General features: G+C 35.3%; 3 protein-coding genes across 5 annotated transcripts; 2 read left to right on the plus strand and 1 right to left on the minus strand.

Moving 5' to 3' along the window:
• The first annotated feature begins 12282 nt into the window (after positions 1-12282).
• LOC129876594 (uncharacterized) lies at positions 12283-13615 on the plus strand. The gene has a single exon (XM_055952070.1). It carries the CDS (start codon positions 12567-12569, stop codon positions 13452-13454), a length of 888 nt encoding a protein of 295 aa, XP_055808045.1. The 5' UTR covers positions 12283-12566; the 3' UTR covers positions 13455-13615.
• Positions 13616-14337: 722 nt separating this feature from the next.
• Positions 14338-15733, minus strand: LOC129876596 (uncharacterized). Of its 2 annotated transcripts, none has more exons than XM_055952072.1 (2): positions 15584-15733; positions 14338-14867 (listed from the first exon to the last, which is right to left on the minus strand). In XM_055952072.1, the coding sequence occupies exon 2, from the start codon at positions 14847-14849 to the stop codon at positions 14475-14477; it is 375 nt and encodes a 124-aa protein (XP_055808047.1). In that variant the 5' UTR covers positions 14850-14867; positions 15584-15733; the 3' UTR covers positions 14338-14474. The 2 variants fall into 2 exon arrangements, with proteins under 2 accessions (XP_055808047.1, XP_055808046.1); XM_055952071.1 differs by lacking the exon at positions 15584-15733 and adding an exon at positions 15331-15560.
• Positions 15734-38373: 22640 nt separating this feature from the next.
• Positions 38374-41398, plus strand: LOC129877635 (uncharacterized). 2 transcript variants are annotated; one of them, XM_055953158.1, is made up of 4 exons: positions 38374-38658; positions 38909-39318; positions 40688-40795; positions 40900-41398. In XM_055953158.1, exons 2-4 carry the CDS (start codon positions 38926-38928, stop codon positions 41206-41208), a joined length of 810 nt encoding a protein of 269 aa, XP_055809133.1. In that variant the 5' UTR covers positions 38374-38658; positions 38909-38925; the 3' UTR covers positions 41209-41398. The 2 variants fall into 2 exon arrangements, with proteins under 2 accessions (XP_055809133.1, XP_055809134.1); XM_055953159.1 differs by having other exon boundaries at positions 38375-38658; positions 38981-39318.
• Positions 41399-72089: the final 30691 nt, after the last annotated feature.

The following is a 72089-nucleotide window of genomic DNA, read 5'->3' on the forward strand; positions in this document are numbered from 1 at the left end:
TGTTGTGTGATGAAGTAGATTGGAGTCTAATGTGATTATGTGATATGTGATTTTCATAATTTGATTTGATTGGAGTCTTATGAGCATTTTAAAAATAAATGATCTTTTGAGAAGGACTTTTAAATAAACGATTGTGAGCATTTTTGCATAAACTATTTATACACTATTTTGAGTTTTAAAGAATGATTATTTTCATCTATGATTTAAAAAGAGTTTAAGCATGAGTTGAGTTTGAGAAGTCTTTTAATTATTTTTGAACATGAGTATTTTGAGTATAAATGAGTTGAGCAATTTTACTTTAAAATGTCAATTTTTGAGATTGAGTTGAGATCGTTTAAATTTTAAAGAGAAGAGTTTGATGATTTGAGATGAGTCGCTTTGAAAGAAGGTCCAATGAGGTCAGATTTGATTTGAGTTTTGAAAGAGTCCAATGAGACTAAATGAGTTGATTTGAAAGAGTCCAATGAGACTAAATGAGTAATTTGAGTATTTTACTCACTTGATAGATATGAGCATATTGAGTTTTGGGAGGAGTATCGAGCACCGAATTGGGTAAGGGTATAGTCCATACTCGAACCAATAAACTACATCGCCAAACGTAGGAGGAGATTGAACCGTTAAAGTCGGATGTTTCCCATTTTATTGTCCTGACATGATAGGACTTGGTTGGATTGGATCCATGATTGGTTGATTCGTCCAAACCCTGGCAAGGTATGAACGGACGTGGCAACAACATCGGTTTGTTGTACTATCACTCGCTCATATGGTGATAGTTGTCGGTTAGAGAAACTCCCAAATTGAGTTAATTGTACATGATGTGATTGGTTTGGTTGTGATTGTAGATGATTGAGTTGAATCGTAAAATATTACATAATTTAATTTGCATATTTATTGAGTTGAGTCCTTTGAGTTGATTGTTGAGTTGATTGTATATGATCGGATTGGATTAGATGATATGTGATTGGATTGTGTATGATTGGATCGGGTTAGATGATGTGTGATGGATTGGATTAGGTGATAGGTGATTGGGTTGAATAGAATGATATATGATAGGATTGGATTGAATGATTTAATTGAATTGTATCTTACATGATTAGACTGGATTGGATGGTTTATGATTGGTCTTTGTCTAAAATGTATTCTTACTTTAGACTTATGATACTTTGGTTGAGTCTCTCTTATCTTTCTAATTTGAGATATTTGGATCAACGTTATTCTTCCTTGAGGTATGTTTCATTCCGCCATATTACATACTCGTACATTTCATGTACTGACGTCCATTTAGACCTGCATCATTTCATGATGCAAAGACAGGTTTAAGAGATCGTCAATAGGAGCACCATTGAGGATCTATACACACTCAGCGTATTGGTGAGTCCTTCCTTACATCCGGAGAACACCGCTTATGTATTCTTGCGTCGAGTTAGCCCTTTTCATTTTGATTTGAGGTAGCCATGAACATGTCATTGGCACCAATTAGATAGTAGTGATAGAGGCTCCATAGACTAGATAGTGATGGGTCGATTGAGTATTTCGTTCCTTGAATTATTCTTGTCAAACTATTTTTTATGACAAATATTGGAGTTGATTTGTTGGCCCATGGCCTTTATTCTTTGAGTTAGATTGATGATTTGAGTTGTCCGCCAAATATTCTCTTTATTTTAAGTCTTCCGCTGATTGAATGGATGAACGGATGTCTGATCAGGCTATGTGGTTCGTTTGGGAGCCAGAAATGGTTTCTGAGTGCCGGTTACATCTAGGGTACCCTCTCGGGGCGTGATAGTTATGTAAGTAATAGTTATACATCTATTAAAATAATAAATTACACATTTATCCCTTTATGTCTTGATTGCTTAATCGTATTCAATACAAATTACTTAATTGCTTTTACTTATTTGTTATTTACTTTATTGTTTTAGTTGTTGGTATTTATTTAAATTTTAATATGTTATCTAGATAGTTATTCATTTTAATAAGTATAATAAATATTAGCTCACTAAACATTTTGAAATTAAGAAATAAGAATTAACTCAATTATTTTTTTTAAAATCTACATAATTAAATCTTGCATCACTAATACCTACATAACAAGACCTAAATAACTAATACCTGCATAATTAACACATGCATAACTCTAACTGGTAACCAAACGGACCCTTAAGGTACACATATATGGTTGATTTTGCTCTGATAATCTTACATGAATTGTGTTGTATGTCTTATTTCCCCCAAATTCAAGCTAAAATTCTTGTTCTTTAATTTGGAATACACCAAGAATCTTGATTGTGGGATTATTTTTTAAAGTTAAACTTTTTTTGAGGATGGGACCACCGATTATTGGATGTGAGTGTTTCCAATTTTTAAAACGAAAAAGGGCCTAAATGCCTTTCAATTATTTGAATTCGTATAAAATTACCATCCGCCCATCTTTTGGCCCCCAAATACCCCTGACATCAATATTTTGGCTCAAAAATACCCTTATTTCTAACGGCCCACACTCATTAGGTGGATGGGAGGGTAATATTGTATCAAATCTCATAATTTAAGAGTATTTTAGGCCCTTATCCATTAAATAGTAAAATCATCTTTCCACTCCTTTACTTCCTCTCTCTTCCACTTTTTTTCTTCATGGAATCTTATCCACAATTTTAAATTATAATCTTTTAAAACTTAAGACAAAATAAGGCAGAAAAAAGGAAGAAAATAATGAGGATATTCATATAGAAACAATTAGTTCAATAGCAGATAATTTAATAGCATTTTTTCTTTTGTGTGTACCCAAAATTCAAAATAAACGAATAAAAATAATATTTTCACCTATCCCCACCCTTACACCACCATAATAATGATATGAACTAAAAAAATATGAACATGTAGGTTAATTTAAGTTTGAGTCTGGTATCCTAATTAAGAATAAGAAAAAAAAATTAAAAAAGGAATGAACAAGACAATTGGATAATTAATAGAAAAGTTTATGTTGATAAAAAATATTTACTGGACATTCAGACGCGGATTTTAGATGGATCCCTAATTATGAGTTGGATTATAATAAATTGGATATTAACCTAAAATAGGCCAATAGAAAGATATCATGAAATTAATATTTTTTTGAATATTATTTTCAAGCGTACCATGTCAAAATATGAATTATATGTGATTTTTGTTATTTATTTGAGAATGGTTTAAATTTGGACCAATCAGATTATGCAACATAATAAATAAATTTTTAATAATTTTACTTTAGGAGAGTTGTTAAAAATAAGGGCAAATATGAGCCAAAGGGTTATTATCGAGAGTATTTTTGAGCTAAAAGGTAATAGTTGACGTCAGGAGTATTTGAGGTCTGAAAGGTAATAGTTGAGGAGCACTTTAGACCCCGTTTTTAAAATTCAAAGGATGATAGAGTTGTGGGAAGGTACAGAGTAACATCTTCCTTTTGAATATTTCCCATTTATTGATCTTTTTGTGAGATAAATTTAAAATTTAAGGTTCTATAAAAATAGGAAAATGTTATAAATATACTACAGATTTAGTAAAATGATTGAAAGAAAGATAGTGAGGGAAACGGAACACAAGAGAGAAAGAGAGCAGAGAGCAATATATGAATTTATGTTTTTCTGTTTTCGTTTCTATATATCTCATAATGCCAAATATGGCACATATATATATATTAGATAGAATAGGTATGTAAGTGCTCCACTTTTCCAAGTGCAGCATTATGTAAGTGCACCAATTTAAAATTGTCCATGCATTTTCCATGTGGGTGGGTCCCACATAGAATTAGATATCCAATTTGTAATACTCCCCCTTGGATGTCAATGTAAAAAAAAATTTACAAAACATAATATACATATTTATCATGAATATCCATAAAGCTTGTGTCTACATATCTGGTAATACGCCTTGATTGCTGCCTCATTAAAAACCTTACCAGGAAAACCCAGTGGGACAAAACCTTGGTTAAGGAAAAAAGAGTGCAGCGCGTATTTACTCCCCCTGATGAAAGCTTCATTTGATATTTTGGAGACGGCGCATTCCAACCTTATGCCTTAGCTTCTCAAAAGTTGATGTTGGTAATGCCTTTGTGAATAAATCTGCAAGATTATCACTTGAACGAACTTGTTGTACATCAATTTCACCATTCTTCTGAAGATCATGTGTGAAGAATAATTTTGGTGAAATGTGTTTCGTTCTGTCTCCTTTTATGAAGCCACCTTTCAATTGAGCTATGCACGCGGCATTGTCTTCGAATATAATTGTGGGTACTTTGACATCATTTTCCAGGCCACATCTTTCTATGATGAACTGTATCATCGATCTCAACCACACACATTCTCTACTTGCTTCGTGAATTGTTATTATTTCAGCATGATTTGAAGAAGTAGCAACAATGGACTGCTTTATAGATCGCCATGATATAGCAATTCCTCCGTGTGTAAACAGATAGCCTGTTTGAGATCGGGCTTTATGTGGGTCTGATAAATAACCTGCATCTGCATAACCAATAAGGTCTGCGCAACCTCTGTTAGTATAAAACAAACCCATATCAATAGTACCCTTCAGGTATCGCAAAATATGTTTGATACCGTTCCAATGCATTCGCGTTGGAGATGAACTATACCTTGCTAGCAAATTAACAGAAAATGTTATGTCAGGTCTAGTTGCGTTAGCAAGATACATAAGTGCACCAATAGAACTGAGATATGGTACTTCAGGACCAAGAATTTCTTCATCCTCTTCTGGAGGTCGAAATTGATCTTTTTCTACTTCAAGTGATTGAACAATCATTAGAGTACTTAATGGATGTGCTTTGTCCATGTAGAATCTTTTTAAGATCTTTTCAGTGTAGGAAGATTGATGGACAAAAACTCCGTTTTCTAAATGTTCAATTTGCAGGCCTAGACAAAGTTTTGTCTTTCCGAGATCTTTCATTTCAAATTCTTTCTTTAGATATTCAATCGCCTTTTGGACCTCTTCATGGGTTCCAATGAGATTTATGTCATCAACATAAACGGCGAGTATCACAAACTCTGATTCCGTTTTCTTAATAAAAACACATGGACAAATGACATCATTTATATAGCCTTCATTTATCAAGTACTCACTGAGACGATTATACCACATGCGCCCTGATTGTTTCAGACCATATAATGATCTTTGGAGTTTTATTGAGTATACTTCCCTAGACTTTTTACATGCTTCAGGCAATTTTAATCCTTTTGGGATTTTCATGTAAATTTCATTATCAAGTGAACCATAAAGGTAAGCTGTAACCACATCCATTAGGTGTATTTCAAGATTTTTATGTACAGCTAAACTGATGAGATATCGAAATGTTATTCCATCCATAACTGGTGAATATGTTTCTTCATAGTTGACTCCGGGTCTTTGAGAGAATCCTTGTGCAACAAGGCGTGCCTTATATCTTATAATTTCATTTCTCTCATTTCGTTTTCTAACAAAAACCCATTTATAGCCAACTGATTTTACACCTTCAGGGGTTTGGACTACAGGTCCAAAAACCTCACGTTTAGCAAGTGAGTCTAATTCTGATTGAATTGCCTTTTGCTATTTTGGCCAATCACATCTACGTCGACATTCTTCGACGGATTTAGGCTCAAGACTTTCACTATCTTGCATGAGGTTAAGTGCAATATTATATGCAAAAATATTATCAACCGTGATTTTAGATCGATCTAATTTTATCTCATCACCGAAAGAACTTATTGAAAGTTCTTCATTCACTTGAGTCTCGGTGTAACATCCCCTAAAAACATTGTATACGATGTTTCAATTTTTGCCTAAACATGATACAGCCTCTGTAGTTTGGTCATAACTTTTCATAGGAATATCCATATTGAGTGATTCAAATTTCTGAGTAACCACAAGATCATTATCTACAACTTTTATGAAGACCATATTTTAAGATTTGGAGGTTAAGTAGGTCAAATAAATTAATCTTTGTAAGATAGGATACTGTGATGAAAATGAGTGTTTATAGAAGAAAAATCATATCTCACTGTAGGTTTATCCAAATTGGTTTATTCTTAAACGATATGAAACTAGACTTCCATATCTACAATTCTTATGAAGACACCAAATCCTAATAAGGAATTTATCTTATTCAAACGTAGCTCCCAAAAAGAGTATTCTGTCAAAGATAACTCATTTCACCTACCATAGAAAGATCTAGATCCATTTGACATCACTCATGACATAAATTGTCCTCCATTTAACATCATCCATGACATCAATATATTCCACTAAATTTTCAGATTTTTATTTATAATTATTTTATTTATTGTTAGGTCCTCTTTCCCACCTATAAATACCCACCTTATTTCCTCATTTTATTCATCAAGCTTTCTCAAACAAATCTTCTCTCTATACACTTCTTTACACATTCTCAAATATAGTTTTAGTTCTTAGTAGTGAAGAAATACTATTCTGGTAATTCATATATTCCGGGTAGTACACAAAACGTTCCGGCAAGGAGAGAAGCTAGGACTCAAGAGTGGTCATTAAGTCTTTCGGTACCAACTAAAGCTTCGGTTTCCAGGTATTTAAGGTTTCAATGAGAGTATTCCTTCCACTCTCATGTCTAAATTATTTTGATTATATGATAAATTATGTTTATTTTCTTTAAGTTTTACTCTAAGTCATGTGGGTGTTAATCCATGGGTTCTTCCACCCATGTAGTCCAAAAACTCTTTCAATTAAGTCTCTTGATTTCAAGTAATATTTTCTTATGGTAATTCTTAATTTTACTTAATAATATGAATCATGGTTAAACTAATGATTATTGTTCTATTTTGATGTAACATAATTTCATATGTATGAATTGATGGTTTACAAGTAATTCCTCTATTTATCTATTTAAAGATTCTTGAAACTCATGGTGGGTTGTTTAAAGCATGATTTTAATTAATGGATTTCAAAGTATTTATGTATATTTATTTACATACATATTTGCAAGTTGAAGTGATTTAAACCCACCTAGTTTTACTATGTTTTTAATAAAGTTTGACTTGAAAGCTTTGACTCCAAATAAATATTTATGAAAGCAATATCTATGATCAAAAAGGGAGTCTTATGAAATGAAAGAATGATGAAATGATATGAATGATGGATTCTTTATGCAATAAGGACAATTCTTGCATAATTGAATTACCAAATGTTTTAATGAGCTATTCTACCGAATATGATGTTTGAATTCTCAAGTTATATGCTATGAATATTTTAAAGTATTAAACTATTCCGTGGGATTGACTTAGCACCGAATGAGGCATTGAGGTGGGATTCGGTAAGGGAATCCTAGTAGCAACCCCTTGTCTCATTAACTATGTGCCAACATAGGAGCCCTTGTAGGCTTAGGCTAATGGATCCATAAATAGCCCTTAAAGTTAAAGTTAAAGAAATGAATGAAGTTGACGGATTTCTACCTGGCAAGTAGTCTCCCCGGCCAACGTAGGGGGTTATGTTGGATTCCATGTAATAGCTCGCATGGTCTTAAATGTCGGTTATGGTTAATTTCCCACAAAATGAATGTTTTAAAGGATATATATATATATATGATTTATTATGCATACATTAAATTATGTTCCATATTACATAAATGTTTTAATGTTTTCTCAATGTTCATGCATCCTTACATACTTAGTACATTCAAAGTACTAACGCATACTCTTTTGCCTACATGATATCACCATATAGGGATCAGTGCTCCTCCTCATTCTCCTCCACGTGGCTAGTTGATATTCCATTGAAGACTACTTTTGGTGAGTTTCCATGTTCCGGGAACAATACTCCTTTATCTTTCTAGTTTATGATATGTTAAGATATTTTACTATGGAATTTCTTCTATTATGATTGAGGGTGAGCTAGGGACTTGTCTTAGCCCCGTTAAATCTAATAGTTAGAGGTATTGTTGGACATATGTAAGTTGAAGATTTATTATGATTTCCTCTTGTTTATTTATCATCATTACCTATGAAAGGCTAAAAGAATGCTAAGAGGATTGTTTGAGGTACTTTCGGGTTCCTCATTCGCCATGTCACGTCTAGGCCCTAGGCTTGGGTCGTGACACTCGGGTTCACTGATTTCTTCAGGAATATCAAGATTACTCAAATCTTGACCTTTTTCAGGAGGTTCTTTTGTAGTATCATCTTTATTATTTCTCACGCTTCTCTTTCTAGGATTTTTATCCTTTGAACCCAACGGTCTACCACGCTTCTGGCGTGTTTGAGATTCAGAAGCTATGATACTTGTAGATGGTCCTTTTGGGACATCAATCCGGATAGGTACATTCACTGCAGGGATATGTGACTTAGTTATCCGTTTCAAATCAGTAAATGCATCTGGCATTTGATTTGCTATTTTTTGCAAGTGGATGATCTTCTTGACCTCCTGCTCACATGTGCGGGTGCGTGGATCAAAATGAGATAGTGATGAAACTTTCCACGTAATTTCTTTTTCTTTTTTGGGTTCCTTTTTCTCTCCCCCTAATGGCGGGAAAATTGTTTCATCAAACCGACAATCTGCAAATCGAGCAGTGAATAAGTCTCCAGTCAACAGTTCAAGGTATCTAATTATGGAGGGTGAGTCAAACCCCACATATATGCCCAACCTTCATTGAGGACCCATTTTTGTACGTTGTGGTGGTGCTACAGGCACGTATACCGCACAACCAAAAATTCTTAAATGGGCTATATTTGGTTCATGACCAAATACTAATTGTGACGGAGAGTATTTATTATAATGAGTCGGTTTGAGACGTACAAGTGCTGCTGCATGTAAGATAGCATGACCCCAAACAGTAATTGGCAATTTTGTTTTCATTAGTAGAGGTCTTGCTATTAATTGTAGGCGCTTAATAAATCACTCTGCAAGGCCATTTTGAGTATTAACATGAGCAACAGGATGTTCAATTTTTATCCCAATTGATAAGCAATAATCATTAAATGCTTGGGATGTAAATTCTCCAGCATTATCAAGGCGAATAGCCTTAATTGGATAATCTGGGAATTGCGCTCTCAATCTTATTATTTGTGCTAACAACTTCGCAAACGCCAGGTTGCGAGATGATAATAAGCACACATGAGACCATCTAGATGATGCATCTATTAGGACCATAAAATATCTAAACAATCCACTAGGTGGATGAATAGGTCCACATATATCTCCATGTATACGCTCTAAAAAGCCAGGAGATTCGATGCCAACCTTCAGGGTCGATGGTCTGGCAATTAATTTGCCTTGATAACAAGCAGCACATGAAAATTCATCATTTGTAAGAATCTTCTGGTTCTTTAACGGATGTCCAGTTGAATTTTCAAGAATTCGTCTCATCATTATTGATCCAGGATGACCTATTCGATCATGCCATAGCACAAATATATTTGGATCAGTAAACTTCTGGTTTACGATCATATGTGCTTCAATTACACTAATTTTTGCATAGTATAGGCCAGATGACAGAGTTGGTAATTTTTCTAAAATATATTTCTGGCATGAGACACTCTTGGTTATACCAAGATATTCAGTATTTATTTCAGTTAGTGTCTCAACATGATATCCATTTCTGCGGATATCTTTAAGACTTAACAAGTTTCTTGGGGATTTAGAAGAGAATAGGGCATCTTCTATAATAATTTTTGTCCCCTTAGGCAGAATTATAGTAGCTCTTCCGGAGCCTTCAATCATTTTGGAATTACCAGATATCGTAGTAACATTAGCTTTTCTTCTAAGCAAGTTGGAAAAATATTTCTCGTCTTTAAAAATAGCATGAGTTGTTCCACTATCAATTACACAAATATCTTCTTGATTGATCATTGATCCAAATAAAATTTGAGGCATTTTCATATTTTTCTTCAAAAAGAAAGAAAGTAAATATTATAATTAATACCTGATTTATTATACAAAGTTTTATTTCATTACATTGAGCTAGAAAAATACAAACATAATATTTAATACATACAACAATAAAGAGAATTATTTAAATATTATCAGACTTATCAACATTCATATTTACTTCTGGAAAATTAAAAAAATCAGCTACATCCAGATGCATGGGCTCAATATTGTCCTCAGAGATAAAATTTGTCTCTGGATTATTTTCTGCCCTCTTTAACGATGCCTGATATAGCTGAACCAAGCATTTTGATGACCGGCAAATCCGCGACCAGTGCCCCACACCTCCACATCTATGACATATTGTTTCTGAATTATTCTTCGGTAAAGCTTCTGGCTTTTTACCCTGCCTTTTATATTGCTGGTTATTTCTCGGTGCCAGCCGAGCATCATGATTAAAATTTCTTCTTTGACTACGACCACGACCACGACCACGACTGGGGCCATGGCCTCTTTCTCGTTGGTTAGAATTTGTCTGATTTACTTCAGGGAGTGGCAAAGAACCAACTGGCCGACTATCATGATTTTTCATTAATAGTTCATTATGTCTTTCAGCAATAAAAAGGTGAGAAAGTAATTCAGAATATTTTTTAAATCCTTTTTCGCGATATTGCTGCTGCAGGAGCATATTCGCGGGTGGAAATGTGGAGTATGTTTTTTCAAGTTTATCTTGTTCCGTGATTTCATCTCCGCATAAAGTTAACTGAGCTATAATTTTAAATAAAGCAAAATTATATTCAGTTATATTTTTAAAGTCCATCAGTCTCAGATTTAACCAGTCATAACGTGCTTGTGGAAGCATGACCAACTTCAGGTGGTCATACCTTTCTTTTAAATTTTTCCACAATTTCAAGGGATCTTTAAATGTAAGATATTGTAATTTAAGACCCTCGTCAAGATGGTGGCGGAGGAAAATCATAGCTTTTTCACGGTCTTGACTAGATGCCGTGTTATCATCTTTGATGGTGTCTGCCAGACCCATCGATTCAAGATGAATTTCGGCATCTAGTGCACATGAGGAGTAATCTTTTCCAGAGATATCAAAAGCAACAAATTCAATTTTTGAAATATTTGTCATTTTATGAAGAGAAAATTAAATAAAATTCTTACCGCTTTTTGTTACCTTCAAAAACAAATAGCCAGAGCCTCGTGCTGATAACGTGTTATAAATATACTACAGATTTAGTAAAATGATTGAAAGAAAGATAGTGAGGGAAACGGAACACAAGAGAGAAAGAGAGCAGAGAGCAATATATGAATTTATGTTTTTCTGTTTTCGTTTCTATATATCTCATAATGCCAAATATGGCACATATATATATATTAGATAGAATAGGTATGTAAGTGCTCCACTTTTCCAAGTGCAGCATTATGTAAGTGCACCAATTTAAAATTGTCCATGCATTTTCCATGTGGGTGGATCCCACATAGAATTAGACATCCAATTTGTAATAGAAAATTCATAATTGAGTCTAAGTATATATCAATCTAAAGTAGTTGAACAAATCCTGGTTCAGTCAGAAAGCTATTTTAGAGAACTGCTGAACTATCTCTACTCTTAAGTTTCTGTATCCCCTACGCATCTGCTAAATATTGTGGATGATGATTCATTCTTCTTTTTTTATCTTCTTTATGGTTATACCAAATTGACTATTAAAAAAATGACACACGTTAAGTCGATTCTTGTAATAGTAAGTAAAGTTACATTCCATCTCGAGTAAACCCCCAAGGCCTAATCAAATTAAAGTTGTTGTTAATGATATATCCTTAAATTAACTTTTAGCTATATTACAAGTGAAGACTAGCAAATGATTACATTCGTGTATTCGATCTCTAGTTTAACCCAAAAAAAAAAAATTGATCCACCTTAATTCACTTTTCTTTTAATCCCTCTTTACAAATTCTGTTATCCACATTTCTTGTTTAATAAAATATAGAATTTACAATCAGTAGGTTTGGAGTGACTACTTTATGTACATATAATATATGCACAGTGGGCGATCACATAAGCAGTTGCCTATAAATGTTGGAGAAGGTTTCGATGTTTTTGCAACAAGTGTAAACACCTTATTTGTTAACACTTTATAATGGAGATATATCGTTGTCCACTATGGGTTAGTGGTATATATCATTTTCATATTTAATCTCATCGAGACGTGCTCTTGCTTTCATTTTACTAAAGTCTTACTTCCATGCACACAACACTGATAAAATGCTAACTCATTACAAATATCTTTTTGTCCTTTTCTGTTAATAATTTAAGAGGTACCTCGGCATAACGGTAAGAGTTCTCGGTAAAATAAAAATGTATATAATAAGTCCAATGTGGTCTAACCTTTTTCATAGACCTGGCACATAGCGGGAGCTTAATTAGTGCTGCCCCTTTTTAAAAAAAATTCTGTTAATAGTTGCTTTCATGTCATTTCTCATGTCGCCACGCCACCTTGATTATTTGTGTCCTTTAACTTCTAATCATCCTTAAAGGTAATGCAGTAATGGAATTTACTTTTGATCCTCTGGCGTATTGATGGTGGAAACACATGCATAATGCACCAGATTGACAAACACTGGTAATTTTCTCTTAGCAGCATTATGTATTTAACCATTACTCTAGTATAGTTCTGAATATCAGACTTAATTCTGAAACATAAACTTCCATGGGGACATTTCTTGGACATCTAGTACCTGGCTTGGCCTTAGCCCTCCTTGGATTTTGGCATACAATTAGCACCATTAGAGCCAACTATCAAAATGGAACTACAAAATTCAGATCAAGGTTTTGGTACCCTTTCAAGAGTCCCCTTCCAACTTTACATCACATTGATCTTATTCTTGTCTTGTCCTTCTCCCTCTTTTGCATAGTTATCCAGTTCATAGACTTCCCTTCTCTTCACTTATCATTCAAGCTTCATAATATTGAACATGCCACCATGTTCCTTCACTTGACCGTATATGCGGGTTTTACTCTTCTTGCTGAGATAAGTAACTTACATGAGATCCTACATGGGATCTTAGGCATACTTGCTACATCTATTTTTGGTCAGGAGCTTTTCTTACTTCATTATCATTCAACTGATCATGTAGGACTTGAAGGCCATTACCACTGGCTGTTGCAACTTGTCGTGTGTATTGCCCTTATGTCAGCTCTTGTTGTCACTTGCTTCCCTTATTGTTTCCCTGCAGCACTTGTTCTTTCGATTTCAGTCATTTTCCAAGGTGTTTGGTTCATCAACATGGGATTCAACCTATGGTTTCCACACTTTGTTCCACAAGGATGTGTTATGCAATCAAGTGAAGATCATGAAAGCTCCGTGCATGGAGCGATCATGTGTCAAACAGATGAAGCTGATATAAGGGCCCGAGCTATGGCAAACTTGCAGTTTAGCTGGGTAATTGCAGCTATCTTGATCCTTGTGGCTGGTATTTCCCTTATGTTCGCCAGAAATCGAGCAGATACGACTCTGTTGTCTAAGTATGAGCAGCTTCAGAGTAGGGGCAGAGACACCCCTGTAACAATTAATTGCTTGAAGCAAACTACTAAATAAAGAAATGTACATAAGGCATCAAAAGGCCAACTTAAATAAACTTCAATGGATGTGTGGGAGGAGTGAGGACAAGTTATCGTGTGTCTTCATGGTACTAGTTCTGTGTATTGCAGTCGCTAGACTGCCTAACCGTAGTTATCAAATGAACTAAAGTTAACTTAGTTTTATGCTCTCTTCCCCCCACCCTCTCTATTTCGTCCTAAATTGTATTAATACAAAGATACCATCTTACCCCAAGAAAAGAAAATCTGGATTTTGCAGCCTGACATGAGCTACATATAAGATAGAACTCAGATTGATCAGACCAGCAGCTGAAAGCCCTTTAAGCAGAAGTTTTACTTAACTCACGATTCGATTGTTATCCAGAAGCATATGCACTCAATTCTCTTTATTGGTTGTACCTTAGTGTAATGGTTTTTGTGCTTCATTTTTACTCGGGTAGTTGAGACAGTTTCAGATACGCAGATCCAGAGGATAAGGCAATTCTCCAGCCCCTTGTACATTAATATGAATTATAGGAATAAATCCAAAATCCTCATCCAAGAGGGAGCCAATACTCAGAAGCCATCAATCAAATTGATGAATTCCTTCTAAACTCGAATAGACTTTCCTTACTTGGTCTTTGGTCGGATGACAACTCCTATTACGAGACAGATCAAGAATGTCTCGTTATAGGAATTATAAGTGCACAAAAGTTAGTTTTTGGCAATTAATTAAACCAAGCAAATGATGTTATGCAACATTCAAGTTTCCGCAATTTCCTTTTCCTCCCTCTCCTAAGGATCACATATCATCCCAATGATAATAGAAAAGATTAATTCGATACACTAATATTCCAGAGGCCCCATAGAGTATGATGTTGTCAAGACAGGAGACATAATACTGATCTTAACATGTGAAAACTTAGATTTACCAATGTTTAGTAGTTCAATATACATATCCAAAATAAATAAACTCTACATTAATGCAGAGAAAGTAAATCTTGGTGAAGAGAAAAGAAAGCATTAGCAAACTGACATGTCAATCAGATTCCTCAACAGAAGCTTCAATTCGAAGGAGGACAAAACCAACAGCAACTCCAACGAGAACCAGGGCTGTAATAACGGAAGCAATCTTGAAAATCTCAGCAGCAGCATTGCAAGTAGAAGACAAAGCTCCACCATTGCCTTGTGATGATGATGTTGATCTCAAGGAACTAACAATGTTGGCAAATGACTGTTCAGTACTCAGAGGGAGGCCTAATGAGACAACATCGTTATGTGCCTTAAGCCCTCCAAATGAATTCAAGCCACTAATGTACTTCACTTTGGTTCTTTTCTGGGAACACCTGTTTGTGCCAACTCTGGCTGCCAGAATAACTGTTGCTGGAGAGAGTGTCACTGAAGCTGTTGCCATTGCTTTCTGACCACCAACCTATATAACAATTATTAGACAGTGGCGGAGTCAGGGGTTCATTCAAAACCACATTCGCCAGAAAATTACACTAATATATAAAATCAAAATGACATTGTATTTATGCATAGTATAATATTGATTTCCCAGCCCCTTTGGCTTCTTTAATTCTTTATATTTGAATCCTAAAAATTCTAACTCGACCACTAGTGTTTAGAACATATGTATTGTGATTGTAAAAGTGAGTTTGAAGGCTAAAAGGCTTTATATATTATACTAAAAAAAGATGACATTTTCAGTTATTATTTAAAACTTGAATTTCAATTTACATGTAAATTTAAATTCTAGAATTAAAAGAAAATATTTGTTCATGATGAAATCAAGATAACTGTTCTGAATAACCTCCTTTCAACTTTATAAATTCAAGCCTTATTTGAGAAATGGCCAAGTCAATTTGCAGTATATCTCTAGAATTGTGTTGTACCTTGAAAACACTTGTTAAAGGGGCATTAATGTTTGCTCGAACTCTCCTAAAATGCCGCTGGATTGTGTTGAATCCTCCCAAAATAGTGCATTTTTGGTGGATTGTCAACATGGACAACATAGAAATATATCTCTAAAAAGGAGTGATTTTGATGCTTTAAAAACTTTCTTTTTCTTCTATTATTTTTAACAAGAGGAAGATGCATGTATGAAGAAATACAAAAGCAATGTTTATTTAAAAAAGATTGGTTTACCTGGTTGCGATGGCTTGTGGAGTGATCTAAGTTTGGGAAAGTAGAGAGAAAATAGAAGAGTAAACATGGGAGTGATATGTTTGAGGTTAATTATTAGACCAAATGGATAAGGAGATGGATGGCTGAAATTGGAGTTAACTTATAAGCTGCTGAATGTTGATAACTCCTAAATTTATAATACTGCCTACAAATTAAATATACTTGTCAATTGATTTTTCTAAAAATTGAATTAATTATAAGATTATTTTTTTTTGAGAAAAACATCATAGATTTTATACATTTTTAAAACTATACTGAATAAAGTTATATGTGTAAAATATATTTTATATATTAAAGTTACATTTTTAATTTTTTCTGCAAATATATATTTTCGAAAACTTTTGTCCTTAGCCTTTCTCTTTTTACTCCTCCATTTTATTTATTTGTCGTAGAATATTGAAGACCCATGTTATTTGTGGTTTGTTTAGATTTGGTTGAAGAGACATGAAGAACATTATTGTTGATTTTGTTGAATTTCATTGTTGATTTTTTAAGGTGTGGGTTGAATTTGACCACCGTATATTATTGATGTTTGAGAGTATCATGTCAAAGGAACTCAATAAAATAATTTGATAACTTCAGAAGAAGGGGCACTCTCTTCTTTTATCTTCTGACTAGTAAAGCAACACATACCACGGGGTAGCGACGACTATTAAAAATACAAGACTATACTAAGTTATGGAATTGATATTAAAAGATTGGATATCAAATTGGACCAATTAGGATCAATTTTAAAACAACAACGTATTGGTGAATTTTCTTGGTATCACCAAAGTTGTGACACAATTAATACTGAATTTTTTTTATGATCCACAAGTACTCGTGGCGAGGAAAGTCTTGCCCATCCATCAAAACTATGGATGATCACTACTAAAAACAGTCCAAAAAATAAAAAACAACGGAAAAAACAGTGACGGACTGCGTCGCTCAAAAAAGCAACGAAATTTGAGACGTTGCCCATCGCTTTTTTATATTTTTTAATTTTTTTTAATAAAAAGCGACGGGCAGGGACTATATGTTCGTCACTTTTTTTGGTGGATTTTTGCGCCATATATAAATATATTTAAAAATTAATTATAAAATAAAAATAATGACGGAGTCCGTCGCTTTTAATTGAAAATAATTAAATATTATTTAAAAATTGTGTCTCCGTACGTAGTTTTTTATTATATTTTATTTATCAAAAAAAATTTAAATAAGTGACGGACAGCGTCTCCCAGTCCGTCTCTCTTTTGATCAATATGGCGGTCAACTACTTAAAAAAAGCGACGGACAGGGCGACGTTGTTTGTCGCTCTTTCTGAAATATTTGAAACCAGTCCCGACTTTTTCTTATTTTCTGCGTTCTCTCTCTCTCTCTAAACCCTCCCCCTTCTCTCTAAAAATTCCAACCCCCACCCCCATCGTTGTCGTTCGTCGATGTTCGCCGCCTCCACGCCCTCCACCATCGCCGTTGTTGCCGCCGCCACTCCCCACCGTCAGTCTCTCTTCCGTATTGTTAATAAGGTTAGTTAGTTTTAGGGTTTCATTTAATTTGTTTAATGTATGTTATTAACATAGTTAATTTGTATATGTGATTTTGAATTGATGAATGTTAGAAATTAGATTTTAGGTCTTTTCTTTGAGTTGGGGTTTTTTTTTTAATTAAATTGTGAATTGAATATTTTTTGGAGTTGGAATTAAAGTGTTGTTGATGTTCAAATGTTATGTTAAGTTGGTTAGTTCTTGAAGTTAGAATGTGAAAGAAAATTTTAGGGCTTTAGTTTGAATTGCTGTTTTTTTTAATTAAATTGTGAATTGGGTGTTGTGTTAGTTGGACTTGAAGTATTTTTGAAGATAAAATTACGGTTAGAACATGAAGTAATTAGAAATTAGAATTTAGGATTTTTTATGTTTGGAAGATATTCAAGTTAGAAAAACATTGGGTTGAATGATTTTTGATGTTTGGAAGATATTCAAGTTATGAACTTGGACTTTAGGATTTTTGAACTTAGAATATTTTTTTTGGTTTGTATAAATTGTGAACTTTAGACTTTGGAACTAATTAGAACTTAGATACTTGAATTTTAGGATACTTGAATATAATATAGAACTTGACCTTAGAACTTGAATTTTGAACTTGAACTTAGAACTTTGAACTTGAAATTTTGTTGACTTTAGAAATCTTGTTGAATTGTAGTACTTATGAACTAATTAAACTAATTAGAGTTAGACGATGTTCAAAGTCATGAACTTAAATTATAAGTTGAACTTAATTATTATATGAATTAATTAATTATAAATTGAATTAATCATAACATGAACTTAATTATTATATGAATTAATTAATTATAAATTGAATTAATCATAACTTGAACTTTAATCATATGTATTAATTAATTATAAATTAAATTAATTAGAATTTGTAGTCTCGATGAATTGTTGTCATTATGAACTAATTAATTAAGCTTGAATATATGTAATTTTGTAGATGGATCATCGTTTGTGGATGTCTAACATGCATTATAAAGTTGGTGGTGTTTGAAACCTGAATTTATTGACGGTGTAAGAAGTTTTATCGATCATGCCATGACACTTGATGTTTTTAAGTGAAATGGATTGGTTAGGTGTCCTTGTCGTAAATGTAGGTGCTTGAATTTTTTTAATCCAGATATAGTTATGGTTCATTTGTATGGTAATAGATTTAAGCCTAGATATTTTGTATAGGTTGATCATGGAGAATTAGATGGATTGAATAATATATTTTATAATTTGCTACCCGTAGATGAATATAATATGCTTGCACCACATGGTCAAATTAGGGTTGAACATGATAGAGTTCAACATGATACATTTCAACATGATAGAGTTCATGAAATGGTTAATGATGCTTTCGGGATTCAAGATGGGATGGAACCCGAATAATATTTTGATGAAACTCCTAATGAAGAAGCAAGACGCTTCTATCAACATTTAGAAGAGGCTAGTCGTCCACTATGTGAAAAGAGTCCGCATTCTACTTTGTCAGTTGCAGTTAGGTTAATGAATATTAAATCAAATTGGAGTGTTCCTCATGTGGCTATGGACTCAATGGTTGATCTTTTGGGCGAACTGGTTAAAAAGAAGGGTCGTGGATCAAAAAAGTATAAATGAACAAGTTGAGCAAATTAAAGAACAAGTGCTCAACCTCGCCTGTCAGCCTCCGCCTCGTTATTCAAGAGGGTCCACTCTGGATGATTCCGACGATAGTGATGAATATATAACAAATAGTCCTTAGGGTTCCGTATGTTAGTTTATGAACATTTTAAAATTTTTTGTTAACTTTGAAACACTTTAAATCGTTCTAAATTATGATTTTATTCATTTTAAGTATTTAATTATGTTTGTTATTATGTATTTTGCGTATTTTATTTGTTGTTATTTGTGTTTGAATGGGCTGAATTGCATATAATTGAATTGAATTTTGATTACAGGTGGGCAACAGAAACTGCACAAAAATATTGCAGAAAAGCGACGGACAGGGTCCTTTAGTCCGTCGCTTTTCTGGATTTTTTAAAAATATATTTTCCATAAAAGCGACAGACAGAGACTCAAAGTCCATTGCTTTTCTGCAAATTTTTAAGAAGCCAATATAAACAAAGCAACGGATGGAGACTAATAGTCCGTCGTTTTTATTAAATAATTACTTTTTTAAAAAATAAAAAGACGGAGTCCGTCGTTTTTTATATATATATATTTTAATTAAAAAAATTAGGGGCGACTCAGTCTGTCGCTTTTTACGACCCTGTTCGTCACTCTTTTAAAAGCGTCGAGCAAAAAAGCGATGCAGTCCGTCGCTTTTTTGCGTCATTTTTTAATATTTTTTTAGTAGTGGATCCACCAAAATTTGTTAACAATTTGTTCCATAATGGAGGTTTTTAAGTTCGAAACATTTTGCCACCGAAAATAGAGGATTAGCGTTTTGAATCGAGTTCATTGCAGGGGGTTAAGCTCACAAATGGCTCTCATAAGGGCTGATCTTAATATTTTGTCTTGTAAGAAAAGTCTTACAAAAATAATCTCTATACATTTGATGAAAATTCCTCAGATAAAATTGCTACAAAATAAAGGAAGCTTGTATTTTGATAATTAAATGAAACTAAAAAAGTTATACTTTTTTCGTTTTCTTTTCTTTTCTCTCTTTTTTTCTCGTTTTTGTCTTTTTTTTCTTACGTTTTTTTCTTTCTTTTTTTCTTACGTTTCTTCCTTTCCTTCTTTTTCTTTCTTTTTTTTCTTATGTGTTTTTCTTTTCCTTCTATTATTTTTCTTACTTTCTTTCTTTTTTTCAGTGATGGAACTTAAAAAAACTATTTATTTTGTATATTTTGTAAATAAAATTTAACCCTAGATTCAAGTGCCAAGATTCAAGATAATTTTTTTTTTCATATTTACTATTTTAAATTTTTTTTATATATATAGATATATAGATATATATATATATAGTTTGAAATTTCACGTGATACTCTATAACTCTTGCTTTTGATGCAATACTTAGCCCAAAAACTTTGAAAGAAAAAGTTGCATCTCATGGGTAAGAGTTGACATTGTGTTATTGTATCTTGATTTATGAGATGCTTTATAACTCTTGACTTAGAGACAAGATTTAGATCAAAAACTTCATAAGTTACACCCAATGGGCAAGACTTGACCTACGACTCATAGGTCCCCACCTGTAGGTGTTCTCGGCGAATTTAATTAAGGGTATTTGGGACTTTTTTGAGTGTTTTAATTCTATACTAGGAACTTTTTAGGCCTTTTCCCATAAACTATAAATGCACAAACCCTCCAAATTTCTCTCATTCTCTCATTCACCTAAAATTCTCCAAGGATCACAAAGATTTCTCTCTCAAGGGTTTTCCTCAAAGTCCAAACTAGGGTTTCAAGAACTCAAGTCTCCTTTTTCAATTTAATAGCTAAGAATCATCTAGGTATGTGGGAATTTCATTCATGGATCCTTTCAATCAATGGAGTCCCAGAGATTTCTCCCTTTTTCTTCCAATTTCAATTCAATGGTTCTAGGATTTTGATGATTTAGCATTGAGTTCATTCAATTATGTTTTTACTCATCGTCAATGATCTTATTATGCATGAATTCATTTTAATTATATGTTTTCAAGGATTTTTACATGAACCCATGCATTATAACTATTTTATGATTATGAACTATGTTTTGAGTTTATGCATGCATCATGAATTTATGAACTATGATTTTAAGGATGCTTCTAGATAAAGTATCAATATGAATTTTATAAAACGTTTATCATGATTTTGATGCTTTAGATAAGTATCTTTATGAATATGTTGTGATGGCATGATATGTTGAAGGAGCTATTCTTATGATTTTCAAGTATTTATGATGAACTTAGTATTACTAGATTCTTACCATCTTCAAAGCTTATGGTATATTACGTATGATATTCCGTTGAGAGTTGACCTAGCACCGAATGGACCTTGGGGGGCTCACCCATTAGTAGAGGCATGAGAATGGTAGTAGAAACTCCATTGTCCCATAACTACGTGCCACCGTAGGAAGAAGGATCACCCGTCTTAGAAAGGGACACCCGATAGTTGATGCTTGATTCCTTAGTAGCTTAGAGGATCCACTTAGGTGACATTACGGTTCTTACCTTGGCAAGTATGAAACTACAAAGTTTAGTTATTTCTTCAAACAAGATATACAAATTACTAATAGATTTAATGAAATTTTGAATTGTATATTCAATGATGTACTAATACTAATAATCTAAATTTGATTTAATGAATAGATTCACCCTATCTTTTTGGTGTTTGAGGAAAACACTGGACTCCATGTTATAGCTCACATGATTTATGTCGCTTAGTGGTATCTCTCACAAAGATTTATGACTCTCACTATATATATTATGTTTTGACTTATGATTTTTTTCAAGTTTGCATTGACCATGTATTATGTTTTCCATTATATGTTGAGACTATCTTCTGCATTTATGTATCCACTCATGATTATACCTGTTAAGTGGCTGACCTGGCCCACAAATTTTTTTGCCCACCAATTATCTGGCTGGATCGGGTCGGACTATACCCTTACTGGGCCGGGCTAGGCTAGGCCCAATAAGTGCCAAAATCTTAAATAGCCCAGCCCACGACCCATTAAGGGTATAGTGTCCGAGCCTAATGGGCCGGGCCAGATTAGGCCCGTTGGGCTTGATTTTTTTTGCAACGTTTATATATTTGAAAATCCGAGTCAATCATCAATATAGTGTATCATTATCTATTTAATTTAGAAGTAATTATAACAAATTATATAGTCACAATATACTATCTATTAGTATATATATACATATATTATAATATATATATATATATATTATAATATATATATATATAATTCTTTTTAGGCTTTATTGAGCCAAGGATCTCCCAGAAACAGCCGTCCTACCTTGATAGAAGTAAGGTCTGCGTATAATTTACCCTCCCCAGACCCCACGTTGTGAGATTTCACTGGGTAGTTGTTGTTGTTGTATATATATATATTATATACTCACAATATACTATCTATTATAATAATATACTTATATTATATTATATATACTTACAATGTATATCTATTATTTCACATTATGCTATCTATTATAGTGATATACTCACATTATACCATCTATTATAATAATATACTTACATTATATTATATATACTTACAATGTATATCTAATATACTCACAATATGCTATCTATTATAGTGATATACTCACAATCTACTATCTATTATAATTATATACTTACATTATACTAGATATACAATCTATGTATATCAAATCTACTAACATTATACTATATATTATAGTGATATGATTAATTATATATTATATATATATACTTACAAAGTATACCAAATATACTCACAATATACTATCTATTATAGTGATATACTTAATTATATTTTATATATATACTTACAATCTATATCTAATATACTTATAATATACTATCTATTATAATAATATACTTATATTATATTATATATACTTACAATGTATATCTAATATTTCACAATATGGTCTCTATTATAGTGATATACTCTCAATCTACTATCTATTATAATTATATACTTACATTATATTATATATACTTACAATGTATACCAAATATACTCATAATATATGATCTATTATAGTGATATACTTAATTATATTTTATATATATACTTATAATATATATGTAATATACTCACAATATGCCATTTATTATAATAATATACTTACATTATATTATATATACTTACAATGTATATCTAATATACTCACAATATACTATCTATTATAATAATATACTTACATTATACTATCTATTATAATGATATACTTACATTATACTATCTATTATAATGATATACTATCTATTATAATATAAATAATTAATATATATATATATATATATATATATATATATATATATATATATATATATATATAATATACTCACAATATACTATCTATTATAATAATATACTTACATTATATATTATATACTTACAATGTATAACAAATATACTCACAATATACTATAAAAAAAGGGCAGCCCGGTGCACTTAAGCTCCCGCTATGCGCTATCTATTATAATAATGTATTTATATTATATTATATATATTTACATTGTATATCTAATATACTATCTATTATAATAATACACTTACATTGTATTATATATATACTTACAATGTATATCTGATATACTCACAATATACCATCTATTATAATAATATACTTACATTATATATTATATATACTTACAATGTATAACAAATATACTCACAATATATGATCTATTATAATAATATACTTATAATGTATATCTAATATACTCACAATATACTATCAATTATAATAATATACTTACATTATATATTATATATACTTACAATATATAACTAATATACTCACAATATATGATATATTATAATAATATACTTACATTGTATTTTATATACTTACAATGTATATCTAATATACTCACAATATACTATCAATTATAATAATATACTTACATTATATAACGCACTATGATTTCTGGTACTCTGCTGTATGTTATTTATGGTATTTATGTTATTATCCAATAATAATATCTACTGTTTTTTGTGCTTTGATTATACTGTTGTTTGGATCGTTTTCGTTATCTACTTATTTACTCTAATATTCTTATCTAACCTTGTTCTATACTTTTATTGAGCCGAGGGTCTTTCGGAAACAACCGTCCTACATTGATAGGAGTCAGGTCTGCGTACACTCTACCCTCCCCAGACCCCACGATGTGGGATTTCACTGGGTTGTTGTTGTTGTTGTACATATTATATATACTTACAATGTATAACTAATATACTCACAATATACTATCTATTATAATAATATACTTACATTATGTTGAAATCTTATAATGACTACAAATTTAATTTTCAATATATGTTATGTAAAGTAAAAAAAAATTATTTAATTGAATCATACAAAATTTATAAGGAAAAAAATTAAAAAATGCAAAGACTCAATGAGTCTTTGATTTTATTAATATATTAATAAAATTTAAAACATACAAATTACAAACTTAAAATTAGTTGTATATAATAAATTATAATTTTTACGTATTTTGAATCATTTTCTCCAATTCATCTGTAGTAACATTAACAGGAATTGACTCATAATTTTCTAAATCAACTAATTTATAATTTGGACTAGCTTGTGCCGAAGGATCTCCAATTGACATTATTTCTTCAAGTTCTTCTTCTCCTTTTGTATCTTTTGCTCTTCCTTTATTTCTACGCTCTGATCTAATTCAATCTGTAAGGCAAACTAAAAGATTCATAGCATTGCTCCCAAATAGTATCGATTGTCTCTGATCTGCTATCTTCCTTGACTAAATGCGTTCTCCGATGCAATAGTTGACATTGAAACATTTAGCACATTCCTAGCCATGATTGATAGTATTGGATATTGTTTTTGATTGTTCTTCCACCAATCAAGTGTAGTGACACTATTTTCATCATAGATCTCTAGAGCCTGTCTCAAATAATAATTAAGCTCGTCTCAATTTATGCTCCATTATGATGTAGGCTGCATTTTATTTCAAATAGATAAATTAAAAGAACCATGGACAGGCATATCACGTGCCTGTCTTTTAGAAAATGATGACTCGTCAGAAGGACGAGATAGAGGAACAGTATGACTAGGGGTAACATTATCAAGTAAATTGATATAATAATTATATAATATTTGAATGTGATCATTTGTATCACTCATTGCCTTAAATTGTAACACCCCTCAAAATATTTCCCTAAGATTCGGACCCTTCTTGTATTCGAGTAGGGTCAAACTCGAGTATTGTGGAGCATTTGCAGGAGTTAAGACGAGTCCTTGAGAAATTGAGAAGTGCTAGAGGTGATGTGGGGTCACGAAGGACCCCTAGGTCCAAGCTAAGTCTAAAAGATTCGTCGTGGCTAAGTTTTAGGATGAGTTCATATGAGAGGTCGACTTCTAACGATCCTATCTTTTGAAAGACGACAATCTGGGTGGCCCACGACCCATCAAATTAAAGCTCGTCGAGTCTTTTTTCCAACGCCACCAAGAATGTAATTTTTAGAGTTCAGAGTCAAAAGATATGACGATCCTAAGATGAACTAGCTTAGTAGAGATTTTCAGGCCTGGGTTGCAATTGCTGGAAAACTGGGTTGGCGCCGCAGTGGCACGACTCTCCACTATCGCGCCAGAAACATGCCTCAGTAGTTTGGTCTCTGGCGTGGCGCGCCACTGCGAGGTATGCAGGTTTTAGGCATAATCAGCCTGGCGCTGCAATGGCGTGATGCGCCACTATCGCGCTAGGTGCATTTTTAGCCTATTTTCAGAACTTTTGAGGAGGGGTAATTTGGGAACTTACCCAAGTTATATATGTATCATCCTTGGCCAATTTGGGGACATATTTTCATCCCCCACTCTCTCTCTAGATAAGCCCTAGAAATCTCTCCCTCTCTCTTCTTCTTCTTCTTCTTCTTCTTCTCTATTTCCAACAAGAAGAGTTCCAAGAGCTTCAAGACTTCAAGCTTTCCATTGAAGACCCAACGAGAAGGTTTCTTCAAGAGTCTATTCTAAGGTATGTAAGTCTATCCAAAACATGGGTTGAGTCCACCCATGTGCCCTACTCTTGCTTTGAGGTTAGATGTCCATGAAAATGGAGTTTCTTGGTATGGTTTATGGTTGAATGAGTTTTGTCCCCAATTTAATTTATTCTATATGTGTTGATGTTGTTGAGCTAGGAAGTTCCTAAAATGAGACCTTATGTGAGTATGAGTTGATGGAAATGAGTTGTTAAAAAATATGTTTATTGATCTTCTTAACTATGTGGATTATGATAAAAGATGTTATTTTCTTAAGAAGTGTTGCCTATTTTAAAGTGTGATTTAAAGTCTTGAAGTTGTGATGAGTCTCAAGGATTTCTCAAATGGATGGAGTAAATGATTGGTTATGTCTATATGTTGCTATAAATATTTTTTTAAATTTCTTTTGAAAGATATGATTGAGATTGATCGGATAGTATGATTGAGAGAGATTTGATCATATTAGAGTTGATGAGTTGACAAAGTTGTAATGAGACTTGTTGATGTGATTTGATTGAGTTGATTTGATGGAGTTTTATGAGCATTGAGTCTTGGGAGGAGTATCGAGCACCAAATTGGGCAAGAGTATAGTCCATACTCGAACCCAATAACTACGTCGCCAAACGTAGGGGGGATTGAACCGTTAAAGTCGGATGTTTCCCCAAGATGTTTGTCCTGACATTATAGGACTTGGTTGGATTGGATCCATGATTGGTTGATTCATTCATACCCTGGCAAAGTATGAACGGACGCGGCAACAACATCGGTTTATTGTACTTTCACTGGCTCATAAGTGATGGTTGTCGGGTAAGAGAAACTCCCAAATAGGCCTTGCTAGTATTCTGAGTTAGATTGAGTTGAATTGTATGTGATTGGTCCCGTCTAAATCATATCCTTGTTTATACTTAGGACATGTGATTGAGTTGTTATCCTTTTTGAGTTGGGATTCCGAGTTGATTGATTCTTCCTTGATGTTTGTTGCATTTGGCCATTTTACATACTCGTACATTCCATGTACTGACGCCATTTGGCCTGCATCATTTCATGATGCAGAGACAGGTACTAGGGATCATCAACCGGCACTCCGTTGAAGATCCACATACACTCCCAACTAGTTGGTGAGTCCTCCTAGTTTTCGAAGGATGTTGATCTTTCTTGTATAGTGTGTTGTCGTTTCCTTTATTTTGATTATTGGTAGCCATGGACTTGTCATTGGCACCTCTTAGAATTTGGTAGAGGCTTCATAGATTGGAGTGTGGGGAGGTTGAACTATTATTTTGAGGAGCCTTATTATATTGTTTTGTTGGGTTGAAAATGCTTGGCCTTCGGCCCCCATATATATATGAACAGTATTTCATTAATTGAGTTTTCTGCTAAGAGAACATGATTGAATGAATGTGTGACTGGACTAGGTGGTTCGCTCGGAGGTCAGAAATGGCCTTCGAGTGCCGGCCACGCCTAGGGTACCTTCCTAGGACGTGACAAACATGGTATCAGAGCCTAGAGTTCAAGAGTTCTAGGGAGTCTATGAAGCCGTGTGTAGTAGAGTCTTCTTTATGGGCGTGTTGTGAACCACACTTATAAGCAGGAGGCTATAAGACATTAGAAATTATTTCATTTCTTTCATACTCTAAATTCATGCGATGGAGTTAAACTCTATGAAACTTCCCTTCTAATTCATGCATTTATACGTTACAGATAATGCCTCCAAAACATACTGTTAGCCAGAGAAATATCGATAATGCAGAGATGCTCCAATCTGAGGTACGCCCGGCAAGGGCTAGAGGCCGACCTGCGAGGTATACGGAGGCGCCCCAAGTGCCTGCTACTCCACTTGCACCCACATCAGAGGCAGAATTTAGAGAGGCGATTACAATGCTCACTCAATTAATGGCTGCCCGAAATGGTAACCAGAGTTCGCCGACTCTTAGATCTAGTTCCCAAGAGCCGTCTACTGCCGCCAGAATTCGAGACTTTCTGAGAATGAATCCGCCAGCATTCACGGGTTCGAAGGTTGATGAGGACCCCCAAAATTTTATTGATGAGATGTGAAATTTTTTGAAAGCTATGCATACTACAGAAATTGAGGGGGTTGAGTTGGTGTCTTATCAACTCAAGGATGTGGCAAACATCTGGTATAACTAATGGGAGCAAGGTAGGGGTGACGATGCTGAACCTGCTAGGTGGGATGAATTTGAGGGAGCCTTTCTTGACCACTTCTTTCCTCGAGAATTGAGGGAAGCGAAAGTGGAGGAATTTGTGAATCTGAGACAGGAAGGTATGACTGTTAAGGAGTATGGCCTGAAGTTCATCCAGCTATCCAGGTATGCTCCAGAAATGATCCCAGATATGAGGTCAAAAATGAGGAAGTTCATCTCCGGATTAGGGAGGCATGTGAAAAAGAAGTGCAAAGCAGCATTGTTGATCTCGGATATGGATATTTCCATATTAATGGTGTATGCTCAATAGGTAGAGGATGAGAAAAGAAGAGACAGAGAAGAGAACCTAAGCAAGAAGGTAAAATCAGCAGGCCATGAGAGTGAACAGAGGCAAAACAAGGGCAACATGTCTTTCTTCCAGAAGAGGCCTTCCAACTATGCCTCATCTACCGCCAGTGCACCTATGCCGTAGAATAGGTACGATCGGCAGGGTCAGAGTCGCCAGAATTTTAGACCCCAGGGTTCTCAATCACAAGCTAGCATGGGTCAAGGTTCACAAAGGAAGCCACCATGCGTCAAGTGTGGTAAGTTTTACTTGGGAGAGTGCAGAGCGGGAAAGATGGGTTGTTATAAATGCGGCCAAATAGACCATTTTCAGAAGGAGTGTCCAACATGGGGGAACAGAGCCCAGTTCTGTACTACCGCACCACCGACTAGGGGTAAGAATAGGGGCACTACTTCAGGCATGAGGGGAGGTACGAACTGTTTATATGCCATGGGTAGTCCTCAAGATCAAGAGGACTCTCCAAATGTCGTAACGGGTATGATTTGAGTCTCTTCTCTTGATTGTTATGTATTGATGGATCCGGGTGCCACCCTATCCTTTATAACTCCTTACGTGGATAGTAAATTCAATAAAATTCCTAAATGTCTTCTTGAGCCTTTCAGTGTAACCACTTCTGTGGGTGGTTCTGTCTTAGCTGAGAGAGTCTATAGAGATTGCACTGTGTCAATTCATCACAGGGATACCTTGGCTGACTTGGTTGAGTTGGACATGGTTGATATCGATATGATCCTTGACATGGACTGACTTTATGTCTGTTATGCCTCTATTGATTATAGGACTCGGGTGGTTAAGTTCAAATTCCCGAACGAAGCTTTCATAGAGTGGAGGGGTAGTCCCGTTATGCCTAAGGGTAAGTTTATTTCTTACCTTAGGGACATGAAGCTAATCTCAAAAGGGTGTATCTATCACATTATCCGAGTGAAAGATGGCAATGTTGACTCTCCATCTCTCGAGTCGGTCCCGATTGTCAATGAGTTTCCCGACGTCTTTCCCGAGGATCTGCCTGGAGTCCCTCCTGATAGGGAGATCGACTTTGGGATTGATATTCTTCCTGACACCCAGCCTATCTCAATCCCTCCATATAGAATGGCTCCATCCAAGTTGAAGGAGTTGAAAGAACAGTTGAAGGACTTGTTATATAAGGGATTCATTAGGCCGAGTGTCTCACCATGGGGTTCTCCGGTCCTATTCGTGCGAAAGAAGGATGGGTCCCTTAGAATGTGTATTGACTACAAGCAGCTAAACAAGGTCATCGTAAAGAACAAATACCCTCTCCCTAGAATAGATGATTTATTTGATCAACTTCAAGGTGCCACGTGTTTCTCAAAGATAGACTTGAGATCCGGCTACCACAGTTGAAGGTGAGAGAATGTGATATTCCGAAGACTGCTTTCCAGACTCGTTATGGCCACTTTGAATTTTTGGTCATGTCCTTTGGATTGACAAATGTCCCCGCAGCTTTTATGGATCTCATGAACCGAGTGTTTAAACCATATCTTGATATGTTTGTGATTGTATTCATAGATGATATTCTAGTCTACTCCAAGAATAAAAAGGAGCACGCCTATCATCTTAGAGTCGTTTTACAAACTTTGAGGGACCAGGTATTGTATGCAAAGTTCTCCAAATGTGAATTTTGGCTTGCATTAGTGGCCTTCCTAGGCCACATTGTATCTGGAGATGGTATTCAGGTTGACGCTCAGAAGATTGAAGCGGTGAAGAATTGGCCCAGACCCACATCCCCGACAGAGATAAGAAGCTTCTTGGGTTTGGCTGGCTATTATCGAAGATTTGTAGAGGGATTCTAATCCATATCATCACCATTGACTAAGTTGACTCAAAAGAAGGCTAAGTTCCAATGGTCCGATGCTTGTGAGGAGAGTTTTCAGAAATTGAAGACCAAGCTAACCACTACTCCTATCCTGACCTTGCCCGATGGAACAGAGGGCTTTGTGGTCTACTGTGATGCATCCAGAAATGGTTTGGGTTGTGTGTTGATGCAAAGGGGAAGGTGATAGCCTATTCTTCAAGACAACTTAAGGTCCATGAGAGGAACGACCCAACTCATGACCTCGAGCTGGCAGCTGTGGTGTTTGCGCTTAAAATCTGGCGCCACTACTTGTATAGAGTGCATGTTGACGTATTCACCGATCACAAGAGCTTACAATATGTCTTCATCCAGAAAGAACTCAACCTGAGGCAAAGTAGATGGCTCGAGCTACTCAAGGACTACGATATGAGCATCCTCTACCATCCAGGTAAAGCTAATATTGTTGCTGATGCTCTTAGCATATTGTCTATGGGTAGCACTGCCCATGTGGAGGAGGGAAGGAGGGAATTGGCGAAGGAGGTACATCGATTAGCCCGATTGGGAGTTCGACTCGAAGAGAATAATGAAGGTGGAGTAAACATTCAAGATGGGGCTACGTCCTCACTTGTAGCAGAGGTAAAGGAGAAACAAGATTAGGATCCCATCCTCCTCCGGTTGAAAGAAGTTGTTCACAAGCAAGGGGTGATGGTTTTCACCAAAGGGGGAGATGGTGTGTTGAGGTACCAAAGTAGATTGTGTGTACCTGATGTCGATGATGTTCGAGAGAGGATTATGGCCGAAGCGCATAGTTCCAGATACTCTATTCATCCAGGCTCCACAAAAATGTACCATGACTTGAGGGAAATCTATTGGTGGAGTGGGATGAAGAGGGATATTACGGAATTTGTTTCCAAGTGCCCGAATTGCCAACAGGTGAAGGTTGAGCATCAAAGGCCATGTGGTTTAGCCCAAAACATAGAAATTCCAGAATGGAAGTGGGAGATGATCAACATGGACTTTATTGCAGGCTTGTCGAAGTCCCGAAAGCAACATGATTCCATTTGGGTGATTGTGGATAGAATGACGAAATCAGCTCACTTCTTGGCGGTTAAGACTACAGACACCGCAGAATATTATGCAAAGTTGTACATTCAGGAGATCATCAGGTTGCATGGGGTCCCTTTGTCTATCATCTCAGACAGAGGAGCTCAATTCACTTCCCAATTTTGAAAATCCTTTCAGAAGGGACTGGGTTCGAGGGTGAACCTGAGTACAGCCTTCCATCCCCAAACAGATGGCCAGGTAGAGCGCATCATCCAGACATTGGAAGATATGTTGATGGCATATGTGCTTGACTTCAAGGGAAATTGGGATGACCACTTACTTCTCATAGAGTTTGTGTACAATAATAGCTATCATGCAAGCATCCAAATGGCTCCGTATGAAGCTTTGTATGGGAGGAGGTGTAGATCGTCCATTGGGTGGTTTGAAGTTGGTGAGATTGAGTTGATTGGGCCTGACTTTGTTCACCAAGCCATGGAGAAGGTGAGAGTTATCCAAGATAGGCTAAAGACAGCCCAAAGCCGCCAAAAATCTTACACCGATGTGAGGAGGAGAGACTTGGAGTTTGAGGTGGGTGATTGAGTGTATTTGAAAGTTTTACCCATGAAGGGTGTTATGAGGTTTGGAAGGAAAGAGAAGCTCAGTCCTCGATATATTGGTCCTTACCAAATTTCGAGGCAGATTGAAAGTGTTGCCTATGAGTTGGAGTTACCTTCAGAGCTAGCCTCTATTCATCCGGTGTTCCATGTTTTGATGTTGAAGAAGTACTTGGGCGATCCCTCGTTGGTAGTCTCCATTGATAGCATTGGAATTAAGGATAGCTTGTCTTATAAAGAGGTTCCGATCCAAATTCTTGATCGCCAAATTTGCAAGTTGAGGAACAAAGAGGTTGCCTCAGTCAAAGTCCTATGGAGGAACCAATTTGTTGAGGAATCCATATGGGAAGCGGAGGAATCCATGAAATCTAAATATCCACATCTATTCGTGCCTACCGATAAGAATGTTGAAGGTAATGACCATTTCCTTGACTTGAATTCATTTGTGCATTTTGAGTCTTGATTGATAATTGTTTAAGAATTTGATTAATTGAATGACTGAATTCTTGATTGTGATTTGCGCCCTGAGTCCATTCTTGGTTACTCGTCATTCAAGGATGAATGATCCTAAGAGGGAGATAATGTAACACCCCTCAAATTTTTTTCCTAAGATTCGGACCCTTCTTGTATTCGGGTAGGGTCAAACTCGAGTATTGTGAAGCATTTGCAGGATTTAAGACGAGTCCTTGAGAAATTAAGAAGTGCTAGAGGTGATGTGGGGTCACGAAGGACCCCTAGGACCAAGCTAAGTCCAAAAGATTCATCGTGGCTAAATTTTAGGATGAGTTTATATGAGGGGTCGACTTCTAATGATCCTATCTTTTGAAAGACAACAATATAGGTGTCCCACGACCCATCAAATTAAAGGTCATCGAGTCTTCTTTCCAACGCCACCAAGAATGTAATTTTTGGAGTTCGGAGTCAAAAGATATGACGATCCTAAGATGAACTAGCTCAGTAGAGATTTTCAGGCCTGGGTTGCAATTGCTGGAAAACTGGGCTTGGCGCCGCAGTGGCGCGACGTACCACTATCACGCAAGAAACATGCCTCAGTAGTTTGGTCTCTGACGTGGCGCGCCACTACGAGGTGTGCAGGTTTTAGGCGTAATCAGCCTGGCGCTGCAATGGCGCGATGCACCTATTTTCAGAACTTTTGAGGAGGGGTAATTTGGGAACTTACCCAAGTTATATATGTATCATCCTTGGCCAATTTGGGGACATATTTTCAGCCCCCACTCTCTCTCTAGAAAAGCCCTAGAAATCTCTCCCTCTCTCTTCTTCTTCTTCTTCTCTATTTCCAACAAGAAGAGTTCCAAGAGCTTCAAGACTTCAAGCTTTCCATTGAAGACCCAATGATAAGGTTTATTCAAGAGTCTATTCTAAGGTATGTAAGTCTATCCAAAATATGGGTTGAGTCCACCCATGTGCCCTACTCTTGCTTTGAGGTTAGATGTCCATGAAAATGGAGTTTCTTGGTATGGTTTATGGTTGAATGAGTTTTGTCCCCAATTTAATTGATTCTATATGTGTTGATGTTGTTGAGCTAGGAAGTTCCTAAAATGAGACCTTATGTGAGTATGAGTTGATGGAAATGAGTTGTTAAAAAATATGTTTATTGATCTTCTTAACTATGTGGATTATGATAAAAAATGTTATTTTCTTAAGAAGTGTTGCCTATTTTAAAGTGTGATTTAAACTCTTGAAGTTGTGATGAGTCTCAAGGATTTCTCAAATGGATGGAGTAAATGATTGGTTATGTCTATATGTTGCTATAAATGTGCTTTTAAATTTCTTTTGAAAGATATGATTGAGATTGATCGGATAGTATGATTGATAGAGATTTGATCATGATAGAGTTGATGAGTTGACAAGGTTGTAATGAGACTTGTCGATGTGATTTGATTGAGTTGATTTGATGGAGTTTTATGAGCATTGAGTCTTGGAAGGAGTATCGAGCACCGAATTGGGCAAGAGTATAGTCCATACTCGAACCCAATAACTACGTCGCCAAACGTAGGGGGGATTGAACCGTTAAAGTCGGATGTTTCCCCGAGATGTTTGTCCTGACATTATAGGACTTGATTGGATTGGATCCATGATTGGTTGATTCGTTCATACCCTGGCAAAGTATGAACGGACGCGGCAACAACGTCGGTTTGTTGTACTTTCACTGGCTTATAAGTGATGGTTGTCGGGTAAGAGAAACTCCCAAATAGGCCTTGCTAGTATTCTGAGTTAGATTGAGTTGAATTGTATGTGATTGGTCCCGTCTAAATCATATAGACTTATGCATACTCTTTTGCCTACATACTTGGTGCATTAGTACTTTGAATGGACCAAGTATGTAGGAATGCAACATGATAAAACATTAAGACATTCCACAAGGTAAAATACCTGAGTGAATGCATGCATGAGTAGTCAAGTAGATAGCATTTAAATCATACATATGTGGGAAGATGACTATAACCGACATTTAAAACCATGCGAGCTATTGCATGGAATCCAACATAACCCCTTACATTGGCACGGGGAGGCTACTTGCCGGGTAGAACTCCATTCAGTTTACATTCAATTATTTAACATTTGGTGTCTACAAAGGCCTAGCCGACAAGGGCTCCTATGGTAGCACATAGTTAATGCAACATGAGACTTACTTAAGGACCCATTCGGTCAAGTTTTCATCTACATGCTACATTCGGTGCTAAGTCAAATCCCACAAAATAGTATAATACTTCAAAAATAGTCATATCATAAAGCTTGAGAATTCAAACATCACATTCGGTAGAATAACTCATTAAAACCTTTGGTTTATAATATCATCATGGATGCCATGCCCTATTTACCATCCTACTAATGAACCTTGATTTATAAGAAAATTAGGTCTACAATCAGTGATGGTATTCAGGGTACCATGATAATCGGACCTGCCCTTTTTTTTGAAAAATGTTCAAAAGCATTGACGGCATATAGGGATGTCATACATGTCATATCATAACCTTAAACATTTTATTTGATTCAACGTGAGGATTGTCCTTTCACATTGAATCCTTTCTTTGGCTAAAAGCCATTTCATCATCATTCAATCATTTCACAAGACTCCCTTAAATATAGGTATTTGCTTCATAAACTTCCATTTAGAGTCAAAACTTTCAATTCAACTTCATTTCAACATAAGAAAACTAGGTAGGTTCATTTCGTATAACTTTCAAAGATATTTAATGCATGAGAGTGATGGAAATGCATCATATGAAACATCTTTAAAAAACCCACCATATACACTTTCAAACTACCTTTCATGCCTTCATATAAGAACTTTGATAAATCATCCATTTCATATAAATAAGAGTCAATATAGGTAAATAAACTTCAAATATTCAAGAATCTATGCATTTGGAATCGTAGTATGAAAATCCATAAAAACTCATTACTTGAAATTGAGAGTCAATATACATATATATCAATAGGAGTAAATAAACTTAAAATATACCATAATCTATGCATTTAGAACCATCATGTAAAAGCCCATAGAATTTCATCATTTAAAATTTTAAAGCTAAGTTGAGAAAATATTTGGGCTCCCTGGGTGGAAAAACCCATGGATGAAAATCCACATACCTACCTTAGTGAGGAACTTGAAGAGGAATTGGAGAAGTGTTGATGTTTGGCCTTCAATTAGGAAGCTTAAATCCTTGAGTTTGAAAGAAAATATGTTAGAGATGATTTGAGAGAGAAGAGGATGAAGTTTAGGATTTTGGGGAGGCAAAACATAGCAAAAATGATCCCAAAGGCTTCCAAGTTTGTATATATGTTATTAGGTAATTGTCCAAGATGCCCTTCATAAAAAAAATCTGGAAAACGGGCTCAAAACCCTGCAGGTACGATAATGGCGCGCCACACCATAGTCCAAACTACTGCAGCTAGTTTCGGGTGCTCTGCTGGCACGCCGCGCCAAGCCCAAAAATTGCTGCAGCGGTAGTCTTTGGTAAAATGATCATAACTTTTGACTCTGAACTCAGAATGAGGCGAACTTGGTGGTGTTGGAAAGAGGACTCAAAGACCTTTAATTGGATATATCATAGAATACCTAATTCCTTATATAATAGGAGATATGTGCATTTGAAGTTGACCCTATTTCGAACTCATACGAAAATTTAGCCGATGGAAATTCTTTAGACTTGGCTTGGTGTTATAGATTCCTTATGACCCTAAAACACATATAATATACTTCAAATACTTAGAAATTGATCCTAACTCATATGTAAAATTGGGATTCGATCCGTTCAAGCCTATTCTCCTTCGAAGAATGATTCGGGTCTTGGCATAGAAATTTTCGAGGTGTTACAACAGGTCGTGGATGAAGATTAGCAGTTCTAGATTGAACATTAACTATATCTACATCAGGACTAGTTGGTGTAACATTCTCAACATCATTATTATGTTATTCTATTTCTACTTCCAATTTATTTGGTTCTTCTATACCGTAAGTTTTTTTATATTCATTTTCATTCATATCATGTGCACCTACACCTATTTCTCCAAATTTACTAGGTGGTGCTTCAGGCATATGAGAATAATTTCTACTTGTACTACCTCTATCGAAAGCACTTTTTTTTCTTACTACCACTACCTCCGTCGGAGCACAATTTTTTAATACTTTTACCTATATTTTTTAATCTATCCATTATGCAAATTAAACTAATAAAAATTATAAACACAAAATTTAAATATTTAAATACACTAGGATTAATTTACTAAATAAAAGCAAGAGAAGGAACAATTATACAAAATTGCCAGAATCAAACAAAGAATCATAAAATTCATAAAATGTTGAATACTTGAAAGTTGAAAAGTTTCACTTGACGTTGTTAATTGAAAAAATAATTAAAGAGTGATATCAATTTAAGAGAGAATTGAGAAATTGAGAGAGAATTGAGCGAATTAGATGATTGTTGGTGAAAAACAATAATTAAATATTGTAGGTATTTATATAAAAAAAATTGATTAATAATTTTCTTTTTTGTTTTAAAATGACAATTTTGGCCACTTTTCAGAAAGTGGCCATTGAGACAAACGACCACTTTTTGAAAAGTCGTCAAACGGATATAATCTGAAATTATTATTTTTTTAAAATAGGGCCGGTGGGCCGGTGGGCCGGCTACCGGTCCCTTACCGCCGATCTTATCGGGTCAGTCTAAAAATAGGATCGGACAGGCCCACTACATTAAAAACATGGGTCGGCTACAGGTGTCGGGCTAACCGGTGTCGGGCCCTTAATGGGCCTATGTTAATGGGATGGCCCCCGGGCCCACTGGCCCATTTGACAGGCTTACTCATGATTTCAAAGGCTTGGTTGGAGTCCCTCAGGATTCTAATCGACGTGTCACATCTAGGGCCTAGCTTGGATCGTGACAACCTTAGAAGTAAAACGTAACTCGATGATTTAAAACATAGATATATGCCTCATAGGCAACAATTTAGACTATTTCACTATGTTTAACTTATGATATGCTTTATAACTCTTGCCTTAGAGGCATGACTTAGATCAAGAACTTCAAAATAATCAGTTATGCTCCATGGCAAGACTTGACACTACCATATTGTGTCTTAATTTTTCAGATGCTCTATTATTCTTGTCTTAGAGACAAGACTTAGCTCCAGGTCTTCCCAAGAATAAGTCAAATCGCATGGGCAATACTTGACACTATCGTGTTGTATGTTATTTTGTCATATACTCCATTATTTTTGTCTTCTAGGCAAAACTTATCCAAAAGACTTCCAAAGAATAAGATAGGGTCAATGGGCAAGAAGTCTTGATTTATGGGATATTTTATAACTATTGTCTTAAAGGTAAGATTTATTAGCCCAAGAATTTTCAAACAAGAAGTTAAGCCACTAGGACAAAAAGAAAAGAAAAGAGAATAATTTCTTTTAAAAAAATAGAGAGAAGAAAAAATAATAAATGAAAGAATAATAAAGAAAGAGAAAATGAAAAACAGATGATAAAACAGAAGTTGAGAAAAAAGAAAAAGAAAAAGAAAAGAAAAGAAAAGAAAAAAAAGTTTTTAAAGAAAAAAACAACAAATAAGAGAAAGAGAAAAAAAAAGAAAAATGAAGAAAATTATAAAAAAAAAATTGAGAGGCAAGTTGTTTAAAAATATTTGAGGCGTAAAGGGACAAAAATATACTTTTACTCTAATTAAAGTAGACGGTAGGTCAACTTTTATTAAGGGGACACAAAAAATCAAAATCACAACATTTAGGAGATACCTTGTGTAATTTCTTGCATCACGGGTGTTAAAGCTAATTACATTCTATTTGTATTTTTTTAAAAATTATAAAAATCTCTTAAATTTGGTGAAATTCGGGTACATCATGTACGTCCCAATAAATCACGTAAAGTGATGTATCCGACATTCCAATACATTACGCAATATAATGTATGTGATTGATATACCGTGTAAAGTAATGTATCCGAGAATAACAGATAGTAGAATTTTTTGTAATTTTTTTCAAATGATAATTTTTTTTAAAGAATATGATAAAATTAATTGTGTATTTAAGTAAAAATAAATTTCCGGAAGCAAAAAATAAGTGGTTGTCGTGTTTGAAACGCTACGCCAACCTCCATAACCGTTTCTAAGACAAGATCCACTTCCACATGACCCATAGTTTCCTTCCAAATTTAGCCGGCTCTCTCGTGCGCTTTTGTTTGCAAGTACGAATCCCGAAAACCCATCACACGGACAAATTAATATTTTCGAGTACAAATTTCTAAAACCTTTCCTTATTAATTAAATTAAAATAAATTCTTTTTTTATTTTATATAGCTTATTGTGACCCCTTCACGTAAGGAATCGGTCATCATAAAAGAGGTGATCAATTTCAATAAAAATTTGTAAGGGATTGAAGAACATCTGGCGCTGATAAGGGTAATCTTATTTTTTGTGTTAGTTTGATTCTTATTTATTCCTTTGCTTTGACCCTATTCAGAATCAGCAATAAATTTTTTGGATTTCTCTTTTTATATTTTGTGATATCGGGTTGGGTATGTAAACAATATCATGAAAGAAATTGAATTCAGTGGGTCTGATATTAAGGCATTATTGATTAATTGAATGACTAAAACATAAGTTGATGATGATTTGATAGTACCTAAATTTGAATATTTGATGTCCTCAGGATGGTACTGTTGCTATATGATTTTCATTTTGTTGTGGATTAATCATGGTTCTAATTGTTCACCACAAGTAGGAACATTTACTTGGAAAAGGGGACCACAATATTTGGTGAGGATGGGAACCGTGGTGGTGCTGATATTGGTGTCGATGATGATTGTGATGGACAATGCGCACGCTGGAGATACGAATCATGTTTTTGATCCTTGTTCAGACACAAGAGTTCAGAGATGGGATGGTTTCACATTTGGCCTTGTTTTTTCTTCTAAGGAATCATTCTTCTTCAATGAATCTCAGCTCTCTCCATGTGATCGTCGCCTCTCCCTTTCTGGAAATTCTGCTGAACTCGCTGTTTTTAGGCCCAAAGTGGATGAGATTTCACTCCTCACAATCAATAGCACCAACTTCAATCCTGTATGTCCTCTTACATCCCAAATTCTTTTATTGCCCTTCCTATATATGAGAGGTGGAATTAATTGTTTTCATCGTTAATATCAAAGAATCTTGGCATATAGATGTAAATATATTCGATCATACCATGTTTATCACTGTCTAGTGTATTTTCTAGGAAATGTTATGACTTAGAATAATGTCAAACAGCTCATCTCAGTAGGTCTTTTGTTAAGCATGTAAATGATGACCTATCTAAAATTCTTGTATTATGTGAGGAATACCAAATATTTTTGGAAGTAGATTATTGATCTATTAAGAAATTTGACTCGTTTATTACATCTAGCTTTAGGTCTTTATATTCTTACATTGAAAACAAAAGATATTAGACCATGTTTTTAGACCTTTTTTCATATTTTTACATTGAAAACAAACAGATCAGACCTTGTTTCTCTTTTCTCTTTTGATAGTTTGCCTGTTCTGCAAACTAAAAATGTTTAATCTTGTTCCTTTAGGACTAATATCATTTGGATACATTTTACTTGACTGTCTAGGAAGAAATAACAATTTAATATAATAGGAATTTGTCACCTTCTACCTAACTGTCTAACAAACATGTTTGGTAGAATTTGTAGGTTCCTGCTGAATACCAACCTGTTTTGTCCAACTTTTTTTCCCATCAAAAAATTGAACAAAGTTGTGCTTAGACACCAATCATAGCGACCATGAATTCTTCCCTTGATTGTTAGCTTAAAATAATTTCTTAAAAATAGTTGCCAGCGTCAACTTTCACTTCAGCTGTACAGTACAGATTATGGGTTCTCAATCTCCTTATGGGTGCTATCTTGACTAGGAAAAATAGTCAGCAACCATACTTCCCATAGATAAGTTCATTATCTGAAATAATTAAATGCAGAAGGGAACATCATATGTAGCATATACAAATAGGTAGATACAGTTAAAAGAATCATAATGAAACTCTATGAAGGAATAGATAGTCTCTAGAAGCACACTCTGCCAGCTTTAATTGATCAAAGTACAAAACAGAAAATAAGAATACTGGAAATCGGCCATGTCCTAAGGTTATGAAATATTTGTCATAAAATACCGTCAATTAAGCCAAATCTTGAGCTACAAAATTGGGTGAGCCCATCACCCATGTGTACTTCAACATGTGTTTTTGAACTAGACCGCCCCCCCCAGTGCATTAGTCCAGGTGCACGTAAGCTGGTCCTAACCAGCGAGATTGAAGAAGAAATTATGAGTATTTGACTAATGAACTGTCAACATATTCTTCAATCACTGTTAAATATGCTGGTCTTTATATGCTTTTCAGTAGTAATAGTTAGTGTCTAGAGTGCATCGTATACAATGATTTGTTGAAACTTCTCAGAGCAAATCTGGTGGTTCTATGGTTGCCTTTTCTGGACGCAAGTATGCTGCTCGATCATTGCCTGCTTTTGTGGCAGACAGTACTCACACCATTACAAGCTTCACTCTAGTAAGTCTTATGCAGCATGAAAATCTCGATTCTGTCAACAAACATTACAGAATTAGCTTCTTTTTTTTTGCATCATTGAACTTTGTCCTCTGACTTGATTTTAGGTGCTTGAATTTCAAAAGGGCACCCTCCAAAACTTGTTTTGGAAGAAATTTGGCTGCGATTCGTGCAAAGGAGATTCTTTTGTTTGCCTCAACAAAACTGATTGTGCAGTCCCCAATAATAAGTGCAATGGCAATGGAGGATCCATTGACTGCAACGTCAGCATACAATTGGCCTTTTCAGGGACAGATAAGAATGAAGATGTGCTGAACTCTTGGTATGAGGTTAAAAACCTCAGGCAATACTCCCTCTATGGTTTGTTTCAAGATGTTAGTGATTCTCTCGCGAGTCCTCTTAAGAACCTGTTTTAGGACCACACAACGAGTTCTTGTTTATATAATCACCATAAGATTTCCTTTGTGCTTGTCCATGTAACTACAATATATATTTCCTACTTCTGTTGAATAACTTGGTGATTACTACATAGAATCCAGGCTGTTTTTGCTTGTACAGATCTCCCTCAAAGACATTTTGTTGTTTAAAGTTTCTCATTGTTTATCATTTTGATGCTTCCTTGTTTTGATCTATCTCTATCGAAATGAATGTGGATTTCTATGGTTCAAAGAGTTTCCATTTCAGTCGATCCAATTGTTATAAACTATATAGCATTCCTATTGTAAGAATTTGAAACGATGTGCTTTAGAAAGTTCCTTGATGAAGATCTCAACATATTTTTCTGACTCCTATTGCTTCTTAAGATGATGAAGTTTCTTTCATCATCAATTGATCCTGCAAAGAAATATGAATACGTACTGACAAACTTTTCATCTGTATAGTGGGCTGACTTGACAATATTTCTTTTTGGCCTTTGTGAGTCACATGAATCATCACCTTGTTGGGATTCATGTCCTTGAGCTCCTAGACTCCTCCTTTCTCTTAGCTCTCTCTAGCTGTAAAGCACCTATAATGGACAAGTTCAAAACTTTGATTAATTTTGAAGGTTTTAGAACCCCCCACCTTTTGGTGCAACTCCATAATATGAAAAAGAATTCATCAAATATGTCATCCTTTAAACAACAAATGTTTTTGAGTTTTAGAATCCATAAAGTTCCGTCCTTTTATCTCTTTAGTCATATTCGACAAAGATACATTTTTTTTTGCCTTCACATTCAAATAGGGTAACAGTATATACATAGGTTTAGTGAGAAACACCATGTGGTGCTAAGATGAGATATGATGTTGACTAAGGGCAGAGCTACTAATCCAGAAGAAGAAAGCATAAAAAGAAGGGAGGAGCAATCCTAGAGAAAGAAAAGTGACCGGCCCATCAACAAATATAATTTGGACAGATAGAATTCTATCCAGAAGCTGCAATGTCACTTCTCCATCTTCATACGCCCCTTTATTGCCCAGAAATGGAAACCAAAGGTTCCCTTCAATCTCCTTAAAGAGCTTCCTGGATATTCTCATCACTCTGTCCGAAAAATCTCTTCTTCCGTCTGATTTTGTTCCACCTCAATGCAGTCTTGAATCCCCATGTTCAGCTTCATTTTGCTATGTAAGTTCCGACCTCCTTTGACCTTTATTTCTCCATTATCACACTTGAATATTTTTCATTCTCAACTTGAAACTAATATTTCATGTTGTTGATGTCCCAAAGTCTTAGTAACAATGTCAGCTAGTTACTCTTTACTAGCAATATAATATGCCCGGTACTTTTGATCAATGCAATCTTGTATTTTCTCTCTTATAAAGTGACAATTAATTCCAATATTCTTTGTTTTTCATGACACAAGTAAAGTTCTCAGATTGATACAAAACTCTGAAATTGATTTTATGGACATAGGAAACAAAGCCTAGTCTTAATCAAAAAATGCTTCTATTTTCTCTATATACCTTTACTAGACATCAACAGTTCTAGAATTGATTGACTTTTAATATACTTTACCACATTTAAAGTAGCCTCGTAATGAGTTTGCATTAATAAAAAACTAGTTGAAGAATTGCACTACAATACGAAATGTGAGGGTTGAAATTGAAATTTTGCTCGACTATGCAAGACGAGTTCTATTTTAGTTAGAGTTTCTTGGGGTAACTCTACCCTAAATCCTAATTCATGCATGTATATAAAGGAAGGGTATTATATTTCCTTGAAAAGGCATCTTAAAATTTTCAAAAATTCATGGAATATTCATAAAGTGATCAAAATATGTCAAACTCTTCTTGATAGTCAAATACCTCAAGAAGATCTACAAATCCTTTCACGGAGATCAATTTAAATCATCCTAGCTGGTTCGAAAATACGCCATTATTGACTCTCGAATCACCATGGAGATCAAAATCCAAATCATTCTAGTTCGAAAAATACATCACTAACGGCTCTCAAATCAAAGAGAAAATCTAGATAGAGAACCAAGGGAAGAACAAAATTGTACCCACACTATTTATCAATGAAATATTTTTGTGTCTTCATTTTTTTTATAATTGCAATTTATTTTTCATCACTTTAAAATTTATTGCAAACAAATTTAATTTGTTTGCAACAAATTTTAAATATATGGAAAATAAATCAACCATAAATAAAATTTGAAGAAACAAAATTATTTTATTAATAAATAGTGTAGTACAATTCTCTTTCTTCCTTGATTCTTTTCTCATAAGATTTTTTCATGATTCGAGGGTCGTTAGTAGCATATTTCTCGAACTAGGGGATTTGAATTTGATCTCTTTATGAATATTCTATAAAATTGCGGAATATTCAAGATGTCTTTTCAAGGGAATATAATACCATTTATATAGACATGAATTAAGGTTCAGGATAAAGTACCTCAAAGAAACCTTAACTGAAATAGGACTCATTTTGTAGAGGCATACAAAATTTCGATGTCAACAAATACCAATACCATCTACTTCATGGCTTGTCGGTGTGTAGACTTGATGAAGGATTATGTGGCTTTAGATTGCATATTTGATTTGTGAGATTCTTCCACCTTTGCGATTTTGTGTCTTCAGATTGCATATTTGATTTGTGAGAGAAGAGATGAAGGACAAATTTGATCCCACTGGGTGTGCCAATTTGTTTGCAACAAATTTTAAATCTATAAAAACTAAATAAACTATAAATAAAATCTGAATAAACAAGGATTTTGTAAAATACAAACACTTTTCAATTAATCTTTGAAAGCTACTCATGTCTTCTAACACTTCATCGATCGATCACTAGTGTTTGTCTTCACAAACTAGTCATATTTTGTACTAGTGACCTTTGGAATTTTTCTCCATTGGTGTCACCTTAGCCCTTGATCCTCAGATTCCTATTTTTAAAATCATTTTCTAGGCATGCATACTTTCTTTGTCACATCAGAAAGCCCTCTCCCGATCTAGCAAATTCATTCTCCAAGATCCTTTGGTCTAAAATTGTGATGTAATGTAGACTTTGCCCTCTGAAATTCCTCTAGATGATTAACTAAAAAAAGTAGGTCATCTGCTTAAAAAACTATGAGCACAAATTCATCATTAGTGATCTTAGTAAATAGTGATTAATCATATATTCTCTACCAAAAACCAGACCGTAATGAGGTATGTGTCAGTTTTAAATTTCATTGTATGGAAGATTATTTAAGCCATATTGGGATTTAAGTAGCCTACAGACCTTATACTCGCGTAACTATTACCATTCAAGAAAACATTATGAACATCATTTAAAAACCAAAGTATGTACTGCCTAAGAGGCTAAGACCGAGCAGCAAGTGCAATGACAGTTCACATAGTGGTCATCTCAGACACATGACCGAGCAGCAAGTGCAATGACAGTTCACATAGTGGTCATCTCAGACACATGATAAAAAGTATCATGAAAGTCAGTGCCCTCTTGTAGTGTATACACTTGACCACAAACACTATCTTGAACTTCTCAAGTGATTCATGTACATTATATTTAATTTTTGTATACTCATTAACACTCTATAGGTATTGTTGTATTTTGAGTTTTGATGTATTAACAAATTATAGAGCAAAGGGATCTGATCACGGAGTCTGGTGTGCAGAATTCATTTTACAGGACTAGTCAATGGTGTGCAGTTGTGAAGCTGTAAAAACTATAATGGTAGGTGGGGATTGCAATAAATGCGCGAAAATGGCAGCAGTACTTGACTAATGGCATGCTACTTGGTTGTTTGTCTCTCTTATATAAAGAACATATTGACAAGATTAAACCTAGTTTTTGCAATCAAGAATATTCAAATAAAAAGTCATTTTCAAGAAAGAACTACTCTCATACGCAACAAGGAACCTAATTTAGTGTTACAACGTCCTTAGTGGTTATTTGAGTTTACTGTCTTGTGCTCTCATATTGTAGATCTATTCCTATGTTATAAAGGATTATAGATCATTTTAGTTCTCATTGTTGTGAGTTGAGGTTGTGGCTAGAGTTAGTTGAGTTGTGTTGTTGAAGTCTACGTTAACTGGAGGTAGTTGATTATCTCGACTCGAGACTACCCCTAGTCGCAATACGATTCTTAGGGCCACAAGTAATCCAAACCAACCTGATGGTTTGATATGACACTAAGATATATAAATCAACAACTGAATATAACTTAATGCGGAAGATAATGGAATAGGTTTATTAAACAAAACCAAAATAGACAATATCTAATTACATATAATCATAAACTAAACTGACTATTTGAAAAACATCTAGTAATATGAGTTGCTAGGACAAGCCTCTAAGTAATTCCAACTGTTTGAAAATGAAAGATGACTGAAAATAAACATAAGGGTTGTCCTTGGAAGGATGAAGACTTACCAAGCAAGCTACTGAATGCTGAGTGTCATAGCCTATAATATAACACAATATAGACAGAAAATATGCAGTTAGTACTTTGAATGTATTGAGTATTTAAGAAAATAAATAATAAACATGATAACTGAACATGTTGAATCTGTAAAACATGTCGATACATTGACCAAGTAAAATAACAGGAAATTGAGATATACTGAACTGAAATGCTCAAGTACATGGTCATCTAATAACTGAAAGACTGATTGTAGGGATACTAAAACCGACATATAACCATGTGATCTACTGCATGGAGTTTGATGTATAATCCCCATCAAAAGGGCTCAATATACTTTGTCAAGGTACAAAGGCTAATTTGAGCTAATGTGGATCCACTAAGCTATTGTCCGCAAAGACTAAGAAGGCGACTTCAACTGACAGGAAGCCCCTTAAATCCTATGATGGCATGTAGCTATGGGACTTAGGGATTGCTACTAAAGGTCCACGGATGCTGATCGAAACTCTTCATCCCTAAATTCGCTCGGTGCTAAGTAAAACTCCCATGGAAAGCATGCAATAAAGACATTAATAATCTGATACGACTAAATAATAATGATAACTAATAAATATTGATTAGCTCATGAATCATGATTTAATTGATAAAATACTAATAATAACTAAAAGATACTTTATCTAAAAGTATTTAAAATTATGAAACATGATAATCTAAAACATGCTTCTGAAGAATATAATTCTAAGTCATGTAAATACTTGTATGATTAGGGTTCATGAGAATATGATTGAAAACATGGAATTACATTAAAATTGTGCAATTGAAGATTAATCATGAAGAAGAACTTAATTGCAATAAGAACCCATGAAATTCCTAGAATTCTAGGTGTCACGACCCAAGCTAGGCCCTAAAAGTTACACGGTGATTAGAATTCCCAAGGACTCAAACCAAGCCTCTTAGCATACATAACATAAAATAAAAGATGAACTTGAAAAGTAGAAATAGTTTCAAACATAGAAATCTCAAAATAAAGAGAATTCGACAATGAAATACTCGTAGAGTCTAGACATGCCTCTACTATTTTAGGAGGAATGTAGGACAAGCCCTAACTTACCAAAACATAATGAAAGTAAGATAGTCTGAACATAATAAAAGACATAGTGGGTTCGCCCTCGAATCATGAGGACTCACCAAATAGCTAACTCTAAGCAGAGAATCTGATACTAGCCACAAACGGGAGGATGAGAGTTTGACCCTACATTATGAGACAATGTAGGCACAAGTATGCACTAGTACATGAAATGTACTAAGTATGTTGAGAAATATGCATAATCATGAATAACAGACATAATAGGCATGAAACATGTCATACATGACCAAATAACTTGAAAAGCATGAAAATATTTAATAAGGTCAATGCATCATAAAATCATGATTTAAGAGCTTATAAGAAAGATATAGACATTTTGTAGGGTAACTGAAATTTATGACCATGTGAGCTATAACATGAAATTCGATGTAAATCCCATTTAAGCGCCTCTACCTCGAGCATTTACCCTGCCTCCCTAGGTCTTAATCTGCAGTTAGAGTCCTAACCCTCGGACAAAGCATCAAACTCTCTCCTCCTTAATAGGTAGAATCATAGTAGCATGATAGTAGAGCTCATAGAATCTAGCCTTTTACTCTAACACAGTCATGGAGCCCTGCTTTAACCTTAAAAATTAATCACGGAGATGATATCTAATGCTACACAGAATGAACTTGGACAAAAAGGCCTTTGAAAACATTGTCCAATGACATCGATGGAGACCTAACTGGTCTGGTATCTAAATATGAATGCCACCACTATCTAGCCACCCCATCAAGCTCATAAGCAGTAAAATCAGCTCCTCTTGACTCCATCAAATCCAAAGTATATAGTCGTTCTCGGTAAGTAGTGAAAATTTGTGGTCATCCTCCTAAATCGCCTAAGAAAACCTCATTGGTGATAGTCTCAGAAATACCTCGAGCATCTTCTACTCCCATAGTGGCATGACTTTATCCATAACATACAGCTGGACGGTGACGTGCGCTGGTGGCAGCTAAACCTCTAGAGTCCCTAGCACAGGCTGACCCTACAGTGTTAGCATAGTTGGGGCTGAGGCTGGAGAGGGTGCTTGATGCATACCTCCAAGTATAGTCAAAAACTGAGTAATAACGTCTTAAAGATCGAGGGCCATAGGTAGTGTAGGTGGTGGCTGGGTTGGTACCGACCTCACCAGCTAAGGATGAACCGGAGCTACCAAAGGCTCCGCCACTAGCTTTGAAGTCCTGTCTCTATCACAGGTTGGTGTTGTAGCCCTCGTGCTACCTCAAGGCTGCTCTCTAACCCTAAATAGGGCTCTATCTATAGGTTCGAGTGCATCACCCCCGACTACGGAATCACATGTACGAGCCATCTGGTAAAAGAGTGAAGCAAGTGAGATTTTATGAAATCGATAAGACACACACTACATGAAATTAATACAAAAGAGGAAATCTTCCTAATGACATCATGTAGCCTTCCAAAGATAAGTTATGGACGTCTTCGCACCAATCTATGAGACTCTATTTGATGTTAGCTTTGTACAAGTGAAATTAGTGAACCTGGGGCCTGATACCAACTTGTCACGACCTGAATCCTCGAGTCATGATGGAACCAACTATAATCCACCAGTAGAGAAGCTGACCTGTATCTTGGAACTACAAGTAATGGGATTAAGATAGAAACTAAACTAGAATTAAATAATAACAGAAATTACAAGAATGAAAGCGAAAACAAACAATATATATATATATATATATATATATAAAACTAAATAAAAGATCCCTCTTAGAACCTGGAAGTCACATGTACATAGCTACTACAAATAAATACAAGTCTTAAAAGTAGATCACAAAACCCAGAATTATCTCAAAAAGCAAAAGACTAGTCATAATATATACATAAGGAGACAAGTAAATCCAGGATGCCATGTGCTCACCCTCATATCCGAATAAGACCGCTGCAGGTCTGATCTCAATGGTAGGAGCTGGTGCTCGCACTTACATCTTGAAAACAGATACAGAGTGTAATATGAGTACCAAAAAAATGTATCTAGTAGAGATCATAGGTCGACTGAGTAGGAAAAGTAAAATTCATATGGAATGTTAGAATTTAAGCACAACAGAAATCAAAGGGCAGAGATCTAACAAAAATGCACACGAGTGTACTAAGAATACAAAGAAAGAGAAAATCTGCTAACTAAACCCAACCCAACCCCGAAAAGCCCGAAGGGTACACTCTTGCGCAAAATTAAGTAAAATCCAAATAGACCCTATAATCCCGACAGGTGCATAAAAGAGTTAAGATCGACAAATTGAAGCGAAAGGTACTTCCAAGATTACCATGAACTTTCACAGACTTGATCTGAATCAACTGAGTGCCCGAGGCTTCAATCACAACGGAATAGGAGCTAAGGACTTGTACAGAAGAGAAGAAAGAGTTAACGACTTTAACCAAGATTGAGATAGCTAAGGATTCTAACCAAGGCTAAAGATTGCGAACGACTCTAACTAAGGCTAAAGATAGCTATGGACTCTAACCAAGGCTGAAGATAGTCAACGACTCTAACCACGACTGCAGATGGCAAAGGACTCTAACCAAGGTTGCAGATAGCCAAGGACTCTAACCAACATTGTAGATAGCCAATGACTCTAACTAAGGATAAGAAATCGATGTATGGACTTTAACCGTAATCTAGTAGAGTGAATCAGGGACTTGAACCACGAATAGAGATGAATCGGTTATATTTAGGATCGGCGACCAGACAGGCATCAAGGGACGAAGCTTAAATTGATTGTCATCAATAAATCACTCAAAGTATGAACCAAATCCAATCTGAATTGACGAACGGCTTCTGAAATAAAAACTAAGTATACCAGAATTGATAGAATGAGGGAATTATGGATATAAAGTCCCAAGAACTGGGTTACTGCCTAGCTAAGGCTCTTACTATTACGCTCAAGTCAACTATATCAGTATACAGAGAGCTAAGCCGTCCGTAGCAGCATCGAAGAGAAACATGCAAGTCTATGGACATCACTTCTCTAAGCTAAGACTAAGTCCAAACACTCTCCAGTAATAATAACCAGCCATATAAAAGTCACACCACAAGGAAAGGATAATCAACTAAAGCAACCAGCATGCTATCGATGCTGAAAATACCAGAAAAAGGCCTAAGACATGGATTCTAAGAATCTAAATTTGATCAACAAGAAACCCACCCCAACTTCACACAAAGGAACATACATTTACATATTCATGCTCAATCTACGAGAAGGAAGTGGTAGCTTACCTTTAGGCTGATCGCACACGCTCCAAATCAAATCTCCGAAGCCTTTCCCTTCCATAAGGCCTTTGAACGCTGTCACGCTATCAAAAATAGTTTCACAATGTTAATACGGTCGTTTAGAAAATAAAATTACATAAAACAAAGACGGACCAATTTTGGAGTATAAAACATGAATGTGGGACCCGCACCAAAAATTCTAGAATTAACTCCGTAAAAAGGTCTTAATTAGCTCCCAGAACTTGTATCCCAAAATGGAACACTATCCAGGCCCAGGCAGTTCATGCAAAAAGGCAAGCTTAAGAACACCATTAAAGGCCATTAGAGTTCTAGGAAGAAGGGAATTTACCTCTGAGACAACGCTATAACACCTTCTTGAAAGTCCCCATACACTTTACCAATAATTCCAGCAACAATGATCAAATTCCCACAAGAATCGATCTTACAAAGGTCTCAAACACTATTTAAACTTAGGAGAAAAATAACCCAAAAATGGGTCTAAAAAGACCCCTAGGCATCATAAAAGTGACCAGTTTAGTTGCTTACGTGACTGGGTCTCAGAGGCAGGCCTCGCTAAAGCGCGCCTTTGGCCTCTTAAGCATGGGTCACTTTAGCAAAGTCTAGGCCGCTTTAGCGATAAATACCTAGCTCCTAGCTGGTTTGCCTCACTAAAGCGACGCCCTGGCTGCTTAAGGGAGGGTAGCTAAAGAGAAGCCAAGGCCACAAAATCTGTGGCACCAGCAACAACTGAATAGCTAATTTTGGCTTTGCCCAAGTCTCCGACGGAGTTTTCAAGATTTATTTGGAATCCCATGCGCGCAAACAAGATATGCTATCCCTCAAAATTTGATGTCGAGTTCAATGGTGCAGTAAAAATTTCTATTTGAGGTCATCTCAATAAAAAGTGGGTTCCACACCCAAATGTTATTTTTAGTCAATTCTTCAAGGGGCCTCGAGATTAGATCAGAATCCTCGAGAAGTGCAGAAAGGTGGTTCTAGACCAAAATCAGTATTTCAGATCTAACCTTACTAAAGAAATTTTTATTCAAACACGTTTTTCAAGAATGTTGACTAAAGTCAAACTTAGACCAAATTTTTCAGGCTAAAACGCCTAATAGTTCAAATTTGCCACTAGCCTAAAATGACTATTTCGGAGATGATGAAACCATCACAATTCCATTCTGAAGCTATTTACATGATGTTTTGATCAAACTCAACTATTTAAGTTTTAAAATCTCCAAAATAGAAAAATGGGAATAAATTCCAAATAAATGACCAAGCAACTAAACAGTTAGTACCATCAAGTCATAAATTACTTGGGGCCCTATAGGAATGCTCTAAATGATGAAAAAAGATATTTATATAAAAATGACCTTGAGATTCATTACAACTATGTGCCCGAAGGCCTAGGCATGAATTCTTCTGTTAATCTACAAGAATATTATGAAATAGATGCAGTATAACTACTCGATTAAGCGTAGCCTACCTGGACGCCAAGCAATTACCGAAGAACTATGGACATGAACCTCTGACTCTTTGGAAGCAAATTTTGATGGATGAAGGCCTAAAATCCATGGGTTTTAGCCCCCTTTGCACTGGAATCCCTCTTCTCCCTTGTTTCTAAGCTTAGAGTAGCTTTTTGAGAGGTTTTGGAGAAACCCCCATCTATTCTACCATTGAAGAGGAGGAGAAAAATTAAAAGAGTCTGTATTTCTGAGGTTCTGCTCTACTGTCATGATCCAGGTTAGGCTCTAGACATGACACGGCAAATAGAATCCCTAAAGACCATAAACAAGCCTCTTAGCATAAGCATGACTTAAGATAACACAAAAACCAACTTAAAACTGAAATGTGGTAAGGTAAATCTTAAAACAGTCTTATCATAACTACTCAACATAAGAAGAATCTAAGAATAATATCTGAAATGCGAAACACATCATACTAGTCTGACATAGCCTCCACTACATAGACGTGGCATTGGACAAGCCCTAGCTCACCAACATAAATCTGAAACTCATAAAAGACTGAAAAGAAAGACATAAAGAACTAACAACATGGTTGTGTCCTCAAAGTATGAGGAATCATCAAAATATTATAAGCTAATCAGAATCTCGAACTACCTACGGTCAAACAAAGGAGGGTTAGAACCTATATTATAAAATAATATAAGCACAAAGAATATGTGTTAGTACTATAGGATGTACTGAGTATGGGAAATGTGCAATGCATGACATAAAAATATGATGATGCAATGACCAAGCTAAAATATAATATCATTCTTTAAAACATCTTTAGAAATAAAACTTGGTCAAAGCAATATACGCAAGAGAATCATACGCTAAACATAGCATAATGAAAATCATAAATCATTATGAGAGATACCCTTAACGGATATAAACCATGTGATCTATAACATGGAGTCCGATATTTTTCCTCGCATACCGAAAAGAGAGGGTCCATACTTATCAAGGTAAGGGCATTTAAATTACCTAAGTGGATATGAGCGATCCTTTCTAAGAAATTAAGCCTCTATTAATGAATGATCCTTTCTCCTATGGTGACACGTAGTTATAAGGCAAGGGTATTACTAGTGTAACACCCCCAAATTTTTTTACTAAGATTCAGACCCTTCTTCTTGTGCTTGTAGGATCGAACTCGACTATTGTGAAGTGTATGCATGAGTTAGGATGAATTTCCAAGTATTTTAAGAGTTTTATAGGTGATGTGGGGTCACAAAGGATCCCTAGAACCAAGCTAAGTCCAAAGAATTCATCTTGGCTAAGTTTTAGAATGAGTTCGTATAAGGGGTCGACTTCTCAGGACCATATATTTTGAACTATGATGATCTAGGTGGACCATGACTTATTAAATTAAAGGTCTTCGAGTCTTCTTTCCAACGCCGCCAAGATTGTAATTTTTAGAGTTCGGAGTCAAAAGTTATGACTATCCTAAGATGAACTAGTATTGCAGGAATTTTAGGCCTGGGTTGTAACTGCAGGAAGCCTGGGTTTGGCGCCGCCGTGGCGCGATGCACCACTATAGCACCAGGAACCAGCCTCAGTAGTTTGGTCCCTAGCGCGGCATGCCACTATTGGATGTGCAGGGTTTTTAAGCCTATTTTCAAGAACCCAGAAAATTTAGGCTTGGCGCTGCAAGGGCGCGACGCGCCACTATAGTGTCATAAAACAGCCTCAGTAGTTTGGTCCTTGACGCGATGCACCACTATCAGATGTGCAGGTTTTAAGCCTATATTCGACTTGGCGCTACAGTGGCGCGATGCACCACTATAGCGCCATGAGGATTTTAAACCATTTTTCCAGATTTTTGAGAAAGGGCAAATTGGACATTTTTCCTAATTATATATACACTGATTTGGTCACGATTTGGACCATAATTTTCAATCTATTGCCTCTCCCAAAAAGCCCTAGACATCCTCTCTTCTCTCTCAATCCATCTCTAACAAGGATTGCCTTCAAGAACTTTAAGAATTCAAGCCTTCCATTGAAGACCTAACATCAAGGTTTTTTCAAAGTCTTCACCAAGGTATGTAAGGCTACTCAAAGCATGGGTTGAGTCCACCCATGTGCCCTACACCGTTTTTGAGGTTAAATGTTTATAAGAATGGAGTTTCTTGATAGGCTTATGTCCAAATGAGTCTTTTGATCTATTAATTTGATTCTTGTTATGTTGATGTTGTTGAGTCAAGAAATTTCTAAAATCTTTATGTTAGTATGAGTCGATGGATATGAGTTGTTAAACATACTTTATTGATTTTCTTAACTATGTTGATTATGTTAAATATATTATTTTTTTAAAAATATGTTGCTCATCTTGAATTGTTGATTTAGAATCTTGGAGTTGTGATGAGTCCCAAAGGATGTGTTAAATGAATAGAGGAGCGATTGGATAGGTTTGTATGTTGTTATAAATGCATATTTAACTACTTATGAAAGATAAGATTGAGATTGATCGAATAGTATGATTGGAAGAGTTTTGATTGTGATAGAATTGATGATTTGACAAGGTTCCAAATGAGACTTGTCGATATGATTTGATTGAGTTGATTGGATGGAGTTTTATAAGCATTGAGTCTTGGGGGGAGTATCGAGCACCGAATTGGGTAAGAGTAAGTAATAACTCGAATCCAATAACTACTTTGCCAAACGTAGGAGGGGATTGAACCGTTAAAGTCGGATGTTTCCCCAAAATTATTATCCTGACATTATAGGACTTGGTTGGATTGGATCCATGATTGGTTGATTCGTTCATACCCTGGCAAAGTATGAACGGATGCGGCAACAACGTCGGTTTGTTGTACTGTCACTGTCTCATAAGTGATGGTTGTCGGCTAAGAGAAACTCCCATAGAGGTCTTGATAGTACTCTGAGTCGGATTGGGTTGACTTGTATGTGATTGGTCCCGTCTAAATTATATCCCTGTTTAGACTTAGGACACTTGATTGAGTTGTTCTTTCTCTTGAGTTGAGATTTTGAGTTGATTTGATTCTTCCTTGATGTTGTTTCATTCGGCCATTTTACATACTCGTACATTCCATGTACTGACGCCATTTGGCCTACATCGTTTCATGATGCAGAGACAAGTACTAGAGATCATCAATCGACGCACCGTTGAAGATCTTCTCGCTTCCAGCTAGTTGGTGAGTCCTCCCAGTTTCTGAAGGATACCGAGATCATCTTTATAGCTTTGTTTTGTTTCCTTTACTTTGATCGTTGGTAGCCATGGACTTGTCATTGGCACCTCTTGTATTATTGATAGAGGCATCATAGATTAGAGTGTGAGAATGTTGATTTGTTCGTTTGACTAGTTTTATTCTAGCTGATTATTGATTTGATAGTTGTTTGGCCTTTGGCCCTAGATTATGGATAGTAGTCCTATAATAGAGTCTTCCGCTGATAGAATGTGAATGAATGAAAGTGTGACTGGACCAGGTGGTTCGCTTGAAGGCCAGAAATGGCTTTCGAGTGCTGGTCATGTCTAGGGTACCCTCCCGGAGCATGATAAACATGGTATCAGAGAACAGAGTTCAAGAGTCCTAGGGAGTCTATGAAGCCGCGTCTAGTAGAGTCTTGCTTATGGGTGTGTTATGCACCACACTTATAATCAGACGGCTATAAGACATTAAGAATTGTTTCACTTCTTTCATACTCTGAATTCGTGTGATAGAGTTAAACTCTGTAAGACTTCCTTTCTAATTCGTGCGTTTATACGTTACAGATAATGCCTCCTAAACGTACTGCCAGCTAGAGAAATACTGATAATATAGAGATGCCACAGTCAGAGGTACGCCCATCGAGGACTAGGGGCCGACCTGCAAGGTATGCTGAGGCACCTCAAGTGCCTACTACTCCGCCTTTACCAACCTCAGAGGCAGACTTTCGAAGAGCGATTTCCATGCTCACTCAATTAGTGGCTACCCACAATGGTACCCAGAGTTCGCCAACTCTTAGCTCTAGTTTCCAAGAGCCGTCTGCTTCCATAAGAATTAGAGACTTTCTAAGAATAAATCCGCCAGCATTCATGGGTTCTAAGGTTGATGAAGACCCCCAGAATTTTATTGATGAGATTTGGAAGATCCTGAAAGCTATGCATGCTACGGAGATCGAGGAGGTTGAGTTGGTGTCTTATCAGCTCAAAAATGTGGAAAACATCTGGTATAACCAGTGGGAACAAAGTAGAGGTAAAGATGCTAAGCCTGCTATTTGGGATGAATTTGAGGGAGCCTTTCTTGACCACTTCTTTCCCAGAGAATTGAGGGAAGCGAAGGTGGAAGCTTTATGAATTTGAAACAAGAGGGTCTGACCGTTAAGGAGTATAGTCTAAAGTTCATCCAGCTGTTCAGATATGCTCCAGAAATGATCCCAGATATGAGGTCGAAGATAAGAAAGTTCGTCTCCAGATTGGGAAGTTATGTGAAGAAAAAGTGCAAAGCGGCATTATTAATCTCCAACATGGATATCTCAAGATTAATGGTGTATGCTCAACAGGTAGAGGAAGAGAAGAGAAAAGACAGTGAGGAGCATCTGAGCAAAAAGGCCAAATCAGCGGGACATGAGAATGAATAGAGGCAAAACAAGGGCAACAGGTCCTTCTTCTAGAAGAGGCCTTCCAACTATGCCTCGTCCACCGCAAGTGCACCTACGCTACATAACAGGTATGATCAGCAGGGACAAAGTCACCAGAATGACAGATTTCAGGGTTCTCAATCCCAGGCTAGCGTGGCTCAAGGTTCAAAAGAGAAGCCACTATGCGGCAAGTGCGGTAAGCTCCACTTGGGAGAGTGTAGAGCAGGAAGGGTTGGTTGTTATAAATGCGGCCAAATGGACTATTTTCAGAAGGAGTGTCCAACATAGGGAGATAGAGCCCATTTTTCTACCACCGCACCACCAACTAGAGGTAATCAGAGGGGCACTACTCCAGGTACAAGTGGAGGTACAAATCGTCTATATGCCATGGGTAGTCGCCAAAATCAAGAGAACTCCCTAAACATCATGACGGGTATGATTCGAGTCTCTTCTCTTGACTGTTATGTTTTGATGGATCCGGGTGCCACACTATCTTTTGTGACTCCTTACGTGGCTAGTAAATTCAATAAAATTCCAGAATGTCTTCTTGAGCCTTTCAGTGTAGCTACTCCTATCGGTGATTCTGTCTTAGCTGAGAGAGTCTATAGAGGTTGCACTATGTCAATCCATCACAGGGATACCTTGGGCGACTTAGTTGAGTTGGACATGATCGATTTTGATGTGATCCTTAGCATGGACTGACTTTATGTCTATTATGCCTCTAGTGATTGTAGGACGCAGATTGTCAAGTTCAAATTCCCGAATGAGGCTGTCATAGAGTGGAAGGGTAGTCCTGTCGTGCCTAAGGGTAAGTTTATTTCCTACCTTAGGGCCAGAAAGCTAATCTCGAAAGGGTGTATTTATCACATCGTCTGAGTGAAAGATGACAGTATCGAGTCTCCATCCCTTGAGTCGGTCCCAATTGTCAATGAGTTTCCTGAAGTCTTTCTTGAAGATCTGCCAGGAGTCCCTCTTGATAGGGAGATCGACTTTGGGATCAATGTCCTTCCTAGTACCCAGCCTATCTCTATCCCTCTATATAGAATGGCTCCTGCTGAGTTTAAAGAGTTGAAAGAATAGTTAAAGGACTTGTTAGATAAGGGATTCATTAGGCCGAGTGTCTCACCATGGGGTGCGCCCATCCTATTCATGCGAAAGAAAGATGGGTCCCTTAGAATGTGTATTGATTACAGGCAACTAAACAAGGTCACCATAAAGAACAAATACCTTCTCCCCAGAATAGATGATTTATTTGATCAACTTTAGGGTGCCACTTGTTTCTCAAAGATAGACCTAAGATCGGGTTACTATCAGTTGAAGGTAAGGGAGTGTGACATTCCAAGGATAGCTTTTCGAACCCGTTATGGCCATTTTGAGTTCTTGGTTATGTCCTTTGGGTTGACCAATGCCCCTGCAGCTTTTATGGATCTCATAAATCGAGTATTTAAGCTATATCTTGATATATTTATGATTGTATTCATTAATGATATTTTGGTTTATTCTAAGAATGAGGAGGAGCACGCCTATCATCTTAGAGTCGTCTTGCAAACTTTGAAAGACCAGGTATTGTATGCAAAGTTCTCCAAATGTGAATTTTGGCTTGCATCAGTGGATTTTCTCGGCCACATTATATCTGGAGATGGTATTCAGGTTGATGCTCAGAAGATTGAGGTAGTGAAAAATTGGCCCAGACCCACATCCCCAATAGATATAAGAAGCTTCTTGGGTTTGGCTGGCTATTATCGAAGGTTTGTAGAGGGATTCTCATCCATATCATCACCATTGACCAAGCTGACCCAAAAGAAGGCTAAGTTCCAATGGTCCGATGCTTGCGAGGAGAGTTTCCAAAAATTGAAGACCAAACTGACCACTGCTCCTGTTCTGAGCTTGCCCGAGGGAACAGATGACTTTTTGATCTATTGTGATATGTCTAGAGTTGGTTTGGGCTGTGTGTTGATGCAGAGGGGAAACGTGATAGCCTATGCTTCAAGACAGCTTAAGATTCACGAGAGAAATTACCCAACTCATGACCTTGAGCTGGCAACTGTGGTATTTGCTCTTAAAATTTGGTTCCACTATTTGTATGGAGTGCATGTTGACGTGTTCACCGATCATAAGAGTTTACAATACATCTTCAGCCAGAAGGAACTCAATCTGAGACAAAGGAGATGGCTCGAGCTACTCAAAGACTATGATATGAGCATCCTCTACCATCCAAGTAAAGCTAATGTTGTTGCTGATGCTCTTAGCAGGTTGTCTATGGGTAGCACTACTCATATAGAGAAGGGGAGGAAAGAATTGGCTAAAGAGGTGCATAGACTAGTGTTGACACCCAATTTTGACCGACCTATAATTATTTTTTCGAATCACTATCTTAATATAAAAAATATATTATTTACTAAGTTTATTTTATAATTTTACTTATTCATATTAATATATACGTATTATATATCTATTTTAATATGTTTTATGTGTATATGTATATAAAAAAGGGGTTATTATTTAAGTTTATTATATATTTTTACTTGTTTATGTTAACATATCTATTTTAGTATGTATTATAAACATGTGGCATTTTATATGTATATACGCAAATATTTATATTGTATGTACATGCATATTTACTTTATATATATATATTAGTATAAATTTATAAATTTATGATTTTACTTATTCAACATGTATTTGACAATTAATTAGATAACATTTTATTTTTATGACTACTTATAATTATATTCTAATCAAATTTTAATGTAATCTATTTTTAATCTCAATCGTAGATTGCATTTGATCGGACGGCTCCCATTCGTTCCTATCTTTTCCACACCCCAAAACCCTAAACTATCTTATTCTTCCTCTTTCTAAAAAGAAAAAGGGAAGAAGACCGCCTCTCCTCTCTCTCTACACTAGCTCACGCTGCCTCTCCGAACAGCACCACACAACTACGCCGTCGTCTCCTTCTTTACCTTCACTGCGTCTCCCTCTCTCCGGCTAAGACGACTCCAACGAACCCGAACGGCGAGCTGGACGACGACGCCAAGCAGCGGCGACACGAACAACAGCCCCAGCAACCTCCTTCTCCAACGGCAAGAAGCAACAGCTCACGGCAGGCAACATCAACAAGAGCATCGATGTTCCAGCGAACTCCAGCCAGCAGTCAATCGACCCTTCAAAACTCGAGATTCAAGTATGTACTTTGTGATCTTATTCATCTTAGAGACGGATCTGTAAGATCCGTCCCAGGTAAGTTTCTTCAACCTAAATGTTACTTTATCTTTTCAATTCTTTGTTTCTCTCCAAATGATTCGATAATTTTGCAGACTCTGTTCTTCCTGTTACTATGTGTTTATTCAATTGTTTTGAGTATTGTGTAATCTTATCCTGTTATGGCATTTTTATGCCCAGTGGTTGCTCCCTTTTTATTTTGAATTTGTTATGGCATTCTTATGCCTAGTAGTTGCTCCCTTTAATCCATTTAAGTGTGATAAATCATGTGTGTTTGTAATTTATTTCCCTTTTATGAATTTAGCTAATACAGCTTGACAAGCTTAGATTTGTTAATTCAAAATCCCCGTATTGATTCTTAACTTCTTAAAAGACTACTAGTGTTGGAATATTTCAAGTAACTTCGATACGAAATTGATTATTTATTGATTTTGGTTTAGTACACTCCTTTAATTGATTCTGCTATCTATTTGAATTACAACAACTTGTATATTGGATTAATCATGGCCTATATTTGAACTAAGTGGTACCTAAACCATAATTATTTTGGTATACGAATATACATATTCCTCATTTAGTTAACGAAGGAATTATCTTGTAACTAATTGTTCTTTTTCAGTAGTATAAACAGTTCTTATGTGTTACTTTATAGTAGGCTATAATTGTGACCTTTCTTTCCTTATTTTCCGACAGATTCTCACTATTTTAATTATGATAAAACTTTCCTTCATTGATTTATTTATTGCCTTTAAATGGTAAGGTAACATCATGCCCAAATTTACTCTTGCCTTTTGACTGATCTTCTTCGCTATATAAGCAAGCTTTTTTTCCTTTATACTTGACAACTGATATACTCTACATAGCATTCACACGAAAAAATGAAAACTTATATTTTTTACACTTGATCACAGTTCATACACAACGCTTGGACAACTTTGACATTTTTAAGCTCTATACGCTAAAATTTGACATCATAGTGAACAAACACTTCATACCTTTGAATCACTAAAGTTGTAATATTATATATATATATATATATATATATATATATATATATATATATATATATATGGTTTACATGTTGAAATCTGAAATGTTTCTATACTGATGAAAGTTTGAATTTGTTTGAATAATTGATTGAATAATTTTTACAATTATTGACAATGGGCTTTCTTTTTTTGGGACTTTATTTGCTATTTTTCTGATTTTGTTTTTGCCAACCCTTGAAATAAGGCTTGTCTTAATTTGACCAAATCATAATAATTGATTGATTTGTTTGAAAATTTTAACAGATCTTGCTTTTTGAAATATTGTTGGATTTTTTGTTGAAATTTGAGAAGCTCTTTTGAAATATTGGTCCCTTTCATGGACTTATGAGACAAAAGTTTGAAAAAGAGTAAAAGTCTTTTTTTTTACTAACTTGCTTCTTGAAATTTTTTGATGGATTATAAAAAGAGGACCCTTCCTATTGATTTAGAAGGAACAGACAGAGAGAAGAGATACACGAAAAAAAAGACAAAAACAGAGGAGAAGAAAAAGGAAGAACACACAGAGAGAAAATACAAGAACACAAAAACAAAAAGAAAAGAAAAGAACACTAGAACTTAGAGAAGCTTTTAACAAAATACTTAATTGTTTTTAAGCTCTTTCTTTTGCCTTTTTTGCTACTTCGACTTGTTTGGATCCTGGATATTGCTAACGCTTTTCATTGACATAAAACTCATATTAACCGGTTAGTACTTTCTTTTCCGATTTTATTGTACTGTCTTTACTTTAGGTTCTTACATATTATATCTTGTCAAAATAAATACATGAAGTATCCATGTTAGTTCCCATTTTCTTTGATATATTGGTTTATTATTTTGAAATGTGTTCTTGTTCTATTTGCTTGCTTTGTTGTAGCAAAATTATATAATCATGATATACTTCTATATATATTTGTCTATTGGTTGTATTTTCTTTATGATTTAGCAGGGCTTGAACTTCAAAGTTCAAAACACGAGGAGTGCGAAAGTTTAAAATGTCATTATTTCGTTTACATTTTGTATTATTTGTCCATTTACCTTTTTGTTTTAATTTTGTAATAATCTTGTAAACTCTACTCTTCATAATAATAATAATGAAATTGGGGATTGTCTAAGGGGAGGGAAAATCTACGTGCTACTTGCAATTTTTTTACTTTGACACAAATTTTATGTGGTTGCGTGCGCTAAACAAATATACCGAAAGAAATTAGTTATTTTAATTATTTTTGTTGACTTTCAGATTTTAATTTTAAATGAAATACGTTTACCACACAAATAAATATTGATAAACCCTATACTTTAATTAGTTTATCAAATTTTTTCATAATATTTATATATATTAAACAACATGCCCAACTCTTGTATATTTTATTCAAACTATCAATCATTCTATTATTATATATCATGTACATACGCTTTCGATAGATAATTTTCAGCATGATAATTAAATCATATGTCACGGTTTAAGCTTAATATTTTCAGCATATTAATTGAAACTATACCTACATGACTTTAGCATGTTAATTTTTATAGAAATCATGTTTAAGATTTAATAAGTTTAATAGGCTACTTTAATAGATACAATACTTATATATTTGCTAATAAATATTTTTATAATGTTATGTCATATAGGACTATGTTTATAGAATTGAATAATATTGCAAGCATATAAAACCAAGATTTTCACCGTAAGAAATATATATAAATCACGTCTTTAGTACTTAATGAATATTTTTAGTATTTTATAAGAGTTAATTTACGCTTACAAGATTACAAATATTTTTATCATATTGACTCATATAGAAACTACATCTATAGAATTTAATTAATGTTCCAATACATACTTTATTTGGAAATCATGGCCATAAGATTTTTAACCATATAGAAATCATGTTTAATGTAGGATGCGGTCAATATATATAAATCATGCATTTAAAGTTAATAAATAGTTTATCTGTTATGTAGAATTCATGTCTATAGGCCGTTATAAAATATATATTTTTTAGTATAATATTGTTAACAAAAAATCATACCTCTAGATTCTTAATAAAGATTTTAGCACCTTTTATTAAAACCAAGCCTCTAGAATTGTAACAAATGTTTATCATAGTTTAGAGACCATGTCTATAAGATTTGATAAATGTTTGTCATGTTATTTTATTTTAAAATCATGCTTACAATTTTAATCAATTTTCAACATATCATTTCATTTAGACACCATGCCTATAAATAACATTTAAAATAAATTTCAACATGTTTAATCCCCCTAGATATCGTTTATAGGGTTTAATATTATTTCAAGCATATAGAAAACCATGTCGATAAGAATATTTTGAGCCTATTGGGTCCATGAGATCTAACAATATTTCCCGCATATTTTATCATATAACAATTATGTTTATAGGTATTATAATTCTAGCATGCCAATTAAATAGATATTAGGCCTTCATAAATATATTTTTTCATAACATTATATGTAGAAGTCATGCCCATAGGGTTCTAATAAGTATTTCTCATGTTATTTTATTTTTTTGAAATCATGTCTATATTTTAATAAATTTCAGCATATCAACATTTAGAAGATCATATCTATAGTGTTCAATAAATTTTCAGCATGCTCTTAACTAAAGTCATGTTAATAGGGTTTTTATAAAATATTATTAGTTAATAATTAAATTATCAAGCATGTTTCTTTTATCACAATCATCTTAGTAATTAAGTTTGTCCGTCATATTATTCAGGTTTGTACGCACACACATGATCATGATGACCTTCACAACTTATCTGTGTTTTCAAGCATGTTAATTAATTAATTTAGAGGCTTACTTGGGATTTTATGTGCTAACTGCTTGTCCTATCTGTTTTGTTTGACGATGTGTCTAATTAGGATGCCTATATTTCCTTTGGTCTAAAACCTACCCTAAATAGTACATCCAATGCCTCTTGGATATTAAGTTGGGACGTTAGACACCTTTTAAAGACGTTAGTTTTTTTTTTTTTTTAGATCGCTTTAGGATTATAATAATAAATAAACTTAAGAGGGGTAGTTTAATATTTTAAAACTCAATGATTTTTTGGCATCCTTAATCTTATTAGAGATTTCACCCAAATTAGATTTACAATATATTACATATTCATATATCTACACTTGCCTATTATCTTATTCATTTTCTTTTTATTGTGGCTACAAATAAAGTAATCATTGCTAATACTAGACATTTGTTTTACCATAAATTAAGTGAGTTATTTATTCAAATGATTTTACTATACAATAAATATTTATTATTAAATTTGGTTCATTCATATATAAGACGTATATATATGACATACCTTATATTTTCACCTTTTTCTCAAATTTAATAAGAACCCTTCTCTCTATATTTCTAAAATGAACAAATGAATAAATATCCCTAATCATTTTTTCTAAAACTAAGTTTAAGGACTATCTTTGGATAGGCTCTGAGGGATGCCTAATACCTTTCCCTCGAGTAACTAAAACCCTTACTTAGAATCTCACAGGTTTCCTAAATCAAAACAGAGTTTACATTTACAATGGTTTTCCTAATATTTTCCTTAAAATTAGGTGGTGACTCTAAACAAACAATTGCAAAATCAGAGGCATAACCATTTTTTATGTTGTGAACTATTTCGACCCGTTCGAAAATAGGGTGCGACAGCTAGCTCAATTGGGAGTTCGGCTTGAAGAGAATAACGAAGGTGGAGTTAATATTCGGGATGGGTCTGCATCCTCACTCGTGGCAGAGGTAAAAGAGAAGCAAGACCAAGATCCCGTCCTTCTCCAATTGAAGGAAGTTGTTCACAAACAATAGGTGATGGTTTTTACCAAAGGGGGAGATGGTGTGTTGAGGTACCAAAATCGATTGTGTGTCCTGAATGTTGATGATATTCGAGAGAGGATTATGGCCGAAGCGCATAGTTCTAGATACTCTATTCATCTTGGCTCTACAAATATGTATCATGACTTGAGAGAAGTTTATTGGTGGAGTGGAATGAAGAGAGATATCGCGGAATTTGTTTCCAAGTGCCCGAATTGCCAATAGGTTAAAGTTGAGCATCAAAAGCTATATGGGTTAGCTCAAAACATAGAAATTCCAGAATGGAAGTGGGAGATGATCAATATGGACTTTATTACGGGTTTGCCAAGGTCCCGAAAACAACATGATTCGATTTGGGTAATTGTGGATAGGATGAAAAAATTGGCTCACTTCTTGGCAGGTAAGACTACTGACACCGCAGAAGATTATGCAAAATTATACATTCAGGAGATCGTCAGATTGCATGGGGTTCCCTTGTCTATCATCTCAAATAGAGGAGCTCAATTCACTTCCCAATTTAAGAGATCTTTTCAGAAGGGACTGGGTTCAAAGGTGAATCTTAGTACGACCTTTCATCCCCAGACAGATGGCCAAGCGGAGCGCACCATCCAGATGTTAGAGGATATGTTGAGGGCATGTGTACTTGACTTCAAAGGAAATTGGGATGATCACTTACCTCTCATAGAGTTTGTATATAATAATAGCTATCATGCAAGTATTCAAATGGCTCCCTATGAAGCCTTGTATGGGAGGAGGTGTAGATCACCAATTGGGTGGTTTGAAGTCGGTGAAGTTGAGTTGATTGGGCCTGATTTTGTTCACCAAGCTATGGAGAAGGTGAGAGTTATTCAAGATAGGCTAAGGAAATCCCAAAGCCGTCAAAATTCTTACACCGATGTGAGGAGGAGAGACTTAGAGTTTGAGGTGGATGATTGGGTGTACTTGAAAGTGTTACCCATGAAGGGAGTCATGAGGTTTGGAAGGAAGGGAAAGTTTAGTCCTCGATACATTGGTCCTTACCAGGTTGTGAGGAGGATAGGGAGTGTCTTTTATGAATTGGAGTTACCCTCGGAGTTAACTGCCATTCATCTGGTATTCCATATTTCGATATTGAAGAAATGCTTGGGCGATCCCTCATTGGTAGCCACCATTGAGAGTATTGGAGTTAAGGATAGCTTGTCATATGAAGAGGTTTCGGTCCAAATCCTTGATCGCCAGGTTCGCAAATTGAGGAACAAAGAGATCGTCTCAGTCAAAGTCTTATGGAGAAATTAATTTGTCAAGGAAACCACATGAGAAGCGGAGGAAGATATGAAAGCTAAATATCCGCATCTATTCATGCCCATCAATGAGAATGTTGAAGGTAATATCCATTTTCTTGACTTGAATTCGTATGTGCATTTTGAGTTTGAATAGTAAATTATTTTGAGAATTTGATTGGTTGGATGACTGAATTCTGATTATGATTTGTACCTCGACTCCATCCTTGGTTTACTCATTATTCGAGGATGAATGATCCAAAGGGGGAGATAATGTAACACCCCCAAAAATTTTCACTAAGATTCAGACCCTTCTTCACGTGCGTGTAGGATCGAACTCGACTATTGTGAAGTGTATGCATGAGTTAGGATGAATTCCCAAGTAATTTAAGAGTGTTAGAGGTTATGTGGGGTCACAAAGGATCCCTAGAACCAAGCTAAGTCCAAAGAATTCATCTTGGCTAAGTTTTAGAATGAGTTCGTATAAGGGGTTGACTTCTAATGACCATATCTTTTGAAATATGATGATATGGGTGGTCCATGACCTATTAAATTAAAGGTCTTTGAGTCGTCTTTCCAACGACTCCAAGATTGTAATTTTTAGAGTTTGGAGTCAAAAGTTATGACTATCCTAAGATGAACTAGTATTGCAGAAATTTCAGGCCTGGGTTGTAACTGCAGGAAGCTTGGGCTTGGCGCCGCAGTGGCGCGATGCGGCACTATAGTGCCAGGAACCAGCCTCAGTAGTTTGGTCCCTGGCGCGGCACGCCACTATTGGATGTGCAGGGTTTTTAAGCATATTTTCCAGAACCCAGAAAATTTAGGCTTGGCATTGTAAGGGCGCGACGCGCCACTATAGCGCTATAAAACAGTCTCAGTAGTTTGGTCCTTGGCGCGATGCGTCACTATTAGATGTACAAGTTTTAATCCTATATTCGACTTGGCGCTGCAGTGGCGCGACGCGCCACTATAGCGCCAGGAGGATTTTAACCCGTTTTTCCAGATTTTTGAGGAAGGGAAAATTAGACATTTTCCCTAATTATATATACACTGATTTGGTCACGATTTGGACCATAATTTTCAATCCATTGCCTCTCCCAAAATGCCCTAGACATCCTGTCACACCCCGGGAGGGTACCCTAGACGTGGCCGGCACTCAGAAACCATTTCTGGCTCCCAAGCGAACCACATAGCCTGATCACACATCTGTTCATTCATTCAAACAGCGGAAGACTTAAAATAAAGAGAATACTTGGTGGACAATCCCAAATCAACAGTCTAACTCAAGAAAGAAAGGCCATGGGCCAACAAATCAAACTCCAATCTTTGTCATTAAAATAGTTTGACAAGAATAATTCAAGGAAATAAAATACTCAATCGACCCATCACTATCTAGTCTATGAAGCCTCTATCACTACTATCTAATTGGTGCCAATGACAAGTTCATGGATACCTCAAATCAAAATGGAAAGGGCTAACTCGATGCAAGAATAACATAAGCGGTGTCCTCCGAATGTAGGGAAGGACTCACCAATACGCTGAGTGTGTATAGATCCTCAATGGTGCTTCTATTGGCGATCTCTTAAACATGTCTCTGCATCATGAAACGATGCAGGTCCAAATGGACGTCAGTACATGGAATGTACGAGTATGTAATATGGCAGAATGAAACATACCTCAAGGAAGAATAACGTTGATTCAAATATCTCAAAACCAGAAAGATAAGAGAGACTCAATCAAAGTGTCATAAGTCTAAAGTAAGAATACATTTTAGACAAAGGCCAATCATATACCATACAATCCAATCATACACAACACAGTTCAATCAAATCATTTACAATTCTATTCAATCCAATCACAAATCATCTAATCCCATCCAATCACATATCGTCTAATCCAACTCAATCCAATCCAATCACGTATCGTCTAATCCAACCCATCGCACATCACCCAATTCGATCCAATCATATATATAATCAACTCAACAATCAACTCAAAGGACTCAACTCAAATAAATATGCAAATTAAATTATGCAATGCTTTACAATTCAACTCAATCATCTACAATCACAATCAAACCAATCATATCAAGCACAATCCATTCAATTGGGAGTTTCTCTAACCGACAACTATCACCATATGAGCGAGTGATAGTACAAGAAGCCGACGTTGTTGCCGCGTCCATTCATACCTTGCCAGGGTATGAACGAATCAACAATCATGGATCCATAACCAATCAAGTCCTATCATGTCAGGATAGTAATTTAGGAAACATCCGACTTTAACGGTCCAATCCTCTCCTACGTTTGGCGACGTAGTTATTGGTTCGAGTATGGACTATACTCTTACCCAATTCGGTGCTCGATACTCCTCCCAAGACTCAATATGCTCATATCTATCAAGTGAGTAAAATACTCAAAATACTCATTTAGTCTCTTAGGACTTATTTTCAAATCAACTCATTTAGTCTCATTGGACTCTTTCAAATCAACTCAATCAATCTGGTCTCATTGGACCTTCATTCCCAATCAACTCATCTTAATCATCAAACTCTTCGTTTTGAATTTGATGTCATCTCAACTCAATGAATGCAAAAAAAAAAAATATTAGATGCATTTAAAACATAATTTCAACTCCTCAACTCAAACTCAAAATAGGCATTTTTATGTAAAAATATTCAACTCATTTATACTCAAAATACTCATGTTCAAAATGAAAATTAAAAGACTTCTCAAACTCAACTCATGCTTAAACTCTTTTTAAATTAAAGATGAAAATAATCATTCTTTAAACTCAAAATAGTGTATAAATAATTTATGCAAAAATGTTCACAAATTATTTATTTAAAACTCCTTCTAAAAAATCATTTATACTCATATAAGAAGAATACCTCATTTTTTTCTTTGAAAACAATATTGTTTTTATTATACATAAAAACCAACAATTTCAAACTCAAGACAATTTATGATAACATTTAATTCTATCCAATCATTTCTCCATTTATTTAGCCAATCTTTTGGGGCTAAATCATGACTCACCAAGACTTTAAATCAACAATTTAGGATACTCAAATATTTAAGTTTATAACAAAAATATGTATAACAACCCATATCAATCAACTCTTAGACATAACAAAATATGTATAACAACTCATAGCAATCAACTCATATCAAACATGAAGCATTTATCAATTTCTCAACTTATCAATATCAACATAACAAAATCAAGTTAATAGATGTATAAACCCATTAGGACATAAATCTATCAAGAAAACTCAATTCCTATGAACATTCAAAATATGTATAACAACCCATATCAATCAACTCTTAGACATAACAAAATATGTATAACAACTCATATCAATCAACTCATATCAAACATGAAACATTTATCAATTTCTCAACTTATCAATATCAACATAACAAAATCAAGTTAATAGATGTATAAACCCATTAGGACATAAATCTATCAAGAAAACTCAATTCCTATGAACATTCAAAATATGTATAACAACCAATATCAATCAACTCTTAGACATAACAAAATATGTATAACAACTCATATCAATCAACTCATATCAAACATGAAGCATTTATCAATTTCTCAACTTATCAATATCAACATAACAAAATCAAGTTAATAGATGTATAAACCCATTAGGGCATAAATTTATCAAGAAAACTCAATTCCTATGAACAATCAATCTCAAGGAGGATGTAGGGCACATGGGTGGAATTAACACATGCTTTGAGTAGCCTTACATACCTTGGTGAAGACTTTGAAGAAACCTTGATGTTAGGTCTTCAATGGAAGGCTTGAATTCTTGAAGTCCTTGAAGGCAATCCTTGTTGGAGATGGATTTGAAGGAGAAGAGAGTGGATTTTCTAGGGCTTTTAGAGAGATGAAGGGACTGAAAATAATGGTCCAAAACGTCCCAAGGCTGATGTATATATAATTTGGGAAATGCCCAAATTGCCCTTCATCTAAAATCTGAAAAACGGGCAAAATCCCTGCAGTGATAGTCTAAAGTAAAATGGTCATAACTTTTGTTTCCGAACTCTAAAAAATACAATCTTGGCGGCATTGGAAAGAAGACTCAAAGACCTTTAATTTGATAGGTCATGGTCCACCCAGTTCGTTATATTCAAAGAGATATGGTCGTTTGAAGTTGGCCCTTATACTAAATCATTCGAAAACTTAATCGATTGGAGTTCTTTGGACTCGGCTTGGTGTTAGAGATCCCTTACGACCCCTAAGCACATCTAACACACTTCAAATACTTAGGAATTTATCCTAACTCATATATAAAATTACAAGTCCTTCGGTTCGAGTCTACACACACGTGAAGAAATGTTCGAGTCTTTGTGAAACAAATTCCGGGGTGTTACACATCCTCTCTTCTCTCTCAATCCATCTCCAACAAGGATTTCCTTCAAGAACTTCAAGAATTCAAGCCTTCCATTGAAGATATAACATCAAGGTTTTTTCAAAGTCTTTACCAAGGTATGTAAGGCTACTCAAAGCATGGGTTGAGTCCACCCATGTGCCCTACACCTTCTTTGAGGTTAAATGTTCATAAGAATGGAGTTTCTTGATAGGCTTATGTTCAAATGAGTCTTTTCAACTATTAATTTGATTCTTGTTATGTTGATGTTGTTGAGTCAAGAAATTTCTAAAATCTTCATGTTAGTATGAGTCGATGGATATGAGTTGTTAAACATACTTTATTGATTTTCTTAACTATGTTGATTATGTTAAATATATTAATTTTCTTAAATATGTTGCTCATCTTGAATTGCTGATTTAGAATCTTGGAGTTGTGATGAGTCCCAAAGGATGCGTTAAATGAATAGAGGAGCGATTGGATAGGTTTGTATGTTGTTATAAATGCATATTTAACTAATCATGAAAGATACGATTGAGATTGATCAAATAGTATGATTGAAAGAGGTTTGATTGTGATAGAATTGATGATTTGACAAGGTTCCAAATTAGACTTGTCGATATGATTTGATTAAGTTGATTGGATGGAGTTTTATGAGCATTGAGTCTTGGGAGGAGTATCGAGCACCGAATTGAGTAAGAGTAAGTAATAACTTAAATCCAATAACTACGTCGCCAAACGTTGGAGGGGATTGAACCGTTAAAGTCGGATGTTTCCCCAAAATTATTGTCCTGACATTATAGGACTTGGTTGGATTGGATCCATGATTGGTTGATTCGTTCATACTCTGGCAAAGTATGAACGGACGCGGCAACAACGTCGGTTTGTTGTACTGTCACTGGATCATAAGTAATGGTTGTCGAATAAGAGAAACTCTCATAGAGGTCTTGATAGTACTCTCAGTCGGATTGGGTTGACTTATATGTGATTGATCCCGTCTAAATCATATCCCTATTTAGACTTAGGACACTTGATTGAGTTGTTCTTTCTCTTGAGATGAGATTTTGAGTTGATTTGATTCTTCCTTGATGTTGTTTCATTCGGCCATTTTACATACTCGTACATTCCATATACTGACGCCATTTGGCCTACATCATTTCATGATGCAGAGACAGGTACTAGAGATCATCAACCGATGCACCGTTGAAGATCTTCTCGCTTCTAGCTAGTTGGTGAGTCCTCCCAGTTTACGGAGGATATCGAGATCATCTTTATAGCTTTGTTTTGTTTCCTTTACTTTGATCGTTGGTAGCCATGGACTTGTCATTGGCACCTCCTGGATTGTTGATAGAGGCTTCATAGATTAGAGTGTGGGAATGTTGATTTGTTCGTTTGACTAGTTTTATTCTAGTTGATTATTGATTTGATAGTTGTTTGGCCTTTGGCCCTAGATTATGGATAGTAGTCCTATAATAGAGTCTTCCGCCAATAGAATGTGAATGAATAAAAGTGTGACTGGACCAGGTGGTTCGCTTGAAGGCCAAAAATGGCTTTCGAGTGCCGGCCACGTCTAGGGTAACCTCCCGGAGCGTGACAACTAATGGAGACCCGACCTCTGCTAGCGAGAAAGTCCCCCTCCCAAATTCCTCTCGGTGCTAAGTAATCTCCCAACAGAATATATCATAAACGTTGAAATACCAAGTTCATCATAAAATACTTGAAATTAATAAGAATAACTCCTTTAACAAATCATGATTCATAACATAATCCATTCATAAGAGAAACTTTATCTAAAGCATCCTAATAATTACAAATGTTTTTATAAGATTCATATTGTCATTTAGAAGCATCCTTAAATCATAGTTCATAAAAATTATAGTGCATGCATAACCTCAAACACATGGCTCATAATTATAAAATAAGCATAATGCATGTGTTCATGTAAAAATCATTGAAACATGCTATTTAGATCAAATTATGCATAATAAGATCATTGAGAATGAATAAAACCATTAATAATTGAAATCAACACATAATCACAAAAATACATAGGGTTTAGGAAGAAATTATAAAGTAAAAGTGTAGATTATTTGGGACTTCATGGATGAAATTCTCAAATACCTCAATGAATTCTAGACTTGAAATTGAAAAGGAGACTTGAATTCTTGAAACCCTAGCTTAATTGGAAAGGGAGACCTAGGGAAAACCTTGGATAGAAGGCTTCTCTTGATTCTTGAATTTTTTTTGACTTGAAAGGTTTAGGGTTCTTGATGGAGAAGAGAAACCCTATGTGAGTTTTGA

The sequence above is a fragment of the Solanum dulcamara genome, chromosome 12 (assembly GCF_947179165.1).
Source record: "Solanum dulcamara chromosome 12, daSolDulc1.2, whole genome shotgun sequence".
Classification (NCBI taxonomy): domain Eukaryota; kingdom Viridiplantae; phylum Streptophyta; class Magnoliopsida; order Solanales; family Solanaceae; genus Solanum; species Solanum dulcamara.

Excerpts from the sequence above, each read along its gene's own strand:
- LOC129876596 (XM_055952071.1), bottom strand. The coding sequence starts at position 15,450 with ATGTTGTCCATGTTGACAATCCACCAAAAATGCACTATTTTGGGAGGA. Across the intron at positions 14,868-15,330 it reads CTTTAACAAGTGTTTTCAAG|GTTGGTGGTCAGAAAGCAAT; the intron begins GTACAACACAAT and ends ATTGTTATATAG.
- LOC129876594 (XM_055952070.1), top strand. The coding sequence starts at position 12,567 with ATGGGGACATTTCTTGGACATCTAGTACCTGGCTTGGCCTTAGCCCTC.
- LOC129877635 (XM_055953158.1), top strand. The coding sequence starts at position 38,926 with ATGATTTTCATTTTGTTGTGGATTAATCATGGTTCTAATTGTTCACCA. Across the intron at positions 39,319-40,687 it reads ATAGCACCAACTTCAATCCT|AGCAAATCTGGTGGTTCTAT; the intron begins GTATGTCCTCTT and ends GAAACTTCTCAG. Across the intron at positions 40,796-40,899 it reads CCATTACAAGCTTCACTCTA|GTGCTTGAATTTCAAAAGGG; the intron begins GTAAGTCTTATG and ends ACTTGATTTTAG.